The sequence below is a fragment of the Lathyrus oleraceus genome, chromosome 5 (assembly GCF_024323335.1).
Source record: "Lathyrus oleraceus cultivar Zhongwan6 chromosome 5, CAAS_Psat_ZW6_1.0, whole genome shotgun sequence".
In the NCBI taxonomy this organism is placed as follows: Eukaryota; Viridiplantae; Streptophyta; class Magnoliopsida; order Fabales; family Fabaceae; genus Lathyrus; species Lathyrus oleraceus.
The window spans coordinates 302998753-303070841 of NC_066583.1; the positions used below are offsets into that span (position 1 = coordinate 302998753).

The following is a 72089-nucleotide window of genomic DNA, read 5'->3' on the forward strand; positions in this document are numbered from 1 at the left end:
ATTAACTTAGAAAATTCTTGGCAAACAGAGATATTAGCAGAACCAAAAATAATATCATCAACGTAAATCTGGCATATCATGAGATCATTATTAAGGTTCTTACAAAAGAGTGTGGAATCAACTTTCCCTCTGATAAAATTTTGTTCCAGAAGAAAATTGCTTAAACGTTCATACCAAGCTCTGGGAGCTTGTTTAAGTCCATACAAAGATTTTTTAAGTTTAAAAACATGTTCTGGAAAGTTTGAATTTTCAAAACCTGGAGGTTGATTGACATACACTTCTTCTGAAATATAACCATTAAGGAATGCACTCTTGACATCCATTTGATATAATTTGATAGAGTGATTAATAGCAAAAGATACAAGAAGACGAATAGATTCTAACCTCGCGACTGGAGCAAAGGTTTCATTATAGTCAATACCTTCTTGTTGACTGTAACCTTGAGCTACCAGTCGAGCTTTGTTTCTGACAACTTCTCCTTTCTCGTTCAGCTTGTTTCTGAAAACCCATCTGGTTCCAATGACATGAGTGCCTCTGGGTTTAGGAACGAGATCCCAGAAATCATTCTTTGAGAATTGATCTAATTCTTCTTGCATGGCTGAAACCCAGTCGTTATCCTGAAGTGCTTCATCACAAGACATAGGCTCAATCAGAGACACTAGTCCCAAAGGAGTATCTTCAGAGGTCCTGAAGGTAGATCTGGTTCTGACAGGTTCGTCCTTGTTTCCCAGAATCAAATCTTCAGAAACGTTGATACGACTTTTAACTTTCTTTGGGATTTCTGGAGATTTAATTTCTTCAGAGTTCTGAGTGACAGTTGCTTCTTGAGTTTTATCAGATTCTACAAAAGTGATTTCTAAATCTGCAAACTTTTCAACTAGCTTTGACTTTTCAGGGTCAAGCTTATCATCAAATCTGACATGAATTGATTCTTCCACAATTTTGGTTTCTGTGTTGTATACTCTGTAGCCTTTAGAGCGTTCTGAGTATCCTAACATAATACCTTTCTGTGCTTTGGAATCAAACTTGTTCAGATGTTCTTTAGTATTTAAGATAAAGCAAGAACATTCAAAAGGATGAAAATATGAAATGTTTGGTTTTCTTCCTTTACACAGTTCATAGGGAGTCTTTTCCAGAATGGGTCTTATAGAGATTCTATTCTGAATGTAACACGCTGTATTTACAGCCTCTGCCCAAAAGTGCTTTGCCACATTAGTTTCATTGATCATGGTTCTAGCCATCTCTTGGAGTGTCCTATTCTTTCTCTCTACAACTCCATTTTGTTGTGGAGTTCTAGGACAGGAGAAATCATGGGATATTCCATTAGAGTCAAATAATTCCTCAAAATCTTTATTTTCATATTCCCCACCATGATCACTTCTGACTCTAACAATTTTAGAGTCAAATTCTTTTTGCACTTTGGAACAGAAACTGGTGAATACAGAGTGAGACTCACTCTTGTGCTTTAGGAATTTCACCCATGTCCAGCGGCTGTAATCATCAACAATTACTAGTCCATATTTCTTTCCATTGACTGATGCTGTTTTCACAGGACCAAATAAGTCAATGTGAAGAAGTTCCAGAGGCTTAGAGGTAGAAACAACATTTTTCTTTTTAAAGGATGTTTTTGAAAATTTTCCTTTCTGACATGCTTCACACAGAGCATCTGAAGAAAACTTCAGTTTAGGTAGGCCTCTGACTAACTCGAGTTTATTTAGCTGAGAAAGTTTTCTCATGCTAATGTGGCCCAAGCGTCTATGCCATACCCATTGCTCTTCGTGAACTGACATCAGACATATAACATTTTGTTCTTTTAAATCAGAAAGATTAATTTTATAAATGTTGTTTTTCCTCTTGCCTGTGAAAAGGACAGAGCCATCGTTCTGATTAATGACTTTACATGTTTTTTGATTAAAGATTACATCATAACCGTTATCACTTAATTGACTTATAGATAACAAGTTATGCATTAATCCTTCTACATAAAGGACATCAGATATAGAGGGAAGAGTACCATTACCAATAGTTCCAGAGCCTCTGATCCTTCCTTTCTGATCTCCTCCGAAGCCTACAAATCCAGCGTCTTTAAGTTCCAGACTTTGGAACATAGACTTTCTTCCCGTCATGTGTCGCGAGCATCCAGAGTCCAGGTACCATGACTGGTGTCTGAACTTTGCTGCATAGGATATCTGCAACATAGATAATCTTATCTTTTGGTACCCAGAATCTCTTGGGTCCTTTCAGATTAGTTTTTCCAGAGTTTCTTATAACTTTGGGTTTTCTAGCATTCTTAAATTTTTGTTCTTGTGTGTGTGTATAGTGATATGAAAAGGGAGATTTAAGTTGGTTACTGGTAGAAGTTTTATCTTCCTTAGGATCATACCCAATTCCCTTTTTATTGTTCTGACTGACTCCATAAATCATGGATGCCATAATACTCCTATCTATCCCATTTTTCAGAAATTCTTGAAAGGCTTCTTCGTATTTATAAATTATTTTATTTGAAGTTTGTGGTACTTGAGACAACACTTCTTCTAATTCTAAGCTTTTTCTTTTTGCTCTATCTTTTTCTAATGTTAAGAATCTGATTGTATCTTCTTGTGCTAGAATTGTCATCTCAAGTTCACTACATTCTTCAAATTTTGCTTTAAGACAACCTTTTATGTTTTTAAACTTTTGTTTTAATTTCTGATATGAGCTAAGAGTTTTTGACAAGCATGATTCTAGATCAGATCGAGAAAGTTCAGAAAATACCTCTTCAGATTCTTCATCTGAGCTATTCCTGGATGTGGTAGCCATAAGTGCCACGTTGGCCTGTTCATCAGAGTCAGATTCTGATGATCTAGATTCACTATCATCCCAGGTAGCCATCAGTCCTTTCTTTGTCCTGAAGGTATTTTTCTTGAAGCTTTCTTTTCTAGAGTTGTCCTTCTTTAGCTTGGGGCATTCATTTCTGTAATGACCTGTTTCTTTACATTCATAACAGGTAATATCTTTGTTAGCTTTACCTTTTGAAGTTGATTCTGATCGATCCCCTCTGGGTCTTGGTCTTCTGAAGTTGTTGTTCCTCTTTTTCCAGAGTTGCTTAACTCTTCTGCTTAGTAGGGACAATTCTTCTTCATCATCAGAATCTTCTGGTTCAGAGTCGTCAGTATCTTCAGTTTCTGCCTGGAGAGCTTTGGTTCTGTCAGGTTTGCGTCTTTCAGGTCTGGACTTTAATGCTACAGACTTGTTCCTTTTCTGAGGCTCATCCTCCTCTAGTTCTATCTCATGGCTTCTGAGAGAACTGACAAGTTCTTCAAGGCTGATATTGTTCAGATCCTTTGACAACTTCAGAGCAGTAACCATAGGTCTCCATTTCTTTGGAAGACTTCTGACTATTTTCTTAACATGATCTGCAGTTGTGTATCCTTTGTCTAGCACCTTGAGACCTGCAATAAGAGTTTGGAATCTAGAAAACATAGCCTCTATAGCTTCGTCATCTTCCATTTTGAAGGCTTCATATTTCTGGATAAGCGCCAGAGCCTTCGTCTCTTTGACTTGGGAGTTTCCTTCATGAGTCATCTTCAGAGAGTCAAGTATATCTTTGGCTGTCTCTCTGTTGGTGATCTTCTCATATTCGTTGTAAGATATAGCATTGAGAAGTATGGTTCTGGCCTTGTGATGATTTTTGAAGACACGTTTCTGATCTTCTGACATCTTATTTCTGGGAACTTCAGCTCCATTTTCTAAGACTGGAGGTGTGTATCCATCTGTGACAATGTCCCAAAGGTCAGCATCATAACCCAGAAAGAAACTTTCGATCCTATCTTTCCAGTAGTCAAACTTCTCTCCATCAAAAACAGGAGGCTTAGCGTTGTAACTATCCTTTTCATTTGTGTGAGCCATAGTTTTTCTCGTACTGGATCTCTCTACACTGTTAAGTGTTTGATTAGAAAATCAATAACAGAGCCGGAGCTCTGATACCAATTGAAGGTGAGAAAAACAAGAAAGGGGGGGTTTGAATTGTTTTGAAAAATAAGCGCTTTTCAAAATGAAAATCACACAAGGATTTTATACTGGTTCGCTTATAACATAAAGCTACTCCAGTCCACCCGGCCGAGGTGATTTCGCCTTCAACAAGGACTTAATCCACTAATCTTGAAAGATTACAAACAACGTCTAAGAGAAAAATCTCTTAGTCCTCTCAAGTATACAGACTACACAGAGTCACTTGAGGAAATCAACAAACAATAGATGAAAGATTTATGTAATCTAGAGTGCTTCTAAGATAAGCTAATATTACAATAGTAAGAACAAAGTGATTCACGTTATAAGCAAAAGCTTCGTGAAGATTTTGAGAGCAAGAGTGTTTTTCTTGAGCGTTGATATTTCAGTATAATTTTTCCTTGTATATGTTGTTGTTGTACTGAATGTTGATTTGCAGTCCTTTATATAGATAAGTGAGGTAGTAGTTGAAACTGACTGATGAGTAATAAGATGAATTTACGCCATAACATAAATAGCTTCTGCAGGATAACTTTCTCTCCTTGAAATGACTACTTACCACATATAGTATCTTCTTTATTGAAATTGGAGATTAACGTCTCTCTCTGTATTAGGAAATCCATTTGCAAATCTTTACTTGACTTTAACGTTACTCTTTCATAATTAGCAATTCCATGATCAGAGTCTTTGTGTATCTGAGAATTTTGGAGTCTTACTTCTAATGTTGATCTCTTTTGGATTCTGATAGATTCTTCAGATAGCGCTGATAAGTTCTGGAGTTTAGAGATGGTGTTGATCAGAGTTCTAGAGCTTACTTCTTGTTCAGATGCTTCTGATACTTTGCTGTTTTTGCTCAGAGTTAGACTTTCTTGAACTTGTTTCCACTTCAGATGCTTCTGATATTTTGCTGTTTTGCTCAGAGTTAGACTTTCTTGAACTTGTTTCCACTTCAGATGCTTCTGATATTTTGCTGTTTTGCTCAGAGTTAGACTTTCTTGAACATGTTTCTACTTCAGATGCTTCTGGTCTTCTGATAATTTGTATCTGATATAATTATGTATCTGATGATTTCTTCCTTCTTTCCTTAGAACCCTGCACACTTAGAAACTTTTCGTTAGGGTGCCATTTTTAGTTTCATCCTTTGTTATCATCAAAATCAAGGAATCTGTTGTAGAACAATTTTTGTTCTTACAGGCTGGTGATGAGTCATGTGGCTTGGGGAAATTTTAGAGGAATAATCTTCCAACATTCAAGGGCAATTATGATTATGAGGGTACTTAAGTGTGGATTAGATAAATCGATAAGATTTTCAAAGTGATGACATGTACTGAGGAACCAAACATATTGTTTGGGACTTATATGTTATATGAGGAAGCTAAAGACTAGTGGGACAATGCATGACATATACTAGAGGTTATTGATGCTAAGATCACTTAGGTTGTGTTTAAGGTGCAATTCCTTGAAAAGTACTTTCTCGAGGATGTGCGTAGCAAGAAGGAGATTGAATTCCTTGAGCTTAAGCAAAGAAACATGGTAGTCGTTGAATATGCCCCCAAGTTTAAGGAAATTGTGAAGTTTTGTCCATACTACAGTGGTGCGGTTGTGGAAGGGTCAAAGTGCATTAAGTTTGACAACATACTGCGACCTGAGATTAAGCAAGGCATCGACTATCAAGAGATTCACATGTTTCCTACGCTAGTGAATAAGTGTATGATTTACGATGAAGACTGTAGGACTCGTTCTATTCACTATAAGAGAACTAGTGAAAAAAGGGAAATAATCAATATCGTGGGAAGTCGTATAGTTTTCAACTGACAAAGGGAAGTAGAGACCTTCAGATGAGAAATATCCAAGTGGGGGATAAACTCCCGCTTATGTCAAGTGCTTCAAGTATAGTGAGTTGGGTCACCATTCTAATGAATGCAAAAATAGTGTTCTGAGGTGCTTCAAATGTGGAAAGACGAGTCATTGTATTGTACATTGCAAGAGTGTTGGGCCAACTTATTATAACTGCGACGAACAAGGACACATCAATGCCTATTGTCAGAAACTGAAGAAAGCACAGTTTGGAGGAAAAGTCTTTAATGCGCATAGTTGGTTTTACCATATACCACCTTACCTTCGATAGACAGTCCCAATAACATGTAGACGTCTTCTAACGTCACAATACATTCATCGGTTGGAAACAAGAATGTCTGTGTCTCGGGACGCCATCTTTCATATATTGCAATAATAAATTTATTATCCACCGACCAAGACATTATTTTGCTTATATGTCCAAAATTGACGAGTTCGACATACAGTTGAATCATCGAGTCCACGTGTACAAATTCGTGGACCCGAGTTCGAAACCTAGAAACATCATAAAAAAGAAACAACAAAATACGTTACTTTATAAAAGATAAACAACAAATTAAGTATTATTATTAAAAATTATTCTAGAAAAATAATACAAGAATTAAACGCTTATATAAGTTGTTATGTTTGCAACCGTGCCTTTGTGCGATTCACCCATAGTGAGGAGATACATCTTGTCGGAGTAAATATTTGAAACAATGGTTGTTGCAGATGAAATAGTTATTGTTGTAGAGGAAGAAGTGATTTTTGGTGAGGAAAAAATGTGAGACTTGCATGACTATTTATAATGAGTGACATGCAAAGACATGCATGCAAAAGTTTGAATGTATGAATAATAGTGCTTGCATGCTAGCGCCAAATGGTTTGGCTTATACATGCAAATGTCGCATTAAAGAGAAACGACTATTGGGAGATAACTTCTATAAACCCACCTCACAGTTGCATTGCAACTAATGTTGAACAAGACCATCGTAAATTAAGCGCCGCATTGATATGTCAAGACATTTTGCCGCTTGTTAACAAAGACCCATCAATGAAGGTGAGTATAATAATATCTCATATTGTCACAAGATATAATTATACTCAATCTTACAAGAAAGCGTGGATTGCAAGGAAAAAGGTTGTTGAACAAGTATTCGGTAACTAAGAGGATTCATACAAAGAATTGCCATAGTTTTTATGGGTATTAAAAACATACGTACTAGGAACTATTGCAATTATGGAGACATTGCCAGCATTTACGCCAGACGGAACTTATGTTGCTGGAAATAGAATCTTTCACTGCCACTTTTGGGCGTTTGAACCGTGCATCAAAGGTTTTGCATTTTGCAAACTTATTATTCAAATTGATGGAACATGGTTATACGAAAAAAATACAAGGGTACTTTGCTTATGGTTGTTGCACAAGACGACAACAATAATGTCTTTCCCATTGCCTTTACACTGGTTGAAGGTGAAACCGCTGATGGTTGGGGTTTTTTCCTTCGACATCTCAAAACACATGTCGCTCCACAAGCCAATCTCTGTTTGATTTCAGACGGACATGCTTCCATTGAGAGTGCCTACAATAACCATGATAATGGGTGACATGCTCCTTCTTCTACCCATGTCTATTGCATTAGACATATCGCACAAAACTTCATGCGTGCAATCAAAGATAAGAACCTTCGTAAAAAATGATGAATGCAGGGTATGCTCTAACTTAGCCGTCATTTCAACATTACCGTGATGAAATTAAATTATCTGATGCAAATGCAGGAAGATGAGTGGATAACATACCAGTAAAGCAGTGAACATGTGCATTTGACAGAGGCTGTCGATGGGGCCACATGACAACAAATCTTGTGGGATGCATGAATGACGTATTCAAAGGCATTAGAAATCCACCAATAACTGCTTTGGTCAGAACAACCTATTTTAGGTTGGCTTCTACCTTCGCAACCAGAGGTGAAAGATGGAGTGCAGTGTTAATGCCAGGTTAAATATTCAGTGAATGTTGTATGAAAGTGATGAAAGAGGAAAGTATCAAAGCTAGCACACACGCGGTACAATCTTTGACCGTCATATGCAAAATTCCAGTGTACAAGAAACAATAGACCACAATGAGGGGATGCTAAATTTATCCTATGCTGTCAAACTAAATAGAAGTTGGTGTGATTGTGGAAAGTTCTAGGCCTTCATATTCCTTGCTCCCATGTCCTTGCGACATGCGCACATACTCGCCAGGATGCTTACAACCATCTATCTGATGTTTACAAGGTCATTACCATCATGAATGTGTATAACAAAAGCTTCTCAGTGCTACCAATGGAGGAATACTGGTCTCCATATGAAGGTGACATAGTTTGACACAACGATGAGATGCGAAAAGTGAAAAAAAGACGGCCAAACAACACATATATTATAACATAAATGGATACGACTGATAAAATGATAAGATTATGTAATATATGTCGTCAACCAGGACACAATAAGAACAAATGTCCCAATCTAGGAGCATTATCTGCATCATAATTTAGTATCTCCTTTCAAGTTTTATAACCTTGAATTTTTATATATCATCATTATCTTTTTGTTACAACAAGGTTAACAACAAACATCACTACAACATAAGCAAACTTAAAACAGAACATTTCCAACTGATTACAACAATCAAACTGATGTCATCTCGTCCAAACATCATTTCCCTAACATTCTTATCAGTTTTTACTCGCACCCAACCAAATATACTATCGAGCCTCTCAATACTTCTGATTTTCCCCATTCTGGTATTTTTCCATCTAACCAACGAACCAACTCCCTCTTCAGTTGATCGAAACTACAGATGTTCCAGAAGAGCATCAACATCAGATGCTTGTCTCTCGAATAAATCACTTTCCATAGCGACAACGAACATCAAACATGTTTGCAATATGACGAAATGAGATATGGAAAAATGAATCACACAACACATCTATTTATAATTTTTTTTCCACATTACACTGAGGCGCCAAACAAATTGATGTCTCCTCTTCCAAATTACACATGGACGCCAATTGGATTGACAGTACCATGTGCTATAGCCAATCTAATTGACGCTTCACTTAATGTTTAAGGGTAGACGCCAATTAATCTGACGCCTATGCCTTACGTATTTTTCTTTTTTAAAATTGGGATAGTTTGATTTTTTTTTGAAAAACTAAGTTTTTTTAAGATTTTTTTTTTAAAAATGGAATATTTGAATAAAAAATTCTAAAAAATAACTAATGAATTCAAAGAATCTTAATCCATATATTTTATTGGTAATATAAAAAGATTTTTCCTTACGAGTGCAACCCTTTTTTCCTTTAGTAAATCCCCCTTTCCGTGTTTTTACTAATTTATTAAAATTAAACTAAATAACTATTTGAGCATGTTGAATTGTTTGAATTTTTTATTTTATTTTTATATAAAAAGAGTATTTCGCTTTTTGCATTGCTCGTATATGAATGAGATGCATATTTGGTGGACACAGTAGGTAGCAGGTAAGTTGCACGTTTTCACCTTCAGCATCATGCGTGCCACGTGTATATCAGTATGTGGTACACGATATGTAGCGTATGTCGTCATCACACCGTATAAAAAACCCTGCTTATAAAAATATCTACACCTTCCAACAGCCTGCAAAAAACGCGAATTCTCTCTCTCTCATCATTTTTTTTAAATTCTCGCTCCTCTCTCTCTCTTACGTTATTTGTTTCATTTTTCTTTTTCCATTTTTCATTTTTTTTTCCATTTTTCATTTCTCTCTCTAGCCTCATGAAAGCGAAATCGAACTGCCCGAAACAAAAATATTAACGAGTCTAAGAAAACGGATCCCAAACAATAACTGAACCCTAACCCTAGAAAACGGGGCTTATCCTCTTCTTCCTTTTTCCGTTCGTTCATTCACTCCCAAACCGAATTTAACTTCGATTGCGTTTCTCACTTTCTCTCTACTCCTACACGTTTTCGCGATAGGGTTTCAATTTCTATAATGGAATGCTTTCGTTCATCTGCACTTTGTTATTGCCGGCGATGACCGGGGAGCGATGTTACCGCCGGAAGAATATGGTGGAAGAAGCCTCTGCTGCCGCCGCCGTCGTCGAGGAGAGGCCCACACCGGGAAGTTTCCCCGCCGCTTTGGAAATTGATTACTTCTCCCAGGCGAGGAAAGCCTTAAGCGAGCGTTCTCCTTTCGATGTTGCTGAGGAGACGTCGACTTCTGCTGCTGTTACTCTGCCGAGTGGGTTAGCAAGTTTGTTGAGCCGCCTTGGGGATAACCGGAAGCGTCAGAAGAAGTCCCATTCCGGTGGCGGTGATAAAAAGAAGAAATCCTCTAGAGCGGGGGAAAAGTTGCGCGGTTTTGATGTTTGGGTTGAGACGGAGGAGTGTTTTAGGGACTTGAATTTGTCTGATATTGACACGTTATTGGAGGCTTCTACTTCTTATAGTTTAGCTTCTCGCCAGTGTTATACAATTCCGCATTTGGGAAATTCTCCAAGGTTTAAAGTAGTTAGTAGTGAGGATGAGAAGAAGCCTGCTCCATTATTCAATGTAGTTAGTAGTGAGAATGAGAAGAATGTCATTGAAGAGGTGAACAACGAGAATGGTTTCTTGGGAATTGAGTTAAGTGACGTAGTTGAATTGGAAAAAGCTTTGCCTAATGATGACAAGAATTGTGACGCTTCTGATTCCCGTGATAGTTTAGAGTGGTTTTTAGGTAGTAGGAATAGGATTTTTTTAGCTTCCGAGCGTCCATCCAAGAAAAGGAAGCTTTTGGGTGGTGATGCTGGTTTGGAGAAAGTTTTAATGACTAGTTCTTGTGATGGGGACCAACCTTGTTGTCATTATTGTGGTAGAGGAGATTCTGGCACGAATTCCAACAGGTTAATAGTCTGCTCTTCTTGTAAAGCCGCAGTTCATTGGAAGTGCTATGGTATACAAGATGATGTAGATGAGTCTTGGTTGTGCTCTTGGTGTAAGCAAAAGGGTGATGTTGATAATTCGGTGAGTTCATGTGTTCTTTGCTCAAAGAAGGGCGGCGCATTAAAACCAGTTAGTGGTGTTGATGAAGGAGTTGAGTCTTCCCAGTTTGTGCACCTGTATTGTTGTCTGTGGATGCCAGAGGTTTACATTGATGATTTGAAGAAGATGGAGCCTGTTATGAATGTGGAAGGCATCAAGGAAACCAGAAGAAAATTGGTGTGTAGTGTTTGCAAATTGAAATCCGGTGCATGTGTTCGGTGCAGTCATGGTATGTTTTGTTTTGTAATATGCAATTTTCATTCCTTAGGCCAGCATTTTAGTGTCTCAAAGCTATATAGCTTATTGTGCAGCTGCTTGGACTCTGATCAATTTAGCTCAATGTTTGAGTTTCTACTCACAAAATTCCTTATATTTGTCTATTGTCATTTCATTGTAAAGTTCACATTTTTCTTGCTTGTGGTAATATTGAGGGTCTGCTTAAGCTGTTGAAAGATGATTGTGTATTAAGCTTTAGACAATGGATGAAAATAAGTTCAGTTTCCACCCTGATTATTTGCAATCCATATTGCTATACTATTTTCATTTTTATGTTATATTGGCGCAGAACATATACTTTTACATCTTGGCATTATGTCTGCTCAAAAACCTGCTATTCATTAATTACTTGCTTCCACATGTATAATCCAGTGCTGGTCAAGTGTTATGTTATGACTGATAAAAATGCTAAGTATTATTTTGCCTGACTAAAGTTGAAGAACATTAGTTATTCTGCCTGGCCTATTCTAGTGGTAACTGTTAAAATACTAATTTTGTTTGACATTAGAGTTGTATTATACATTACATGCTCGCTTCAAGAATGCAAATTTTTGGAGACTTTTTATGTTCCTTGTCTTGAAGAACATATTTCTTTGTAATTAGTTATGTGCAACAAATTTTGTTATTTTGATTTCTTAATTGTACCAGACTACAAGTCCCAAACAATTGTGGTACTAATAAAATTGAAGGTTAACTTCTTTCAATTTTTCTTATTGCAGTTTCATACAATTCAATTTTGAAGTGAATATCCCAGTCCTTTACTTTTCCAATCTTGTACAGAATATTGACAGTAGTATCTAATCTGGACAATCGACTTGTTGTTTATGCCTATTCATGGATTGAAAAATGAAAAGCATGGGGTGACTTTGTAGCATAAACAGACTTTTTTCTTTTCTTTTGTTTTCATTTTTTGAGTCATGTTTGATTAAGGTTCTGTGGTAATGTGCACTGCAGCTATTGTCTCTTACCATGTTTCTAATGTAAGTTGCAAGTATCTCAATGTTCTTTTTTGATTTGGTGTGTAACTTGTTGTTGCTAGTTGGCATTCATAACCATCTTTTCTTCTTCACGTTGTTTTAGCTCATAACTGTTTCCTTTTATATGGTGTTTTAGGATCCTGCAGAACTTCTTTCCATCCTTTATGTGCAAGGGAAGCTAGACATAGAATGGAGGTTTGGGCAAAGTACGGTAATGATAATGTAAGTTCCTGTAATTTTCAGAATTAAATCCCATCCCATTTCTGTCCAGTAAACAAGGAAACAACAAATCTTGCAAGTTGTTTATTATCAATATTGGAGTAGTTCCTAATATGCCAATAGTAAATAGTCCCCTCTTTTTTTCGTTACTGTTTTGCTGCAGGAGTTGTTTGTCACGTACCTTTTTATGTTATACTTTGTCAGATTGAGTTGCGGGCTTTTTGCTTGAAACACTCAGATCTACAAGAGAACAGAAGCATCTTGCCATTGGGAGGCTCTATTGCAGTTGGCAACGAATTTCCAAAAGCTAATGACCTCCCAGTGACATTGCCAGTAAAAAGCGAACACAATGTAAAAATTGGTTGTAGCAATGGAGGGTTGGAGTCTGATACCAATCCAGACACGTTGAACCATAATGATCAACCTCCTGACGGCGGATTGTCTGTCTGTACAGTTAGTGCTCAAAATATGTTGGGATGTGGCGCTGCGCCACCACATAATATTGGGGTGGAAGGGAGAACCAATGAGAATGTTAATGCCTCTGATTCCCCCAGTTTTGCACTTGTTTTGAAAAAGGTATTCCGCTCATTATTAACAGTCACTGTTTACATTGAAACTAAAGTTTTGTTAACAACTATTTTTTGCCTTGCTTATTCTAAAGCTGACATTCACTTTTTGCCAGTTGATAGAGAGAGGGAAAGTTGATGTGAACAATGTAGCATTGGAGATTGGCATTTCACCAGATACATTAACTGCAAATATCAATGTAATGCTTGAATTTTATCATGTACTCTGTGCGAAAAATGATTGTTTGAACAAAATATTTGTTGTTTTTATGCTTCATACATTATAGTTGCAGGAAGGTTATATGGCCCCTGATGTGCAACACAAAATAGTCAATTGGCTAAAAGCCCATGTGTATACTGGGGCATTTCACAAAGGTTTAAAAGCCAAAATCAAACCAGCCAATGTATCTCTGGATGGAAGTGGAGCTTCAGACGGTTCTGATACTTCACCGTTATCTGATTCAGGCTTGCCGAATCCGGTTGCTGTTAATGTTAAGTCTGTACCACCAAGGAGAAGAACTATCAGTAACATTAGGATTTTGAAGGATAATAAAGTGATATGTTCATCGGAGGGGGTTACTACTAGTGAGAATGGCGTATCAATTGATAAGTTCCTAATTCCTGAGTGTGAAAATCCAGGAATTTCCAACAAAGCGTCAATTTCTGATACCACTGAAACTGAAACTGAAACTGAAACGGTAATATTATGACATGGCCTATTTGGGTTGGAAAATCCATATGGCATTTTTTATTTTTATTTGCTGATTTTAATAATCACTAATATTTCTACTGTAACAAAGTAAAGATTCCTAACGGGTTTGTTTGTGAAAACTGAAAGCTTAAAATGAGAGTAGAAAATATTTTCTCAGACCAAAAAGGTCTTTGTCTTGCTAAAAGTTATTTTCTTTTCACTCCTTGGGTAATTAAATATTATTTTTACACATAATTCTGGCTTATATTTAGATAAGCCTTGTAGTGGTTCTTTTTTCTGTCATTTTTGAACCACATGGTCAATTCTTTCTTCTTTCTTCCATTTTGTTTTTTGGAACCTGTCTTTAAAAATGATATGTACATATTTTGTGAGGATTGGTTGAACACAGACATTACAGTGTATTACCATATCATAATGAGAAGTTTCATTCATTTGTTTCACTTGCTTAATGAGTAGGATAATCAAGAGATCTATCTTTAAAACCATTGGGAGAAGTCCGAATCTAAATAATATCTATCTCTAAAACCTAGTGGAATGTACGTTATTGAAGTAGTAGTAGTACTTGCTTAGTGGGATAACACTCTGTTCCTGTTTACTGGGGGAAATAGTTTTTGCTCTTTTTTCTAATTGAGTTTCTTCATTCTTGATTCTTGATTTTGACAAATCTTGACAATATTTGAACTCATTTTGTTTACTATTTTCTGTTTTTCATTCCCTGCAGAATATAATAAAGTCTGATGATATATTTCATGGGGTTCAAGGTACAACTTCATCTTGGAAGCTATCATTTTATGAAATCGAAATGCTAAGGATTTGATTTTGATTTATGTTAACTGCCAACATGCTTTAGTTAATTGAGTATTTATGACATTTTCTTCCTATGTTATGAGTATTTATAGCTACGATATGCAGGTAATGCTGATGAGCCTTACAAACCCAGCTTATCTTTATGCGTTCCAGAACAAAAGTCTACTAATTTGCAGAATGCTTCCATGCTTTCTGATCTGCACTATCCATCTCATTCTGCTTCAGAACCACCCGATCCTTGTTCCATGTGAGCTTCTCAATGTGGCTATTTAATTATATTCAGCTTGTACTGTTATGTCTCTGTGTGTATCAGTTGACAACCTTTGACGTGACTTAGGTTGGCATTCTTCTTTAAAGTCAAAGTTCGTTTTCTGAATGCAGGAAAATGGAAGCAATCTCTAGTTACATTCACCCATACATTAACAAGAAATTGCTTCAGATTCATGATTGCTTGGTTCCGAAGGATCTTATAGGTGAGATAGATTTGAATATTATCTTTAGGAGGCATTTGGTGTGATTGTTTGAATTTCCTGAGTATGCCTAAACATGTTTATTTAAAAGATACAAACCTTTTTATATAATATATTGGAAAAAGGTATATTAAAAATCCAAATCTCACTGTCTAAAAAGTCAAAATCCTCCTTGGGATGGTATTTATACTCATGTATGAAATTAATAGGTTTCCATGTGATTAGGAAATTAGATTGACCACATACCATTGACTCCTCAGTTTTTTGTTCAATGTTACTTGGACTAGTCTACTAAATTTCTCTCTCTGCAGGTTTAAGTGGCTACAGAAATTCTTTGGTTGAATCCTCTGTAGCTAATAGCTTCTCAAATAGGGAAAGTCAGCAATTAATTTGCACCGATGTTTACCAGCCCGATCAAGTAAAAATAGAGCAGTTGGTTAAGGATAAAAATTTGCAACTTTTGGAATTTTATTCAGAAGATGAGTTGGAGACGGAACTTTTATATTTTCAGCATAGACTGCTGCAGAGATCAGTTGCAAAAAAGAGCCTTACTGGTTTGTGCATCATTTTCTCCTGAATTCTCACCTACTTCATTTTTCTAATTAATCTGAAGTTGAAATATCATTTGTTGTCTCCATGTTCAATTTTAAAGTTATAGCTATATTTGACTGTTCAATATTCTAATTTTCTAATTGCAGAAAACTTGGTCTACAATGTTGCAAAGGATTTGCCTCAGGAGATTGATAAAACACATCAACAAAGATGGGATGCTGTGATTGCTAATCAGTATCTGCTTGATCTTAGGGAGGCAAAGAAACTGGGTAGAAAAGAAAAAAAGCACAAGGAAGCGCAGGCAGTGTTGGCTGCTGCAACTGCAGCAGCTGCAGCATCTTCCAGGGTTTCTTCTTTTCGTAAAGATACCATTGATGAATCTGTGCAACACGAGGTCATATGTACTTCTTTTGTCAATAATTATTTTAACACTTGGCTTTTATTGACAGTAAAGTATACTAATTTTCAGAATTCATTTAAGTTGGATGCTTTAAGCGGGCGGACTGGTGCATGTTCTCAGCCAATGCCACGTGCTAAAGAGACTCTTTCGAGAGTTGCTGTCACTAGAGCTTCATCAGAAAAATATTCGGATTTTTCTCTGCCAAGCTCAGAATTTTCTAAGGAGCAACATAAATCATGTGATATCTGCAGACGGTTTGAGAATATGTTAAATCCTATCCTAGTCTGTTCTGGTTGCAAGGTTTTAGAACTTAGCCCTGGTGCTTTTTTATGCACTTGTTTCTCTGCTCTTTTCCACTTATTATTATTTTCTGGTTGCAGGTTGTGGTGCACTCTGTTTGCTATCGTAGTGTGAAAGAAACAACAGGTCCATGGTTCTGTGAGCTGTGTGAAGACTTGTCCAAAAGTTCTGGGGCATCTGCTATAAATAGCTGGGAGAAGCCTTATTTTATTGCAGAATGTGCTCTCTGTGGCGGTACTACCGGTGCTTTTAGGAAATCTTCTGATGGTCAATGGGTTCATGCCTTCTGTGCTGAGGTTACTTTTATATATATAGTTTATTTGCAATTGTTCTTGTCATCCTTTAATGCCTAACTTTTGTTTTAACTGTGATATTTACAATATTTTATAGTGGCTTTTTGAGTCTACATTCAGAAGAGGACAAATAGATGCAATTGAAGGAATGGTATGTGGATTGCTGGAACAAATGATTCTTGCATTTTGAACTCCAACTACTTATCTCTTGCTTGTTTACTTAAAAAGATCATAAATTATCTTGTCTGACACCTATCTTTTTATATTGTTAAATGACAGGAGACTGTGCGAAAAGGAGTTGATATTTGTTGCGTCTGCCACCGCAGACATGGTGTTTGTATGAAGGTAATGTTAAACTCAGATACTATTTTCCACTTCTATTCTTTTCTCAATCAGCTTGCTTTTGGAATCAAGATTTCTAATTTTTTAGCAATGTTCACATGTGCTATACGCAGTGTTGTTATGGCCATTGCCTGACCACATTCCATCCATCCTGTGCTAGAAGTGCTGGTTTGTTCATGATTGTGAGGACTGCTGGGGGCAAGATGCAACACAAGGCTTACTGTGAAAAGCATAGTTTGGAGCAGAAAACAAAGGTTTTATTTTTTCTTTTGTTGTATAATGTTCATTTTGTTGGCCAACCATAGTGAGATCTTACGTTTCTAGTCCTCACTTTCCCAGGCTGAAATTCCAAAGCATGGAGTTGAAGAATTAAAAAGTATCAAGCAAATTAGGGTGAGACCTTCCTATCTATTTTTAATCTTGATTCCGTACTCATTTATTTTAAGGCTTGGTAATGGATATATTGTCATTGGATAATATGGAGTAAGTTTTGCAAATTTGTTTTGCATAGTATAGAGTGCTGGTCTCTCAAACTATGATGTTATAACAGCTGGCATTTGTTGAATCTTTTAATCAATCACATCTAGTATTGAGATTGTCGAGTGTCATATTGAGGGCATTTAAAGGTTTTTGAATTAGTTGGTCTGTCCGGGAAGAGGTTGCAGGATGAAATTGCTGGGCTTTCTTAACACTTAAAATCTTGTTCCTCATTTTTACTGAGTACAGCTTGCCGATGCATTTTTCTATTATTTTAATAGAAAATATTGATTACACAGTTAAATCTAAATAATTCAATGAACGGAAATTCTTACTTTTTTATTATCCATTTTCCTAGCAACATCAAATTATAAAACAGTTTTTTATTCCTGGGTAACTTATTTCTGAGAATCATTTTTGAATTCTTGAAACTCGCCCTCAAGAGTTAATCTCCTGTTTTTATTATTTTGATGAAGTACATCATTGCTGAAAAACTAGTCTTATGACTGCAACATGGGGGGGAGGGGGTTTTTTGTGAGTGCAACTTTAGTTCTCATTTCAGCTGAAATGAGTAGTAACTTGACACTTATACATTCATTAAAAAAAAAGTATTAAGAGTTGTATGTCGGTATTGATTATGATCAGAGATGGACATGGCAAGAATTAGTTGGTCTGTCTAGGAAGAGGTTGCAGGATGGAATTGCCGGCCTTTGTTAACACTCGAATCTTGTTCATCATTTCTACGAATACAGCATGCCGATGCATTTTTTCTCTTATTTTACTATGAAACTAAATAATTCCATGAACCGGAAGTTCTTACTTTTTTAGTTCAAGATATACGCACAAGACATGGTCGTTTCTATTCAAGTATTTTATTTATGTAACAATGACATGTATATAAATGAGTGGAGGTATTATTATATGTGCAAAAGACCACGACTGCACAGATCCTTTTTGTTATCAAATAACTTGATTATTTCTAAATGCATTTGAAACAGGTTGAACTTGAGAGATTACGGCTCCTTTGTGAAAGAATTGTCAAACGGGAAAAGATAAAGGTAAAAATTGAGCATTTTTCAAAGCTCTGTCAAGGCTTTAGTGGGGTTTTCACCATTTGCATTATGTTCTTGATGACATTTATTGTCATTTCTAGAGTAATGTGTGGAATCTCTATATGTGGTATCCGTCTTTTTTGGTCATTTTGACTATTGACTTATGCTTCTTTTAACAATGCAGCGGGAGTTGGTTCTATGCTCACATGACATACTTGCCTTTAAAAGAGATCATATTGCTAGGTCTGTGCTTGTTCAGAGTCCTTTCATTCTTCCAGATGGTAGTTCAGAATCAGCTACAACATCCCTTAAAGCCACCACAGAGGGATACAGATCATGCAGTGAAGCGCTCCAAAGATCAGATGATGTAACTGTGGATAGTTCAGTTTCTGCTAAGCACCGTGTCAGAGTTGCCGTATCCATGGACACAGACCCAAAATTGGATGATGACTGCTCAACCTCACAAAGTCAATATAACCACAAGATTCCAGAGAAGATGCAATTTTCTGGCAAACAGATTCCTCGTAGAGCTTCTGCTACATCACGCAATATCTCGGAGGAGGATGTATGGAGAACCAAATCTCGAAAGGTCTTTATTTTTTTTTGTTTTCCCTCACTTTTTACTTGGAAATATTTAATTGAAATGTTGAATTCTGGATTTAGCTGGACAAGACCTCATCCATCATGCTTATTTGCAGTTACAGACTACTGAAACCTTTGGAAAAGAGCTTGTTATGACGTCAGATGAAGCATCTATGAAGAATTCAAGGCTACCTAAAGGATATGCATATGTTCCCGCAGATTGCCTTTCAAATGACAAGCAGTCTAATGAAGATGTATATGCTACTGGACCAGGGGAACATGACAGATAGAGCGACAAATCCCAACCTGGTCAGTCTGGTTTTTTATCTCACCCACGAGGCTGACATCCACAATATACGATGCCATGCCATTTTGCACGGGGAATTTTATGAGTATGGCAAAATGTAGGAACAAGACTCTGGTACTGAATTGTTGCAGAACACTGCATTTTGCTCTGGCGAGGAAGTTTTGTTAACATTGTTGTACATTCATTGTGATAGTATGCTGTATAGTGGATGAGCATTTATTGCATTTACTTGTGTTTGGAAGGGTGTGCATTGAAACAAAAGCATTCTCACTTGTAAACCATACTAGGGAAGATATGTAAAGTTGATGTACATATTTTACAGTCGCATTTATGCTGAAAGGCATCATATTGCTGGCACCATATTGTACCGAGCATATTATGTAACCTCATAATTTTTCCCCTTCCCTGTACTGCATTCTACTAATTGATCTTAACGCCGATTGTTATTTGTAATAATTTTGACTGTATTTTTATGTAGTTAATGGTAAGCGTACAACAATAAGCATTTGAGCTCATTGAGTTGCTCAACCATTTGGCATTAACATTTGTGTATACTTAATGCTTTTTTTTTATTCTGGTAAATTATTTATGCTAGAGAAAGAAAATGTGTAGTTTTAGTTGATGTGCTAAGCTGTCAGCTGCTGCGGTTATTTCATTTTCATCGTAACAGAATTTTCATTTCATGAATAGTTAGTTACAAAGTCTCAATGGTTTGTCTTTTATAGACCAAACAGGATAACATGCAGTAGCACGTAAGATCTAACAAATTTTGTGCCTAAGATTCACTCAACAATTTGAGCAGAACCAGAAATGTGTTGCACTTGAATGCGCTTAGCCAAGACCTTTTCTAACAAAGACGTCAATTTCCATATGCTTGGTTATGGAGTGCAAGATTGGATAGTGAACCAGTAGAATTTCACCCGAGCTGCTCATTCTATCATCAGGGCCTGATGCCCAATCTGCATCACAAAAAACCTCAAAAGAGGGAGTCCCATAGAGAAGAGAGCAAATACCCGTAATTAATGGTGTCTTTGAGGTATCTAGGAATCCTCTCTTTACAGTTATCCAATGTGTCTCAAGAGGATGCACCATAGAACTGCACCTGAGCTGCTAATTCTATCATCAGGGCCCGATGCCTAATCTGTATCATAAAAAACCTTTAAAGAGGGAGTTCCATATAGAAGAGAGCAAAAACCCATAATTAATGGTGTCTTTGAGGTATCTAGGAATCCTCTTCACAGCTAACCGATGTGTCTCAAGAGGATGAGTCATAAATTCACACATTGTTGACTGCACAAATGATATCAGACACGATGATAGTGGCATACCGGAGTGCCTCTACCACAGACCTGTGCATGTAAGGATCAAAGAGTGTCGGAAAGCCACTGCAGTGCCCCTACCACAGACCTATGCATGTAGGGACCAAAGAGTGTCGGAAAGCCAATTTTGGTGACTTTGCAGGTGGATTGCATATGAGTGGTCACCGAGCAAGACTCAAACATGTTAGTCTATTAGAGTAGGTCCTTAAGATACTTAGCCTGACTAAGCAAAATAGGCCTACGAGGTGTCTGCTTGACCTCAGTCAAGTTTGCCAAGATGTTTGAGGAGAGTGCTGTATTCAGCTTGGTGGTATTTTATGTCAGGAGAGGCAGTGAGCTACTAGTGAGAATAATATCATATACACAGGCAAGTAGATAAATAGTATACCCAGGAAGAACCACTGCCTAGAGGCCTATTTAAGGCCATATAATGCTTTATTTAGCTTACACACTAGGGATGAATCAGAGCTCACAAATCATCGGGGTTACTCCATATATAGTTCTTCATCAAGCAAACCATTAAAGAATGCGTCCTCAAGTTGCTGAATAAACCAATTGTGGATGATGACAATTATTAGAATGACTCTAGTATGGGTTTGACAACTGGAGAAGTTGTTTCAGTAAAATCAAAGTCATGCCTTTGATGGAAACCTTTGACAACAAGCACGACCTTATACTTGTTAATAATGTCCATTAAGGTTTTATTTAATTCTAAATACCCATTTACAATATGGTACATTTGTGGGGAGACAAGGGATCAAGAACAAGGGATCAAGAAACCATGTGTTGTTCTTGAGTAAAACATCATACTCATCCTGCATGGCTGCCTTCCAACTGAGGTCAACAAAAGTTGCTTAGGAGTTTTGGGCTCAGTATGAGTGAGAAGCAGCTTGGTTGCAATATCGGTTCAGAAAACTGAGATTTTGCTCCAGTTTGCATATGTTGCAAGTTAACAGGCCTGTTAGAAACATGAATGGCCATAGGTGGGATGGAGGAAACCTTCTTTGCTGGAGAAGTAGAAGTAGAAGCTATAGACTGAGTTGTGCAACTAGATGGACTAGATGAGACATATGAGGATAATGATTCAGTTGAGACACTAGGTGAGATGGACCCTGAGATAGACTAACTAGGGATGCATGCTTCAGGTAGAAGGGGCTCAAAAGCTGGCAAATCAGACTCAGAAGGAGACACTGACGTGGTAGGCTCAGAGATTGAGGAAGGAGTGAGACCACCTGGTTCAAGACTAGAGTTATGATGAGAGGTAATGAGGGAACTAAATTGAAAGGTGATAGAGTGACACATCTGACAGGAGGTGGTATGTGGGTGGACTTGGGAAATAAATCAGAATAAGGAATTTTGCTTCTTTGAAAATCATATATTTGGACTTCTGAAAATTTATTTTTAATCTATCCCAATTATGATTTTTTTCTCTGGATGTCCTGTTTTTAGAGTATACTTGCCTATTGAAGGGTTGAGTTCGTGAAACCCATTTTTGAGTAGAAAGGACTCGGTCTATGGATGATCGAGTGAATGAAGGAACGATTTTAAAAATAAATAAATAAATTTAAATACATTTTAGTATTAATAATGAATACTTTTATAATAATTATATTATTTAAATAATATAAATTATAGTTTTTTTAAAATAATCTTTATATAAATTAATTTTTGTTTTTATAATAAAATTAGAATTATATTAATTAAGCATATAAATAATTGTTAGAAATAAAACATTTTATTGAACTACATGAAAAAAATACATTTTATTTGTTATAGTGACCGCCTGTTCCATATCTTGTGCCTACTTTTTTTGCGTTTTCCCTTGCCTATGTCTTCAACTCTTTGTCTTGGGGGAGATGGGGATGAGTCGGAAGACAGATCTTGATGTTGATGTGATGTATTGGGACACATTTCCATACCGTCGAAATCTTGAATGGAAAAATTAGGGATATCTAGTAGTTGCTCATCCGTGAGATCAAAGTCGGGTGGAAAATGTGTTGGTTGTGTGAAGGTGTTGGGTTGAGTGTGTTGAATTGGAGGATAATAGACATCATCAAGGTTGAATGTAGAAGTGGGTTGTGCGAATGTAGTGTTAAATGTTTGGGTTTGAGATTGGGGGTTTGAATTATCAAATTTTGGTTGAGGAATTAAGTGTATTGTATGAGTGGACGTATGTTGGTTTGTTGTTGATATTGTTGGTTGTAAAAGTAGTTTGTTTGAGGGAATGAAGTGTGGTGATTTTGGTGTTGGGATGAGGTGGCATAAAAGATGTGTTGTTGTGTGGTATGGGTGTGATGGTATGTTTGTTGGACGAATGAAGATGGTCAGACCCCTAATTGGGATGTCAACGTGGGGGGAATGTCATGATGTAGGGGCATAGTAGTTTGTTGGATTGAAGAAGAGACACGTTACGCGGATCGTTCAAAAATTATGTCGAAGCAACGTGCATAAAAGGAATTGTCAAAAACCAATCATAAATTCTCTACCCCGCTTAGACTCATCAAGTACCGAGTTCCCTTGTAATACCAAATGCCTTCTCTTTATCCATTCTTTGACCTCTTCTTTGTTTAAATCTTGTCAATGTATATTTCAAGCTTGGAATATAGTCATATTATGGTGTTCCCTTAGACATCTTGGCTGAGACGAGATGTGTTGTTCAAATTTAAATTGGAGTTTGACCCTATCTGTCTGATGCATCTCAGCGGTAAAGAAACATATATATGTTATCGCACTTCAGACCCGACTGTCACTATAGTCAGACACTGGGCATTGTATGTACGACCTCCATATAAACTATTATAAGTAATATAATTGTTATAATATAAATAAGAAGTTTAGATAAGTTAAAGATTATAATGTACAATACTTACATCATTTTTTTCCATGTGTTCAATTGCAACTCGGTACCCACGTAGATGATGACGAAGATTATTTCTGTAATGCATACCTCGTTGACACCGTCTTGCATTTACAAAAAAAGTATTAATGTTATGTATAATTTACTGTGAGAACAATAAAGTGCATTCAATAAATTTGAGTACCTTAATGTATACAAATGCGATGGCACCTCGGTACTAATAGGGGCAAACAACGGTATACATCTGAATGCCCAGACACTGAGTAATACAACACAATCTCTTATGCTCTTCACTCCTTTATGAGCTTCCTTCCACATATGTCTATATAATGTTGCTAGACAAGCAGAATCCCAACTGTATGTGTTACATTTTTCCAGGTCTTCTACTAAAGGTAACCAAGATGAATGCAATAAATTGTGACTCTTATCTGGCATTAAGAATGTAGCAATTAGTAGTAAAATATAAACTTTGCATGAAGAATATTTTCTACTTCCGTGGGGGAAAATTATTTTTTAACTATGTTAATAGAGCTTCTAACCAAACAATTTTCATAGAAGCCCCATTTTTATCTGAAGCTGTCGGTTCTATGCCTAAATTCTCCATGTAAACATCGTTAGTTACATTACTTCACAGAAGCCCCATTTCACAAATATTAATGAGAGATTCTCATTTAGCAATACAAAGATCCATTTATTCAAAATTCACATCATCTGAAAGATCAAATTGAAAAAAAGTTGCAAAGTCGCGTTGAAGAAATTATTTATCGCCATCAATTAATTAACGGGGACGATGATACCGTCTTTTACGTAATGACACCTATTGAGAACGAAGAAGAAGTTAAGTCAATGTTTCAGTGTCACATGACATTTTCTCAATTATCCACCATTGAGATATATGTTTGTCTACTTGAACATCTTGAAACATATCCAACTTAATCCGTACAGTCACACCAATATGGAATGAGTCAAACCACTGACGATGAACCGAATCAAAATAATGAACCTTTCATACCGAATGAAGAGGTTGGCGAAGACAGTGAGGATGATCAAGAAGAGGTCCGATTTGAAGATCTATTTGGTGCTAGCGATGATGATGGCAATGAAGACCTCATCGATACACCTACCGTAGCAGTAAGAGCTGAACCGATCAATTTGTACAATCCACCTTTTCACATGCAAAATATAAGTTTGGATGATGCTGAACCGATCTCTGTTTTTTGAAGTTTCACACCAATCCACAATGCTGACGACATAGAGGAGGGCATGGAGTTTGAAAATAAGGAAGCATGTGTTGTCGCGTTGCAACAATGGCATATAAAACGTAGTCTAGATTATTCAGTGACTAAATCTGCCAATGTATGATACGTCATCAAATGTAAAAATTCTGCATGCAAAATTCAAATGCAGGGTTTCTTTGTGTAAGGGGAACTCAAAGTGGAAGATTGGTAAGCTTGGTGGGCCTCATACATGCACAACCACTTCTATGTCACAAGACCATAGAAAACTCAATTCAGAAATGATTAGTAAGAGCATAATGAAGCTTGTTAATCACGACGCTTCTCTTAAGGTGAAGGTGATCATCGCTCATGTTGCAGAAAAATATAGGTATATAATATCGTACAAAAAGACATGGATTGCAAAATGTAAGGCAATTGAATCGCTGCATGGAAATTGAGAGACATCTTATAACGATCTGCCATAGTGGATACTGGTAATGAAAACATATCTTCCAGGTACTATTATAGAATTGCAAACCTTACCTGTGATTTCATACGATGGATCCCAATTGGGTGACAAAAGGATCTTCCGTCGTCTATTTTGGGCATTTCGACCATGTATACGTGGTTTCGCCTATTGTAAACCTATTGTGCAAGTTGATGGAACATGGTTGTATGACAAGTATAAAGGGACTATGTTGATGGCTCTGGCACAGGATGGGAACGAGAACATTTTCCCAATAGCTTTCACATTAGTTGAAGGTGAGACAAAGGATGCTTAGAGTTTCTTTCTTAGGAATTTGAGAATACACATTACTCCATAAGCAAATATGTGTCTTATATTAGACATACATGAATCAATAAAGAGTGAATATAACAATCCTAAAAATGGATGACAAGATCCTCCATCTTCACATGTCTATTGCATTACAGACATTGCACGAAACTTCATGCGTGAGATTAAAGATAAGGAACTGCACAAAAAAGTTATTAACATGGGTTATGCGTTGATAGAGGCGACATTTAACTACTACCATGGGGAAATCCGAAGAACAAACAATGACACTTTATCATGGATAGACGAAATCCCTCGGGAGAAGTGGGCAAGGGCATATGATGGAGGGCAACCCTGGAGCCACATGACAACTAATCTGGCAGAAGCAATGAACTTGGTACTTAAAGAAACCCGAAACCTTCCAATCACTACATTGGTCAACTCTATGTACTATCGATTAGGACCACTCTTTGGTAAAAGAGGCCATCGATGGACAAGAATGTTGGCCTCTGGCCAAGTTTTCATTGATAATTGCAACAAGGGGATGGTTGAAGAAGTTAGTAAAGCTAACACACATAACGTCATGCAATTTGATCGCGAGAGATTCTATTTCATGGTCCATGAAAAGATTAATCAGAATGATGTTCGACCAACCGGTAATTTCAACATTTATCTTGGAAACAACACTGCGATTATTAGAAATTTCAGGAATTTCACTTACCTTGCTCCCATGTAATTGCAACATGTTCGAGTATACGCCATGACTACTCCATTCAGATACCAGACGTGTTCAAAATTCTTAAATTCTTCAAGGTCTACAAGGAGAGTTTCCTAGGACTTCCCCATGAGGAGAATTTGCAATGATATGAAAGATTTACTCTTTGCCACGACGACTCTATGAGAAGGAGGAAGAAAGGGCGCCCAACCAACACTCAAATTAGAACCAAAATGGACAACGTTGAAAAGGAAAAGAGAAGGTGCGGGATTTTCCGCGAAATAGGACACATGCGTAGGAAATGTCCAAATGTTACAGGACCCTCTAGATGATTATGTTGTTTTTTTATTATCAACTTTTAAGCATGTTTTATATCATCAACCCTTGTGTATTTCGAATGTCTTTTGGAAACAAACATTATGGAATAGATTTGATATTGAAGGCTTCCGGTTACAAAGTACAAGCACAATAACTTAAATTCATAGAGCTTATTAACTAACTAATCAACAATAACCAACACAAGTGGACCTTCAACTCCTATGTTAACTTCACCACTATATGTTGAAAACATACACTGAACATCTAAATCATTTTCTATATGATCCAGGTAATACATGTACGTACCCTCAGGGCTTGTATCAGTCAACATTATGTATGGACAATGATACTTTACTTTTGTCACCTTCATACGACGCCCACCCAATTGTCGAAAACCAGTGTGGATGGTTGCAATCAATGTTATGAAATTCCATTGCGGATCTAGGAAGACACTGATTTTTTTGTCTTGCTCATAAAACACAAGACCCCAAACAGACATTCTCACCAAAACAATTTGCTATGGGATATGAATTACATTTCTACAATTTAAGCTATTTATAGAAAATTAAGACGTGAATACTCGACCATTCATTGGCCGTGACTCTACTATTAGTGGCATCCCTCGATCAATGAATGTCATGAGTGATAAAACTATTATTTAAATGCAATAGTAATTAATTAAAACTCTTAAAATAAAAAAAATAGACTTCAACAACTCGGCCATCCATTGGCCGAGTCCACACACGACAAAAAATGCATTTTTTCCTCGTCCAACCATTGGCCGAGTCCCTTCTTTCCAAAAAAAGGCTTCATGAACTCGTCCCTTCAATGGGCGAGTACACTCTAAAAACAAGGCATCCTGAGATTTTTTTTCTACAATGGGGTAGATTGGGAATAAAATTTTAGAAATGGGACAAGGCAATAAAAAAGTATATATTTTGAGATGTATAGACTTTCACTAGGGGATAAGCATCTATGCCCCTTGTGAGAGGTTGAGTAGCCAAGAAAAAGGCACTATTGAGACCTCAATCAAGCTTGTGGGCATTATAAGGTATAAAAAGGGAAAAATAAGCACACCTAAACACTTTTAAGAATTTGTAGTCAGACAATTGGTTAAAGAGCATAATATAAGGGAATTGAAAATTAATGGATGAGGTAGGTAACTTATTAATGGGGAAAATTTGCCGTGGACAAAACATAGTCCCAATATGTTAGGGGTAATTAGGCTTGAATCAATAGGGTAAGGCCAATATATACTATTTGTCTGTGTTTTCTTTCAACAATACCATTTTGATGGTGGGTATAAGGATATGTGAGTCTATGAAAAATCCCTAAGTCATTTAGAAACTTAGTGAAAGGTCAAAATTCTCCCCTCCAATTAGATGAAGCAACTTTAATGGGAAGATCATGTTGCAATTCAACCATTGTTTTGAATTGTTTAAAAATTATGAGAGCCTCAAATTTGTTCTCAAGGAGATAAAGCCAAGTGAATTTAGATAAACATAAATAAAAGACATGTAATAGTGAAAACCTGATGTAGAGGCACTTGGAGAAGGCTCCAACAAATCAGTGTAAATTAATAATAAAGGCTTAGTGTAAGTAGTGTGTGAAGTGGATGAATGAAGTTTGTGAGCTTTTCCCATACAACAAGCAGAACAGAAAAATATCATTGGATTTATAATGGAAAATGATATTACAATGTTGCCTAACTAGTTTTAGAGAGTATACATTGGTATAACCCAACCTAAGGTGCCAAAATAGGGCAACATAGAGATTACACCAACTGAATTAACACTAGGTACACAATTATTTGTAGAAGGAAAGAGAGACAAACTAGAAAGATGAGCAAACTTTGAAACATCTATTGATGAGAACTCACAGATCCCATCATTTCCCACATGTCCTTCCAATAAAATTGCATCAGAAACATGGAATTCACAAGACATTTGTTAGCATAAAATATGAAGTAAACATTATTATCTTTTGAGAAGTGACTAACACTTATCAATTTTTTTAGTGACGGTAGGCACGAGAAACAAATTATAAAGAGTGATTTGTGTGTGAGGATGAAAAGGTGAGGAAAAGGAACTAAGTCCTGTGGATTGAATTTTCAAACCTTGTACATCTATAACTATATATAAAGGGGATACACGTTTTTGGAGTGACTTATTTTTGTTCCGAAATTATCCTCCCTCTTTTTTATAAATAACTTGAGTGGTTGATATATTTTATTTGTTACCAATTGATAAACTAACTTCTATCTCTCACAAAAAAAAAACATCTATAACTTCCATTAACGGTTGAATGGTGACACAAGTTAAAAATCTTATATTTTTTTTAATAAAAATTTCATCTCTTTCTCAATCAACATACTATTTTTTAAAAACTTTTTTCATTCTATATTATTTTTATTTATTCAATTTTGATCAATGATCTTTTGATTCTTGAAGAATAGATGAAACTTATTTCCAGTTAAGACCACACCTACCACGTACTAAGAAACACTCTCACTACTATTTTTTGAAATGATGTGGTTTTTAATGGTGTTTGTTTTTTCTTTTTAAATTTTAAATTTCTATCTTACTTTTGATTCTCTACTGTAACTTTCTAATATGCAATATTTTTACTTCCAATATAGTTTATTTTAATAACCTCTCACCACATTTTTAAAATTGACAATAGTTTTTTTTTAGATTGAATTTTCAAATCTTGTACATCTATAACTATATATAAATGGGATACAAGTTTTTGGAGTGACTTATTTTTGTTCCAAAATTATCCTCCCTCTTATTTATAAATAACTTGAGTGGTTGATATATTTTATTTGTTACCAATTGATAAACTAACTTCCATCTCTCACAAAAAAAAACATCTATACCTTCCATTAACGGTTGAATGGTGACACAAGTTAAAAATCTTTTTTTTATTAAAATTCCATCTCTTTCTCAATCAACATACTATTTTTTAAAAACTTTTTTCATTCTATAATATTTTTATTTATTCAATTTTGATCAATGATCTTTTGATTCTTGAAGAAGAGCCGAAGCTTATTTCCAGTTAAGACCACACCTACCACGTACTAAGAAACACTATCACTACTATTTTTTGAAATGATGTGGTTTTTAATGGTGTTGTTTTTTCTTTTTAAATTTTAAATTTCTATCTTACTTTTGATTCTCTATCGTAACTTTCTAATATGCAATATTTTTACTTCCAATATAGTTTATTTTAATAACCTCTCACCACATTTTTAAAATTGACAATAGTTTCTTTTAATAACGGTTATGTCAATTTTTTCATAACGTAAACACCTCATTGCTGGAATAGGATCTTCAATGGAGGCTAGCACATCAACATGACCGTCTTTGAGGGTATGCAAGGCGACCTACAACACATGGCTGCACACTTTTTTATGATTAAACTATGTTAAAAACGGGCTCCATACACATATTACATGGTTAATTTACGGTTAAATACGATCCCTTGAAAAATTTCAAGACTCAACTAAAGCTAACCCAAACTTCTTGCACATGGCCTCTAAAAAATTTGAGACGACTCTGCACATCAACAATTATTCGAATTTCGAGTAGATGATCATGAACAGAGAGAGAATCAAGTGTAATTTCACAGAATTCAACCCTAAAATAACGAGCACGAGCACAAGTTTATTTTTGAAAATAGGAGAAAAGACGACCCAATATGGATTGAATCCACAAGAGTAATATCTAATCCTCTTGGATCCAAACAAAATACGCAAGATTGATTGTACTAGTGCGACAAAATTCATCATCTAGAAATTTCCTCATTGGTGATTGAGGGTTTAGGTGATTGAGAAGGTGTTGGTGTGGGTGATTTTTTCATGAGGGGGTAATTGGAATAGTTTAAATAATTATTTAAGATAGAATTCAAATGAATATTTGTTTTAACAGTTTCTGCAGCATCTAAAGAAGGTTGACCTTCTTCCTCATTGGTCTCAAGAGTCTGAGCAACATCTTCTTCTTATACAACAGAAGTACCAACATCAGAAGAAACCTCATCTTCCTTCTCCACATATTCTACTTGCTTCAACATAGCTTCAACAATAAAAGGCTTCTTCATAGCCTTATTGAGTGGAACATATGCATTCAATCTTGCTCCTGCTTGAACATCTTCTGAAGGAATGTTTAAAGCAACCTTATTCACAACCTTGGTCCTCTTAAGTAGAGGTTGTTCATCCTCTTCTTCATCTTCATCATCAACTTCTAGTAGCACCATCTTCTTGAACTTCTTCTTCTTGACAGGTTATTTATAAGTGGTTGTCTTATGAGGAACTTCTGGTAGCACCATCTTCCTCAACTTCTTCTTTTTGATATGCTATTCATAAGTGGTTGTCTTATGGGGTGTCTTGCCAGTGGATACACTCCTAGTATTGGTAGGAATCAAGAAAGTTGTGGAGCCCACTTCTTGAACCTCTTTCTAAACTTCTGTTACTTGTACAACCTTCCTCTTAGGTAGGTTCAGAACCACCATTTCAGACTCAGAAGCAACTTGCTTTCTCTTTCTTGAAGGCTTGTACACACTGCCTTTAGGAGCTTTAGGAATGTTCTTCATGGTTAGAGTTACTCTAGTCTCTTATCTAACCATATTAATATATTTTATAATAACTTCAAGATCGTCCATGTTGGAGATGGTCGGAAAGTCATCAATATATTCAATCTTATCATTCCTGATCCCGAGGCATGTAAAAGGATGGATCATATATTTCTTCTTGATAATGTTCATATTCCGTAACATAACAACTGAGAGAGTATTCCCATATAACATCTCCATATCTTCATTAGCATCAAAACTCATCAGAGTTCCAACCAACCTACTCTGATGAAATAGTTCAGAAACAAGCCTTGCATAAGAGACATTCTTCTTATTGTGTTTTGTGCTTTCCTTGATAGCCTCACACATGTGATGAAAGTTGTATGCGGGAAGGTTGATCATTTCCTGAATTACCAAAAACTAGATAAATTACTTGTTGTAACACCCTAATTCTTGAATTATAGAGTTATTTGAATTATTTTGTTTTGCGTATTTATTTAATTGTGAGTGATTAATTAAATATGGGGTGGGGGTGTGTACCCTTGAGTTAAGGGTGCAAAGATGGTTATAGGTGATGAGTAGAAGTGGGCCAAAATTACTGGAAATTATTTTAGTAATAATAATTTACTAGATTTAATTAATTAAAAGAAAAATAGACCTTTTGGGGGTGAAAGTGAGAATTGAGGAAAAATTAATGGGAGGAAGGATCAATCATTTTGTTAGTAGGAGATAAAAATATAATTAAGAGTTATTTCCCCCTAACTATCTATTATAATGAGAGAAACCTAGGAATAACCTACTTTTGTCAGTACGTAGAAACTAGAGAAAAGAGAAAGAGACCAAAGGGCTAAGAAGAGGAAGAGACTTGGAGTGGAGAAGAGGTTTTTTTTTATCGAAAATCATAATTTTGCTACTAGGAGTATCCGATAAGGGGAGAAAATAGCTTTCAATAGGGCTTATGCATGAGGGGTGGGGTAGAGGAGTCATTAACCTCCAATATGGTTTATGTTATGGATGAATTCTGATTGTATGAAAAAACTTGTCTGTAATAATTGATAAATTCGTGCACTATTCATGACTGATTTTTCTATTTTGATACTTGATGTTTTTCCACCATTGTTGCACTGTCGAAGGTTTGGCAAATAAATGATTTTCATGAAAATAATGAAGTTTATATGTTAAATTGGGTTTTAATCATGGGATAATCGTAGTATGTCTAATTCTGCACGTCTGGCTTTTTAGGGAATCAAAATTGGAGTTCCGGAGGTCCTCCGATGGTGAAAATCACATTCTGGTTTATGCAGGTCTGTATGCCGTCACTTAGAGAGGGAAGTGTCGCCTAGCGAGATGCTCCAGTGATAAAATTCTTCTATTTTTGTTTTTATCATAACTTGAGTTCTGTAACTCGAAACGAGATGCGATTTGAAGTGTTGGATAGTGTAGCGGGGTATTCGTTACCATTAGAAATATTGACTAAATCCAAGGTAAATCATACAAGTCGAGTCGCCACCGCACTTCTATTTATCCAAAGGAATGGTTAGAAAGCGAACAAAAACCTAAAAGTTTTAACAAAAACTAGTAAAAGAGAATCAGAGATCTGGGTAAGGGGGTTGGTTATGTAATGCGAAGGTGTTAGGCACCCAAAACATCCTAGGTACTCCTAGGGAGCCCTTTTCATACTTGTTGCAAGGTTGTTGTTTTGTGAAAGTTTATTTGTGCAAACATGATTGAAGTGATGAGAAGGGAATATACAAGTTATTTACATTTTGTGTTTGGATGGATAAAACCCATTGCCTACGTACCATCTTAAAAAAGATTAGGATCAAAACCTCGTAGTTCAGGGTAAAAATCTCAAAATGAGTTGGTGAATTGATTGGTCCAAAAGCCTTAAGGTCTTTTGTTATCCAAGGGAGAAAACTCAACCTAAAACCACAAATCCACCATGTGAGGATAGCTTCAACATGCTAGTGAGGGGTTAACCCTATAATAAGCATGGAAGACTCATTGTCCATCACTAAGGATATAGGCGAGTATGACATCTATCTCAAGGATAACTCAAACCTAATAGCTAAAGGTTATGGAAAATTTGATTAAGAAAGTGGCCATTGAAACCACAAAAAAGACATTTGAATGGGTTATATTTACCAATTAGAAGTATATACAAAATGGTCAAAGTTGACTTAAAGATTCAATTCAAAATAAGTGTTATGAAAAGAAAGTTTGAAAATCAAAAGCATAAGGCTTAGGTTTCTAATGTTTGAAAATAATGGTTAAATGTTTGCACAAAAATTTTGGCTTGGGTTAGAGTGGAGGGAAGAAGAAGAATGGCTAAGTCCTAAGTAAAGCAAGAAGGTGAGGGATAAAGAAACAAAACCACAATGGAGTTCCTCTCTTGAGATCATATTGATGATCCAAGTAGCTCCCATCCTTTGGAATAAGCAATCACACAAAGCATAAACTCAAGCAATCAACAATCAAATGAACTCTTGGAAAGACTCCTCAATGTATCTTGGATCTCTCTCCCTTAGAAGCTCATGGTAATGGTTCCTCAATTTGGCTCAAGTGGGAACTCCTAGCATAAAAAAACACACATCAAAAGGTTTTATAACACAATCAAAGAATGGACAAGAGGGAGTTTAGAATATGGTCCTTTTAATGTTCATCTTCAAACTTAAGCATTCTAAAGGCTCCATGCCTAGTTGCTCTTTGACTCCAAATTTGCATAGGGAAAGTCCTAAAGTCTAAGTCCATTTGTCCAATTCTTTGCATTTGGTTCACAACAATCAAACAAAACACAAGCACAATAGTATATACACAATTATGTGCTCAAGTGAGCAAAAGGCAAATGGCATTAACATAAACATGTGCTCAAGTGAGCAAAGAGAAAAGCAAATGGATAATATGTGCAAGAATAGTAAATTCCATAAAAGTAAAGAGCAAAAAGTAAATGTTAATGGTTAATGGTTAGTGTTAGTAGTTAGTGTGCCATAAGGCAAAATTTAGCGCTATGTTAAGCAATCGTAATTGGACTTATGTAGAAGTCACAACTATCTGAGGCCGGTCAATAATTATGTAGGCAACAACACAAGTTAGAAGTCTTGATTAGTGAACCAAGTTCCAACAACTTGCCATGCCAAAAAGAAGAAGAGAATTGATCTTGTATTGGTTTAAGTCTTTTGCATGATTTAGGAAACAACCTATCCTTAATGCAAAGCCATTCACTTGATCAATTGATCAAGATGAATTAGATTTGAATCAAAGAAGGTTAAGTCTCCTTAATCAATGCCAACTTATCAACCTTCAACTCATTGATCAAAAAGAAAAAAGGAAGAAGAAGAAGGAGATGAAGAATGGATAAGGAAATGGAAAGATCAAAATGCATAAGGTGAAATCAAATGTACCAATCCATATGTATTGACCAAATGACATTGAAAGTCAAAGTCAAACAATTAGAAATCAGAAATGAGATGAAGATTGGAGGTCAAACAATAAGCAAAATATTTTTGGTATTTTCAATATTAAAATAAACTTGAATTAAAAATAAAAGAAAGGTCAAACTTCAAAATCAACCTTGAAAGATTCAAGTGATTTATCCCAAGTTCAACAAGATCAAACTAAGTTTGACAAAAAATTTCAGCATTTTTAAAAGTCAGAAACTATTTTTAATCAATTAAAAATGAATAAAAATAACCTAATTGAACTAAAATCTCAAATAAATCTCAAATCAATTAAAATATTGATGAGAATATTTTTCATAGATCCATCATCATTCAAATAGGTTAGGAAAATATTTTTGTACTTTTTGAATATCAAAAACTATTTAAAATGAATTAAAAATAACCAGAAAAGAGAAAATTCACAAAAAATATCAAATGATGAAATAAAAAAAAACCAAAATTAGAAACTAGAAATTATTTGGAGAAGAATGCAATTGGTCCCATATTTTTTGGATTAAAAATGAAGAAGATATGAATTTTTGAAAATAATGGAAATTAAAGAAATAAAATCAGAAAATAAGAAATTCAAAAAAATCAGGAGCGTTAGATCTGAGCTCATTAATTGAGCTGGCAGATCATACACTCCAGAAGCGCGCTTCCACCATGGACCAAAGTCCACGCGTAACACAAGGCATTAGAATAAGTCATAACAAGCGAATGCCATGATTAGATCTGAGAAACTCAATCCAACGATCCAGATTCAAACTAGCAATAGAACGACCACCTGAGCCACCTTCTTCTTCGACGAGCTTGTGTTTTCCGGCCAAAATTGCAGACAACCAAAACTTAACCAAAATACACGATCCATACATCATTGGAAAACTGGGATGATGTACATCATCCCTGTATCACTCAATTCCGCTCTAGATCTCTATATTGAGAGAAATCAGAGATGGAAATTCTGTGATGTTCAAAAGAACTTGATGGATTTCAACAATTAAGTACTCAAATCAATTGCCTCTATGAAGAGGACTTCAGCCAACATAAAATCCAAGCAAATAGATCAATAGATGATGAGTTTCGAAGAAAAAACCATTTGAAGAACAACCTTGGATTCTGGAAATTTGAGCTCGATTCCTTGCTTCCTTTGCCAAAACAGAAGATCAATGAACTAAAGGATGAAGGTTTAGAAGCTTTAGATCCAAAGATTCAACCAGGTGTAGTTGAATTTTGGATCTGAAAAATTTGAAGAAAAGTGAAATAGCTTCTTTGGTGAGAGGTTAGGTTTTCAGTTCTGCAGCATTTCAGGTTGATTCAAGGATGAAATTTGAATGGAATAGAGCTTCTATTTATAGAGGGAATGGCAAGGAGAGGGTGATTCAATCCGTGTGCATGAAATTGGACATTCCTTGCATGGGCTTGCATGATCATGCACAAGGCCCAAATTCAATGCCAAATGCAATCTGAAATCATACCAAAGTGAAATGGACGTGTAATCTGAATGGTAATTGCTTGTACATGGAATTTTGAAGTGTTATGCATAATTGAACTAAAAACTTCTCCTCTTCGAAAATGCCATTTACCAAATCCAAACATGATCATGTGAGTAATGGTTGGAAAGGTTTTGATGTAAGGAACAATTGTTATGTTGGATAAAAATCCATTTGAAGTGTGGAAATTGGTGAAATTGGAGTTTAAAGTGCAAGGTGCAAAACATGTAAAGGCAAAGTTTCTAAATTTGGCCAATATTCAAGCCCTTCTGTTTTGATGATGCAAGCCCCAAATGAAAAAACCTCCAACATCAAAGTTGTAGATCTCTTCAAGTCAATAAAAATGGACTTAAATTTTGCATCATTTGTATTTTTTATGAAAGAGTTATGGGCACTTGAAGTTGGACTTTTTTGCCTTTTAATGCATTTGGCCCAAAAGGACCTATAATGTTTTGCATTATCACATGTACTTCCTTTGCGATTTTGAAATTTTGTTCAACATAACATTTGAATTAGGCATCTTAATATTTCCAATGCATTTGATAACACCTCAAAATCATAAAAAATGAATGAGTTATGTCCTTGGGAAGTTGACCCAAAATTAGGGTTTCAGTCAAAATGACCTATAATGTCTTGGAATGGGAGATGACCTTCCAAGATTCAAATCAATTTTTTATGAACATAATAGTTGTTCATATTGTCCTTAAGAACATATTTTATTTTGGAACCATCTACATTTGACCAACACATAAAAAGTTAGGTCTCAATGCATTTCAAAATAGTTAGATGAATTGACTAATCAACTTCTCAAGTCCATGACTCATATCTTGATGAATTGATGATTGAGGACACTCAAATAAGTTTAAATATGCATGAAATGATGAATTAAATAACTTCCCTTGATTGCATTTGATCATGGACTGAGGTTGCTTCAAGAGCAAGGCATTGTGGTGCACAGATGAACTAAGGTTTCCTTGGGGAACAAACCTCAAACCCTTTGACTTGCTTTGATCAAAATGATGAGTTGAAATGCTAGGGAGGCATATTTGATGGATGAGAGCTTTGGGAACCATTACCATGCTTGCTTTCATCTCCTATTGGCCTTATCTTTGTACCAATGATCTCCTTGAAGCTTTGGACCTTGTGATTTGCTCAAGCTATAAACAAAAGATGTTAGTGACATATTTTTGTGCTTTTGGTTAGTAAACAAAATGAGGAAAGCAATAATATACAATTCAAGCATGCTTGGTGATCTCAAACCACTCACAAGAGGTCCCACCCAAAGGCCAAGGGAACCAAGATGCTTATGATCCTTGAGGCTTTGCAAATGTAATGTTATGATGCCATGAGGGATCTTAGGGTCAAAATTGGGGTCTTACAGATGCCCCTATTTAAGGTCATTCTAGCCGGAGAAGTGAAGGTTAAAATCTTCGTCTCGACGGGGTAGAATGGGCTTAAATAATAACAGAGAGACGAATTTTGGTCCCTAAGAGACCTCATGATGCAGATGTATGCATGCAACTGGTAATACTCTGTGGGGATATGTGTCCACATAGAAAGAAAGAGATCAGGAACAATTGAAAATCCCTACGAATAATTCATTCTATGGGGCAGAGACTCTACCGGGGAGTAAAAGGATAGAAATGCGTGAGCAGGTCACGACTTAAAATTTGCCGAGAGGCACAGAGAGAATCCATGAAATAAATCAATGGAAGGACTCGAGCTGACTCGAAGATGCATGTATTGGGGAATATGCCAATACAACCAAAATTATCCGCAACGGATACTTCGGATAAAAATCCGGACTCAGGTGGGGATGTCCACTAGGGACTCAGCTGAGGAAAACAAATGAGGTATTACTGGTTACTGGGTAATAAGCTCAAAAAGAGATCATGTGATTCCACCGGTATAAGGGTGAGGAAAAACATGCTCTGGGAGAATGAATATCTAAGACCGGTATAAGGGTGAGAGATATCAATCAACCAAATCATCTGAGGAAGACCTAAAAGGTATATTTCAACTCAGGAAAATCTGACTCCATAGGGGACAAAAAGTCATAATAGGGAGCAGAAGGAGGGAACACCAGGGATGTCGGTTACTGGGCATATAATAGGTGACCAACCAAAGCATGAATTGGGGAATATTCCCAAAACACTCATCATCCAAAAAGAGGGCAAAAAGCAAACTCGATTATGGGATGGGCATTCGATTCCGAAAAGGGATACGAGTCTTACTCAACTGGGGGAAGAACAAAAGGCTTCGACCAAAGAGTGCGTGAGATATATTATCTATTACCGTCAGGACGTAGATAATATACTCGCATGGAAGATTATCCACAACCGGTTACTGGGTTAATAAAGGATAAATTGACCGACAAAGAAAGGTATCGGGATACCGAAACTAGGTATATAATGATGATCATTCAAGGGGAGCAACAAACATTACCGGCAACCGGTATATGAAAGATGACTTGCTGGGGATAAACTGCCTAATCAGAGCAATTATCCAAGAGAATGAGGGAGTATCAACACCGAATATTGGATAATGATAACCGTCAAGGATGGGATTACATCTACCGGATACTGGGTAGAAAACCACGGAAGAGTAACCCTCATCGATTAGGATGAACAAAAGGTTAACTCTGCAAAGGGGAGAAAATAGGGTTTACAACTACCGGTATAAGGGTAGAAAACCACAGACTCCGCCGGGGATAAGATGAATGAATACTAATTACTGAGCAATTATTCATTTATACCACATGGGAGTGTAGAAAACAAATCACAAGAAGCCAATTTAGGATCAAACTAAAGAGGCAAACTGAATCAAGACTCGTCCTAGTGAGGGTATAACTCAGCAGGGAATCCCATCCCAATATATGTGTTGGGAGGAAGCAAAAACAACCGTCGTCCACGAGGATGCAACTCAGTGGGGAATGTGGCAGGAAAGATAAACACTTTCTGCTTAAGGGGCTGACTCTACATGGGGAGATCAGACACCGACATCTGCTTGGGAAATGTATTACCCACTAGCAGGGGATAACAAACAAGGATATATGGCAAAGAATGCAATCATGAATATCTGAATGTTTGAAAACTATATGCATGCATGCATGTTTTATGTATGATGAATGCTGACAAACAGACATTTCTAACACAAACAACTCCAAAGGATAAGTACACAAACATCTGGTACTACATCTCAAGAGAGAAAGCCAGGTTCGCCAGAGAGTATCCAAATGAGGGTAAGAGATACCAGGAAGCAAAGATCTCTACAGGGGAACAAACATCAGTCATTCCAGCTGGGGAAAGGAGTTATTGCACAGATAAAATCCGTCACATAAGCAACTCTACTGGGGAATCTATCCGAGGTGGTAAAGGGATTCTGGGGATCAACCACCAAGTACCGTGCTCACCAAAGAGATCACATCTGCTGAGGAGGAAAGGTCGCTACTCTGCTGAAGGGAAGAGTGGTGAATATCTCACCAAACACTCCACCCAGTAGAAAAACCACAAAAGGCTTCGGAGGAAGAAGATACAGTCATGCCAGGAATATGAACAAATGTCTTACCCTGTTAGGGATCATACCATCCTTGGGAGAGCACTGAAGATCTCCTAAGTATCCTTTCGTTATTGTGAATGTTCACTTTGTTTAAAAACAAGTTATGAAAAATTTGATTATTTAAAACAATGATATATATTTTTTTCAATTAGAACATGCAAAACATTTGTTGAATAGAAACAAATAAGAGTGCAAATAATTGGATAAAAGGCTCAAATTTATTTGATGGAATGGTAGTCTGCAAATGGCAAGACTCCATAGATCTTTACAAATTTGAAATTGGTGATATATATTGGAAAAGGGCTACATTGAACATAATGACCATTTCTCCACCAATTCTGAATCCGATGTATTTGAAGCTTCGGCTAATGACGAATGAACAAGAATCTCTGACGGATGACAGTTGTAGAACAAAGTCTTATCAGGACGCAGTTACTTGCCAAATCCCTAATTCTTGCCTAGATTTCCCCAGGATGAGGTACTCAATCTAGCGGGATACATATATTCATTTTTTTTATATCTCTAACTTTTGCCTGGATCGCCCTTTCAGGTTTTCAATCCACTGAGACGCTCATTTTTGCCTAAGCCACCCTTTCGGGTTTTCAACTTAGCGAGCTATTCTGTTTTTATTTTTAGGCGAAGTATTTCTTGACTGCATCTGAATTCACAGGACGAGTGAAATCCTCCCCATCCATAGTTGTAAGTATCAAAGCACCACCTGAAAAGGCTCTCTTAACAACATATGGACCTTCATAGTTTGGAGTCCACTTGCCCCTGGAATCGGGCGCGAAAGACAAGACTTTCTTGAGCACAAGGTCACCTTCTCGGAACACACGAGGCTTGACCTTCTTATCAAAGGCTTTCTTCATCCTTTGTTGATATAATTGACCATGGCACATGGCAGTCAATCTCTTTTCTTCTATCAAATTCAGCTGGTCATAACGACTCTGAACCCATTCAGCATCAGTCAACTTGGCTTCCATCAAGACTCTCATTGATGGGATCTCCACCTCTACTGGGAGTACAACCTCCATGCCATAAACAAGAGAGAAAGGGGTTGCCCCTGTTGAAGTGCGGACAGATGTATGATATCCATGCAAAGCAAATGGCAACATCTCATGCTAATCTTTATATGTGACAACCATCTTCTGGATAATCTTCTTGATATTCTTATTAGCAGCCTTAACCGCCCCATTCATCTTGGGTCTGTAAGGAGAAGAATTATGATGCGCGATCTTGAACTCGCTACACAGCTCTTTCATCATTTTGTTGTTCAAGTTAGATCCATTATCAGTAATGATCTTATCTGGCACACCATAACGACATATGAGTTGATTCTCGATAAACTTCACAACCACCTGCCTGGTCACATTTGCATACGATGCCGCTTCAACCCACTTGGTGAAGTAATCAATTGCTACGAGAATTAATCTGTGACCGTTGGACGCTTTCGGTTCTATCATGCCAATCATGTCAATTCCCCACATAGAGAAAGGCCATGGTGATGAGATCACATTCAGAAGTGTCGGAGGAATATGAATTTTATCCGCATAGATCTGACACTTATGGCATTTCTTCACATATTTGCAGTAGTCAGACTCCATTGTCAGCCAATAGTAGCCTTCTCTCAATATCTTTCTAGCCATGGCATGTCCATTGGAATGAGTACCAAATGAACCCTCATGGACCTCAGTCATTAACAGGTCTACTTCGTGTCTATCCACGCATCTGAGAAGAACCATATCAAAATTTCTCTTATAAAGTACATCACCATTGAGGTAAAAACTTCCTGATAATCTCCTTAGAGTCTTCCTGTCTTTCACAGATGCCCCAGGCGGGTAAGACTGGTTCTGAAGGAAACACTTGATGTCATAATACCATGGCTTATCATCTTTCACCTCTTCTACTGTAAATACATGAGCTGGTCTGCCCAAGCGCATCACAGTGATAGTGGGGACTTCATTCCAAAGTTTTACCACAATCATTGAAGCAAGTGTAGCAAGAGCATCTGCCATCCGATTCTCATCTCGAGGAATATGATGGAAGTCAACCTCAGTAAAGAATGTTGAAATCCTCCTCGCATAATCCCTATATGGAATGAGGTCAGGCTGATTCGTTTCCCATTCACCCTTAATTTGATTAACAACGAGGGCCGAATCACCATAAACATCAAGATGCTTGATCCTTAGATCAATGCATTCCTCCAATCCCATAATACAGGCCTCGTACTCAGCCATATTATTCGTGCATTTGAAAGTTAGCCTTGCTGTAAAAGGAATATGTGTGCCCTGAGGAGTAATAATCACTGCCCCAATACCATTTCCATATTGATTTACAACGCCATCAAACACCATACTCCATCTGGAACCAGGCTCTGGCCCTTCGTCGAGTGTAGGCTCATCGGAATCTTTCATTTTCAAATACATAATCTCCTCATCTGGGAAGTCATACTGAACTGACTGATAATCCTCAATCGGCTGATGTGCCAAGTGGTCAGCCAAGATACTACCTTTAATAGCCTTCTGAGCTCGATACTCAATATCATACTCAGATGACAACATCTGCCAACGGGCAATCCTCCCTGTTAAAGCAGGCTTCTCGAAGATATATTTGATTGGATCCATTCTGGATATCAACCACGTCGTATGATTTAACATATACTGGCGTAAGCGCTTAGCAGCCCAAGCCAAAGCACATCATGTCTTCTCAAGCATTGAATATCGAGACTCACAATCGGTGAACTTCTTGCTTAAGTAGTAAATAGCATACTCTTTCTTTCCTGATTCGTCTTGCTGACCAAGGACACAACCCATTGAGTCTTCAAGAACAGTCAGATACATAATCAGTGGTCTTCCTTCCACGGGCGGAGACAGGATTGGAGGCTCGGACAAATACTCTTTAATACTGTCAAAAGCTTTCTGGCAATCCTCGGTCCAATCATGGGATTAATCTTTCCGGAGGAGCTTGAATATCGGTGCACATGTGGCAGTCATGTGGGATATGAATCTGGAAATATAATTCAAGCGGCCAAGAAAACCTCGGACTTGCTTCTCAGTTTTGGGCGCAAGCATCTCTTGTATTGCTTTGACCTTTGCAGGATCAACCTCAATACCTCTTTCACTAACAATAAAGCCCAATAACTTGCCGAAACGGACTCCAAATGTACACTTGTTGGGATTCAGACGGAGCTTATACTTTCTCAGACGCTGAAAAAGCTTCAACAAGTGCTCTACATGTTCAACTTCCGTTCTTGACTTTGCAATCATATCGTCAACATATACCTCGATCTCCTTGTGCATCATATCATGAAACAAGATGGTCATAGCTCGTTGATACGTGGCTCCGGCGTTCTTCAAACCAAAGGGCATCACTCGATAACAGAATGTTCCCCAAGGTGTGATGAATGTTGTCTTCTCCATATCCTCAGGTGCCATCTTGATCTGATTATATCCGGAAAATCCGTCCATAAATGAGAAGACATTAAATTTAGCTGTATTGTCTACCAACATATCAATATGTGGTAGAGGAAAATCATCTTTCATACTAGCTTTATTCAAGTCCCTATAGTCCACACACATTCGGACTTTTCCGTCTTTCTTAGGCACGGGCACAATATTGGCCATCCATTGAGGATATGTAGAAGTCACCAGAAACCCTGCATCAATTTTCTTATGAACTTCCTCTTTGATCTTCACTGCCATATCAGGATGAGTTCTTCTGAGCTTCTGCTTCACAGGCACGCACTCAGGTTTCAAAGGTAGGAAATGCTGCACAATATCTGTATCTAGACCAGGCATGTCTTCATATGACCAGGCAAAGACATCGACGTATTCTCGTAGCAATTCAAGCAACCCCTTCTTAACAGACTCTTCCAGGAGTGCCCCAATCTTCACTTCTCGCACACAATCTTCAGACCCCAAGTTGACTGTTTCCAGATTCTCGAGATGCGGCTGAATGATTTTCTCTTCATGCTCAAGTAGACGGGTAATCTCGTCAGGAATCTCTTCAACATCATCTTCTTCCGTCTCAAATACAGGGAATTCAAAGTTGGGAGATGGTGTTGGGTCATTATGTTCAATGGGTTTGATCAACCTGCATAATGATTTTGGATATGAAAAGCTTTAGAATTCAAACAAGGCAAGTCATTATGCAGATGAAAAGATTGATTTTATTCTATTTTTAGGGTTTTATGTGATCACCAATTTCATGCAAAAAGCGAAAAGGGAAAATAATTGGAAAACAAACATTTAACATGAATTTATTGAATGAAAAATATCATTGTTTTTATGCGCCAACAATGTCATCACTCCTCCTTTTGGCATGGGAAGAGGGTTTTTAAACACAATGAACATTACTTTGACTTATGGATAACTGTTGGAATATCCACAGCGACCCATTTATTGCAGATTCCCCCAGGGATGACGAAGTTGCCAAAATCCTCTGCATCCTCTTCCAAAATGGCAGCAGCCTCCTCGTCTTGACTGGTGTGGATGAACCCTCCATTCTTGAACAACCCTTGCGTGTTGAAAACCCTAGATGAAGAACCTATGCCAGCCCGAAATCTGTTGTCTTCTAGCTCAATCATTTTCCCTAATCCAGCAGTTGCACCACGCTTAATGGCCAACTTTGCATCTTTGTAGGAAGCAAATGAAGGAGTTCTCTTCTCGGTAGGTTCAATAATAGATAAAGCTTGGAAAGGAGTTCCAACTTCATCCTCAGCATCTATATATGAGAAAGAAGACAAATGGCTAACCAGGAGAGCCTTTTCTCCCCCTACCACCACCAGCTTCTTATTCTTCACAAATTTCAGTTTCTGGTGTAGGGTGGATGTCACGGCGCCTGCCTCGTGAATCCATGGTCTGCCTAAGAGACAGCTGTACGATGGGTGAATGTCCATAACCTGGAAGGTAATCTGGAAATCACTTAGTCCGATCTTGATTGGGAGATCAACTTCCCCAATCACAGTTTTGCGAGACCCATCGAAAGCCTTCACAACTACTCCACTCTGCCTCATGGGAGGCCCTTGATATGACAGTTTCGAGAGAGTGGATTTCGGCAATACATTCAATGATGACCCAGTGTCCACCAGCACATTGGACATGGCGTCATCTTTGCAACCCATAGATATGTGTAATGCCAAGTTGTGGTCTCTTCCCTCCTCAGGGAGATCAGAGTCACAAAAACTCAAGTTGTTACAAGCAGTGATGTTTGCAACAATGCTATCGAATTGTTCTATTGTGACATCGTGATCTACATATGCCACATCCAAAACCTTCTGCAGAGCCTCTCGGTGTGGTTCTGAATTCAAAAGTAATGATAACACCGATATTTTGGATGGCGTTTGTAGAAGCTGGTCTACAACATTGTACTCGCTCCTTTTGATGAGCTTCAGCATCTCATCACAGTCTTCTTTCATATTGCTACTCGGGCCAACAGAAGCAGGAGTTTTCAATGTAGAGGAGGGCTTAACAACAAGTGCCGGATTCAGAGTGCTCACATCATTTCCAATCGGGCGTTCATCAGAATCAGTATCAGCTTGAGGCTTTGAAGGCGCTGAAAATACACGACCACTACGGGTCTGTCATACGGTGAACTGACTTTGTGTGTTTTTGCTTTGGAAAGCAAATGTCGCGGATAGCAAGAGTCGCCACCGACTTTTCTTTTATCCAATAAGGAAAGGCGGAAAAGAACAGGAAAAACCTTGATTAGATTTTGGGTTCGGGAGGTACATTATACAAAGGGAAGGTGTTAGCACCCTTTGTATCCATGGTTATCCATGGGCTCTTAATTGCTTAATCACTTATGTTTTTCTTGTCTGAAAAAGTGTGTGAGAGCTGTTTAGAAAATGTTTTGAAAAAAAAAAAGAGTTTAACTTTGTAATGATTCTTGTACGAATGTATACAAAGTATTTACCTCGTTTAATTTTGAAAGCTGTTTAGAAAAATATAACTTGGTAATGATTCTAGTATGAATGTATACCAAGTGGTGATTTTCTAATAGATGTTTTGCAAAGTGTGAGGTGTGAAAAGTATTGTAAGTTGTGAGTCAGCATTTAAGAGTTGTACCTAACCAAGGTTTTTATAGGTATTTCCTATCCTTAGGAGGGTAAGAATGTCCTTACTATTGAGAAATAAGTAGTCTTATCCTTTGGATGTAAAGGGACATCGTAGGATCATCGATTGGTCATTGGAGGCAACATTTATAAGGATACCTTAGCATTCGAAGGGACAATCATCATTAACTCGTAGGCTACAACGAAGGGTCATCGAGGGACAAAATCATATATTCGCAGGCGACATCTGAAGGACTATGATTTATCTTATGATGATTTAACCGAAGGGTCTTTGCTAAGTGTATCCCCACATTCGCGGGACATGACCGTAATACCGTAAGGCAACAAAGAGAGGGCCAAGATCATATATTCAAAGGCAACAATTTATAATCAGTTAGGTAATTAGGATGAATCTCCACAAGGGTATCCCACAAATAAAGTGGAATACCTAGCAAGCTACCTTCTCCGGGAGTATGTGAGCCCTCACAAAATTCAGCAAACAGGTCAGAATACCAAATGGGGTGCGGTCAATAGTTGCACCGAACAAAGGAATCGCAGCAGTAATAATGTCAGGCAAATAATACACTTCTATGATAGAACATGTCAGATAAGCACAGAACATAACAAAAAAAAACAGCGACTGTCATGTTCGCTACTGCCTCACCTAGCGACGGCTTGGCGAACGCTCGCTACATGTTCGCTTAGCGATGTGCTAGCGAACGGCTGCGGGTTTTGAGTCTAATAACAGTACGATTTCAGCAAGCTCCAAACCCTATGGCATCCCTTACAGAAATTACATGGGTAAACATTCAAGACATCCATGCATACTTAAATCCACATGCAAAACCTAAGATATATTTATAAATTCAACCATAATATCACATGTAAATTGGGAGCATGAAGCGGTAGTGGTAGTGCAAACCTGTTTGCAATTGAATTGCAACGTTGAATTGGCAGATCACTCTTAGGGTTGGTGTCGGGTTGAGTTGGGCGGAGGTAACCTTTGTGCAGATGAATTTCCTTCAGGGTTTCCTTTAGGGTTGCTCTGAATTCTCTTGGTTAGCCTCCAGGGTTTGCTGTCTATGTTTGTGTTTCCTTGCTAGGGTTTCTGTCCGTCTGTCCTCTGTCTCCCCTTTTCTGAATGAGGTCTTGGTATTTATAATAGTTTTTTTGTGACCTGATGGGCTCAGAATGAAGCCCAAAATTTCTGGTATTCGCAAGCTTCGCTAGGCGAGTGGTGCAGCGAAGAGTTCGCTAGGCGAAGGATTTTGCTCGCCTAGCGAGCAAGCCATTTTAAGTCATTTGCTGGATTTGGCCACCTGTGTGCTGGGTCTTTGTTCTTTTAAGATCAACATCTTGAAAAATGAGTTGGAGTGCCTTGAAAAATGTCTTGCAAGATTAACGGGCAAATTTTTGGGTATGACAGGGTCAAACCGCTAACATCGACAATATTAACAACAGATGAGGATGGCAAGGACACCTCTTTCCCATTTTCTACCGCGACAACATTGTAGCGATAGGGGACCGCTTTTTCAGAAGAGTACGGTACCGGTCCGACTGGCTTGATGGTTAATGCGGGAGAAACCTTCTGCTTGCTACCATCATACTTGATGATAACAGGCTCGGCGATCCGAAATACTGGAGAAATTACGTTGACCTCATCAGCGTCTTTGTCAACATTTCTATATTGAAGGATCTCAATAACTCCTTCATCCAGCATTTCTTGAACATCTTTGCGCACCTGGCGACAACCTCTTTGATTGACAGAATAGACTCGGCATCTATCGTGGTCATGCTCATAATGACTATAATCATATAGCAAACGATGCATCTCGACCAGAGATTGTCGAATATGACTGACGTATTTGACTTTGTACTTGCCAGGGCAGCCCTGGACCATGTTGACAGACTTCCCATGCTCGGGCAATGGGTTCTTCTTTACGTTAGGACCTACATCCTCGAAACACAGAATGCCACACCTCCCAAGGTCTTGAACCTTGGTCTTCAAAGGGTAACAATTCTCCACGTCATGGCCGGGAGCACCAGAATGGTAAACACAGTGTAATTCGGGCTTATACCACCACTGGGGGTTAGTAGGTATAGCCGGTGGGTCTCGCGGAGTAATCAACTTTCTCTCTATCAAAGAGGGATATAACTCTGCATATGTCATCAGAATAGGATCGAAGGTGACCCTTTTCCTCTCGTAACTCGTGCTGGTTTGATTAATGTTTCGAGGCTGGTAGGCCTGCTGTTGCGGACGATGCTGTTGATGTTGATATTGCGGATGTGGTTGCTGATTGTTATTATGATGCTGATACTGTTGATTATCTCTGAAGATAGGTGCTATATGAGCCACCTGGTGCTGGTTACCGGCGGGACGCACGGTCTTCCTCCTCACAGAGGGTCTTCTTGGTTTCACATGGGAGGTCACAGCATGTGCCTCTCCATCTTTCTTCTTCGCAAACGCCCCATAACGTTTGGCGGAAGAGCCTTCTTCTCTGGTCAGGCGTCCTTCCCTAACCCCTTCTTCTAGACGCATCCCCATATTCACCATCTCAGTGAAGTCAGAAGGAGCGCTAACAATCATCCGCTCATAATAAAAAGAACTCAAGGTCTTCAAAAAGATCTTAGTCATCTCTTTCTCTTCTAGCGGAGGCACAATCTGTGCTGCTACTTCTCGCCACCTCTGGGCGTATTCTTTGAATGTTTCCTTGTCCTTCTGGGACATGGCCCTCAATTGATCCCTATCGGGAGCCATATCCATATTGTACTTGTATTGCTTGACGAAGGCCTCGCCAAGATCATTGAAGGATCGGATGTTTGCACTGTCTAAACCCATGTACCAACGCAGAGCAGCACCGGACAAACTGTCCTGAAAGTAATGGATGAGCAGTTGGTCATTATCGGTCTGAGTCGACATTTTCCTGGCATACATGACCAGGTGGCTGAGAGGGCAAGTATTTCCCTTGTACTTTTCAAAGTCAGGGACCTTGAATTTCACAGGGATCTTCACATTAGGAACCAAGCAGAGTTCGGCAGCAGACTTGTCGAAAAGATCCTTTCCTCTGAGAGTTTTCAATTCCTTGCGAAGCTCAAGAAATTGATCGTTCATAGCGTCCATTTTCTCATAGACATCTACGCCCTCAGACGACTCAGAATGATAGATGGTGTCGTCTACTCTGGGCAGAGTATGCACGATAGGAGGGGGAACAACAAGGACCGGGCTATATGCCGACATAGAAGCAAAGGTGGGAGCAGGACCCTCGGGTATGAAATTGGGCGGCATCCCCCACGGGAATTTGGATGGCATGGCCGTTGGAGCAAAGTGTGCACTGGCTGCAGGCACAGTCGAGGAGACAATCTCAGAGATGACGGTCCTCTGGGGAGGAGTTGAAGGTGTCGGAGAAGACTGGCTCTGGGCAGCCATGAATGATTCCATCAAGGCACTTAATCTGGCCACTTCCTCTTTCAGCTCGCAGTTCTCTTGTTCCAAATGATCCATCAGTCTTGAAATGTTGGCTCTGGTGTAGTACCGGTGAGTCAGCTTGTCTTCAAAATAAATGAAGAACACAGAGTTAGACCACATGACAAGAAGCCGGGAACAAAACCTGCTTATACACATGATGCATGTAATGCTCGTGCATATGATTTTTCTTTTATTTCAAAGGAACTTTAGGGTTCTATTTACAAATTTTGGAAATATTAAACACTTTTATATGGAAACATAATATCTGGGAAATATTTTACACCAAAGAAGTACCGCATTGGTAACCATATACAAGAGAAAAGGAAAATAATCATCCTATGGATCCCTAGAAACAATCATCTAAAGCTCGGGACACAGGAAGATAGGATGCACGAAGTCTCTTCACTTCCCTCTCATAAGCTGCCTCCATATCTGCCTTCTCCTTGGCGAGTCGATCGTACTTCCTTTTCCAAAACTTTGAAGACTGAGGAAGTAAAGAAGTCCAAGCATCATTAGGATCATCAATAACCTGATGTTCGATGAATTCTATCAAAGCATCCTTCTCCTTAATCTGCTGAAGCAACTCTTTTCGTTCACGGATCCAAGCACGTGAGCGGTCTTCGTCTCTCAACTCCTCTACTCCTTGGTCAGGGAGGGTTGAAGGTCCAGCCATAACCAAAGGTGTAGGTCTTGGATACTCGTAAGGCATGAGATACTCAGACGCTCTCCTCCTAACCCAAGCAGTGTAAGGCTCCATAGCAACACAATTCTTAGGACCTAACTCTTTCCTTCCTTTCCTATGAATCTTGCGCCAAGCGCGGACCATTCTGCCCTTCAAGCCTTGGGGATCTTTATCCTCCTGAAAGAACACACCCTTTAACAAAATGTTATTAGGTTTATCCTTTAGGGGGAACCCAAGCTGACGACGTGCCAAAACAGGGTTGTAGTTAATCCCACCGCATGTACCAAGAAGAGGTACATTGGAGAATTCGCCACAAGAGTCGATAATCTGCACACCATCATACACACGATTGTACCAAGAGATATCATTATTAGTGAGAGACATAAGTCTCGTGGACCACCGTAGACATCTTTTGTTCTCCTTGAAGGCGACCATCTGTGGTAAGTGAGAAATAAACCACTTATACAACAGAGGCAAACAACACACAATGGCACCACCACCTTTTGCATTCCTCATATGCAAAGAGAAATAAGTGTCACCCAACAGAGTCGGAACGGGATTAAGAGTAGAGAAAATCCTAATAGCGTTCACATCCACAAACTTGTCGATGTTGGGGAACAACACTAACCCATAGATGAGAAGTACAAATATGGCCTCAAAGGCGTCTTCACTCATGGCCTTCCCATACATAGTGGCTTGAGCAATGAGGAACTCAGAAGGGAGACCTTGAATTCCACCTTTGGTAGTCATATGAGCATCGACCAGAGATTCATCTATGTGCAACATGTCAGCTATCTCTCGAGAAGTAGGAATGCTCTCCAAGCCACTGAACGACAACTGGTCTAGAATTGGTATACCCACAAGGTAGGCATACTCCTCAAGTGTAGGCAAAAGCTGGAAATCCGGAAACGTGAAACAACGGTACAAGGGATCATAAAACTGCACCAATACACTCATCAATCCTTCATCTACCTGAGCAGTCAGAAGAGGAAGAAGCTTCCCAAACCGAGCCTTGAAACCTAAAGGATCTAATACATAGGATGTCAAATTCCTTAACTCTTTCAAATCTAGTTGTCTGAAACTGTACTTCTTTGTATTCCTTCTTTGTCTTTCCATGTCTGAAAATTTGCAAATAGACCTCTTAAGTTCCTTGAAAATTTCCTTCATTATTGATGATATGGATGCAAATGGATGCATGAATGCATGAATGCAACAATCACACTCAAGGATCAAGCAAAGCACACCAAACAAAGGTCATGGGATGGATAATGTCATCCTTAATATCAATCATCCATTTTGGTGGATTATGGTTTACACCTTATCAACACCCAAGTTCCATTGATATTAAGGATACATGAACGGATCAACCACGAATCAAGGGTTTGTTGCGAGTCACAAGCATGTAGTCTCGGTTAAGCACCACCCAAAGGGAGTGTACTAGGGTTTAAACCTGCCAAACATGTTCTACAAGAGGTTCCCATAGTCATCATCCCATCTTTCGGATATTATCAGAGAAACGACTACTCGTATTCCAAAAATATTCTCAAGAGAGACTCTTATGAGTGTAGTATCGCGTAACAATCGTATCAAATCTTACACTTGAACGACTTTCGCACTACATCCTAAGAATAAGCCAAGATGGGCTTGGTAAACTAAGGTCCTTGGCTTCTAAGGTCTATATTGGAAAGAGTAATGTCTAACCACAACTACTTGTGTGACATTATTGATCCCAACATGACCTCCACCAAGTGAATGGACTTGCAAGTCAACTTGCTAAGGAATAACTCCACACAAGTCAACAAGACTATGCCATTCTCCTATCCTAAGTGCACTCGAGTCCAGGTATAGAACTCATCTCACAAAGATCACCAAGCATACAAGGAATTAATATCAAGCAAATCAATCATTACATACAATACAGTAATCCCAAATTGCACAAAAAATATGTCACAAAACAATATAATACAACAAATATGAAAAGTAGGCAAAACCCACTAGGGCAAAGATGTCCCCAGCAGAGTCGCCACTTTTCTGTAGTGGGGTATTCGTTACCATTAGAAATATTGACTAAATCCAAGGTAAATCATACAAGTCGAGTCGCCACCGCACTTCTATTTATCCAAAGGAATGGTTAGAAAGCGAACAAAAACCTAAAAGTTTTAACAAAAACTAGTAAAAGAGAATCAGAGATCTGGGTAAGGGGGTTGGTTATGTAATGCGAAGGTGTTAGGCACCCAAAACATCCTAGGTACTCCTAGGGAGCCCTTTTCATACTTGTTGCAAGGTTGTTGTTTTGTGAAAGTTTATTTGTGCAAACATGATTGAAGTGATGAGAAGGGAATATACAAGTTATTTACATTTTGTGTTTGGATGGATAAAACCCATTGCCTACGTACCATCTTAAAAAAGATTAGGATCAAAACCTTGTAGTTCAGGGTAAAAATCTCAAAATGAGTTGGTGAATTGATTGGTCCAAAAGCCTTAAGGTCTTTTGTTATCCAAGGGAGAAAACTCAACCTAAAACCACAAATCCACCATGTGAGGATAGCTTCAACATGCTAGTGAGGGGTTAACCCTATAATAAGCATGGAAGACTCATTGTCCATCACTAAGGATATAGGCGAGTATGACATCTATCTCAAGGATAACTCAAACCTAATAGCTAAAGGTTATGGAAAATTTGATTAAGAAAGTGGCCATTGAAACCACAAAAAAGACATTTGAATGGGTTATATTTACCAATTAGAAGTATATACAAAATGGTCAAAGTTGACTTAAAGATTCAATTCAAAATAAGTGTTATGAAAAGAAAGTTTGAAAATCAAAAGCATAAGGCTTAGGTTTCTAATGTTTGAAAACAATGGTTAAATGTTTGCACAAAAATTTTGGCTTGGGTTAGAGTGGAGGGAAGAAGAAGAATGGCTAAGTCCTAAGTAAAGCAAGAAGGTGAGGGATAAAGAAACAAAACCACAATGGAGTTCCTCTCTTGAGATCATATTGATGATCCAAGTAGCTCCCATCCTTTGGAATAAGCAATCACACAAAGCATAAACTCAAGCAATCAACAATCAAATGAACTCTTGGAAAGACTCCTCAATGTATCTTGGATCTCTCTCCCTTAGAAGCTCATGGTAATGGTTCCTCAATTTGGCTCAAGTGGGAACTCCTAGCATAAAAAAACACACATCAAAAGGTTTTATAACACAATCAAAGAATGGACAAGAGGGAGTTTAGAATATGGTCCTTTTAATGTTCATCTTCAAACTTAAGCATTCTAAAGGCTCCATGCCTAGTTGCTCTTTGACTCCAAATTTGCATAGGGAAAGTCCTAAAGTCTAAGTCCATTTGTCCAATTCTTTGCATTTGGTTCACAACAATCAAACAAAACACAAGCACAATAGTATATACACAATTATGTGCTCAAGTGAGCAAAAGGCAAATGGCATTAACATAAACATGTGCTCAAGTGAGCAAAGGGAAAAGCAAATGGATAATATATGCAAGAATAGTAAATTGCATAAAAGTAAAGAGCAAAAAGTAAATGTTAATGGTTAATGGTTAGTGTTAGTAGTTAGTGTGCCATAAGGCAAAATTTAGCGCTATGTTAAGCAATCGTAATTGGACTTATGTAGAAGTCACAACTATCTGAGGCCGGTCAATAATAATGTAGGAAACAACACAAGTTAGAAGTCTTGATTAGTGAACCAAGTTCCAACAATTTGCCATGCCAAAAAGAAGAAGAGAATTGATCTTGTATTGGTTTAAGTCTTTTGCATGATTTAGGAAACAACCTATCCTTAATGCAAAGCCATTCACTTGATCAATTGATCAAGATGAATTAGATTTGAATCAAAGAAGGTTAAGTCTCCTTAATCAATGCCAACTTATCAACCTTCAACTTATTGATCAAAAAGAAAAAAGGAAGAAGAAGAATGAGATGAAGAATGGATAAGGAAATGGAAAGATCAAAATGCATAAGGTGAAATCAAATGTACCAATCCATATGTATTGACCAAATGACATTGAAAGTCAAAGTCAAACAATTAGAAATCAGAAATGAGATGAAGATTGGAGGTCAAACAATAAGAAAAATATTTTTGGTATTTTCAATATTAAAATAAACTTGAATTAAAAATAAAAGAAAGGTCAAACTCCAAAATCAACCTTGAAAGGTTCAAGTGATTTATCCCAAGTTCAACAAGATCAAACTAAGTTTGACAAAAAATTTCAGCATTTTTAAAAGTCAGAAACTATTTTTAATCAATTAAAAATGAATAAAAATAACCTAATTGAACTAAAATCTCAAATAAATCTCAAATCAATTAAAAAATTGATGAGAATATTTTTCATAGATCCATCATCATTCAAATAGGTTAGGGAAATATTTTTGTACTTTTTGAATATAAAAAACTATTTAAAATGAATTAAAAATAACCAGAAAAGAGAAAATTCACAAAAAATATCAAATGATGAAATAAAAAAAAATCAAAATTAGAAACTAGAAATTATTTGAAGAAGAATGCAATTGGTCCCATATTTTTTGGATTAAAAATGAAGAAGATATGAATTTTTGAAAATAATGGAAATAAAAGAAATAAAATTAGAAAATAAGAAATTCAAAAAAACCAGGAGCGTTAGATCTGAGCTCATTAATTGAGCTGGCAGATCATACGCTCCAGAAGCGCGCTTCCACCATGGACCAAAGTCCACGCGTAACACAAGGCATTAGAATAAGTCATAACAAGCGAAGGCCAGGATTAGATCTGGGAAACTCAATCCAACGATCCAGATTCGAACTTGCAATGGAACGGCCACCGGAGCCACCTTCTTCTCCGATGAGCTTGTGTTTTCCGGCCAAAATTGCAGACAACCAAAACTTAACCAAAATACACGATCCATACATCATTGGAAAGCTGGGATGATGTACATCATCCCTGTATCACTCAATTCCACTCTAGATCTCTATATTGAGAGAAATCAGAGATGGAAATTCTGTGATGTTCAAAAGAACTTGATGGATTTCAACAATTAAGTACTCAAATCTATTGCGTCTATGAAGAGGACTTCAGCCAACATAAAATCCAAGCAAATAGATCAATAGATGATGAGTTTCGAAGAAAAAACCAGTTGAAGAACAACCTTGGATTCTGGAAATTTGAGCTCGATTACTTGCTTCCTTTGCCAAAACAGAAGATCAATGAACTAAAGGATGAAAGTTTAGAAGCTTTAGATCCAAAGATTCAACCAGGTGTAGTTGAATTTTGGATCTGAAAAATTTGAAGAAAAGTGAAATAGCTTCTTTGGTGAGAGGTTAGGTTTTCAGTTCTGCAGCATTTCAGGTTGATTCAAGGATGAAATTTGAATGGAATAGAGCTTCTATTTATAGAGGGAATGGCAAGGAGAGGGTGATTCAATCCGTGTGCATGAAATTGGACATTCCTTGCATGGGCTTGCATGATCATGCACAAGGCCCAAATTCAATGCCAAATGCAATCTGAAATCATACCAAAGTGAAATGGACGTGTAATCTGAATGGTAATTGCTTGTACATGGAATTTTGAAGTGTTATGCATAATTGAACTAAAAACTTCTCCTCTTCGAAAATGCCTTTTGCCAAATCCAAACATGATCATGTGAGTAATGGTTGGAAAGGTTTTGATGTAAGGAACAATTGTTATGTTGGGCAAAAATCCATTTGAAGTGTGGAAATTGGTGAAATTGGAGTTTAAAGTGCAAGGTGCAAAACATGTAAAGGCAAAGTTTCTAAATTTGGCCAATATTCAAGCCCTTCTGTTTTGATGATGAAAGCCCCAAATGAAAAAACCTCCAACAAGAAAGTTGTAGATATCTTCAAGACAATAAAAATGGACTTAAATTTTGCATCATTTGGATTTTTTATGAAGAGTTATGGGCACTTGAAGTTGGACTTTTTTGCCTTTTAATGCATTTGGCCCAAAAGGACCTATAATGTTTTGCATTATCACATGTACTTCCTTTGAGATTTTTGAAATTTTGTTCAACATAACATTTGAAGTAGACATATTAAGATTTCCAATGCATTTGATAACACCTCAAAATCATAAAAAATGAATGAGTTATGTCCTTGGGAAGTTGACCCAAAATTAGGGTTTCAGTCAAAATGACCTATAATGTCTTGGAATGGGAGATGACCTTCCAAGATTCAAATAAATTTTTTATGAACATGAAAGTTGTTCATATTGTCCTTAAGAACATATTTTATTTTGGAACCATCTCCATTTGACCAACACATAAAAAGTTAGGTCTCAATGCACTTTAGAATAGTCAGATGAATTGACTGATCAACTTCTCAAGTCCATGACTCATATCTTGATGAATTGATGATTGAGGATACTAAAATAAGTTAAAATATGCATGAAATGATGAATTAAATAACTTCCCTTGATTGCATTTGATCATGGGCTGAGGTTGCTTCAAGAGCAAGGCATTGTGGTACACAGATGAACTAAGGTTTCCTTGGGGAACAAACCTCAAACCCTTTGACTTGCTTTGATCAAAATGATGAGTTGAAATGCTAGGGAGGCATATTTGATGGATGAGAGCTTTGGGAAACATTACCATGCTTGCTTTCATCTCCTATTGGCCTTATCTTTGTGTCGCATCACGCGAAAAACCGGCGGGAAACGAAGAACAACAGAGCCGCCACCGTGCGTTATTTATCCCAAAAGAGGGAAAGGAAACGCTCGAAGTAAACTTGGAAAAGACATGGTCTCGCGACCAAAGAGAATGGGATCGGGAGTCGGTTATGCGAAGGGAAGGTATTAGCACCCCTACGCATCCGTCGTACTCGACGGGATCCACGCACAATAGGAAGGAAAAATGGTTGCTAAAACACTGCTTAAACTCACACACACTGGCTGAAAGAGACACAAGAAAACAGACAAGACTGACTCGGCAGGACATCGTATCCTGGGCCTACTTAGTCTATCAGGCATAGACATCAGAGTCGAAGTAGTTCGGACTGGGGAAACGACACATGCTCGCTAGGATGTCGCATCCTATGCATACGTATCTCCTTTGGACGAAGGAGAATCAGAGCATTCGTAGCTCGGCTAACACGCACACAAACAAACACAGGCAAAGGCAAACGTGGAGCCTGAATGCCAATCGCTGGACTTACATCAGCATCCGAACCAAAACACACACAAAGAGGCAAACGTGGAGCCCGATTGCCAATCACTGGACTTACATCAGCATCCGAACCAAAACACACGCAAGGGTGGTTAAGACACAAAGGGTTGAAAAAGAAAAAGGGCGCCCGGAGAGATCAGCTCATCTCCTGCCTACGTACCTCATCTGGTATGAGGATCAGGGCGACGTAGTTCCCCTACGCAGGGAAAAAGGACTAGCCTAACCAGATAACAGAGGGAGACACAACACTAGGGAGACTACGACTCGAGCCTAGATGTTGTCATGCAAAGTTGTCCCTAAGTTAAGGTTTCTAGCTAACAGACACAGGAAAAAGAAGGATCTCGATTGCAACTAGGGCAAGAGAAAGGGGGGGTCTCAATCGCAACGAGGGCGAGAGAAGAGAAAGGTCTCAATCGCAACGAGGGCGAGAGAAGAGAATGTCTCAATCGCAACGAGGGCGAGAGAAGGGAATTAGTGTTAGTTGTTAGTCAAACTCGACAAGACATCGCATCTCGTGCCTACGTATCTCATCTGAACATGAGAATCAGAGTTGCCGTAGTTCGGCTACGGAGGGACAAAGGTCTCGATTGCAACTAGGGCAAGAGAAAGGGAAAGTCTCGATCGCAACGAGGGCGAGAGAAAGGAAAAGGCTCGATCGCAACGAGGGCGAGAGAAAGGAAAAGGCTCGATCGCAACGAGGGCGAGAGAAAGGAAAAGGCTCGATCGCAACGAGGGCGAGAGAAAGGATCGCAACGAGGGCGAAAGCAAACAAGGATTAGTCTAAACTAAACCTAACTTGCACAGGAAGCAAGTCAAACAAACATACAAGCGCAGATAGCACACACTATACACAAGCAAGTGGCTCAAACAAGGGTTAGGTTTTAGTCGAGGGGTCATATCAACCTCAACAAACAAACCTCTGGAACTGGGTAAGTGTGCTCTTAACCTTGACATTGAGAGCCAAGGTGAAGCAAATGAAAGGGGATGAGGGGTGTGCCTCATTGCTCTTATCCCTGGCCAGGGAGAGCTTTTGACAAGAATGTGTGGGTTCAGAAAGTGGGAACCCTTCTACACATTTGATACTGACTCAACTGTGCAATTGCACAAGATCTTGGGTTTTTATCTGTAATGCATCAACATAGTGGTGTGAGCAAAACAGAAGACACACTGAATAGCAGGGGATAGGTTGCTTATCCCTTGGTTCTGCCAATTGCCTCTTCACTTAGGAGGTCTTTGACTCTGTACAAGGACAAATTAAACATACACAGACATTGCCTCTTAAGGAGGACTTCAGACAGTTGCCTGGCCAAGTAACAGGCCAGGTCTTCCAGACTACATGAAGAAAAAGGGATTACCTCAAAGCAAATTGCTAAATAGCAAAGCAAAGCAAGTTCAAAGAACTAAGCAACTAATGGTACCTGAAATAGTCAAACAGATCAGTACACAATTCACAAGTTAAAGCAAAGGAAATAGGAATCAACAGTCAAATCAGATAATCAAATGCGCAAAGCACAAGACTCAAATCATATGAGTCAAGCCACCTACAAAACCAAGAGGTTAAACAATGCTATTCAAGCAAACTCAATCAAAAGAAATTGATCTCAATGGTCATTTGGTGTTCAACCTGAAAACATAAGCTCAACAGTAAGTAACTGGACCACTAGGACAAGCCTAGGGTAAAAAAGGAATGAGAAAGTCAAAACAGCAAATGAAAGTCAACCAAAATCAATTTCAAACATTTAAGAAGCAAGCTCAATTGGTCTCAAGTTTATATCATGCATCATCATCATTTCACAAACAAAAGAAGGCAAAGCATGGCAAATTGGTGCTCAAAGAAGTCAACAGAATGACTTGCATCAAAAGTCAACTCAAACATTTTCAAAAATCACCAAATAAATCATGATCAATCCTAACACCTAGCATGGTAAGCATGTAAAATTTCATCACATTTGGACAAGTGGAAGGCAGTCAATGAAAATCATAAAGTCAAAGCAAATTTGAACATGCTCAATGAAGTCAACAGCAAGACTTAGCTCAAAACCAAACATAATCAATTCCAAAAATCACCAAATAATTCATGCTCAATCACAATCCATAACATGACATGCATATAAGATTTCAGCTCAATTGGATCATGGGAAGATGGTCAATTAAAATCAGAAAGTCAAAAACAATCCAAGCAAGCACAAAGAAGTCAAACAAACATGTATCAACTTCAAAAAATCATAACTAAATGAAAACAGATGAGAAATGAATGGGATTAACACCAATGCAAAGCTCAAGATGTCTAGTATGCACATGTAAAATTTCATGATCATCCAATAAAGTATGAGAATTTCCCAAATGAAATGGCAGGATGTGTCACACAAAGTCAACATTTGACTAGGCAGGGAAGAAAAATCTCAAACAAATAGGAAATGGCACAATTAATTCCAAGAAAAATCACAAGTCAACTAGACACATAAGAGAAGGTTCATGCAAAATTTCACATTAATTGGAAGTCAGGAAGCATGTCCACAAAAATCAGGAAGTTGCATATCATTGGTGTGACACACATTGTCACACCCTACTTCAAAAATTCATATCTTACAAACCACATATGATAAATTCAAGAACTCTACATCAAAACAAACATGAATGAGTGTAGATTAACCACAAAAAATTTCAGGGGCATTGGATACATCCTCATCATTTCACAAAAGGATTGGCAAAAGGTATGAAATATGCATACATGTTAAGAAACCTAAAGCCATTAAAAATCCAGCCAGTCAAAAAAAATATTAAAAATCATGATAAAAAAGTAGGCATTCTCATGAACATGATGAAAAACATTTCATGATTTTTGGAGTTGAAATGCACGAGTTATGAATTTTGTAAGATTGGCATGGTAAATGAAATAAAAATTAAGAAAAATAAAATGATTTATGGAATAAATAGGCTGGAGTGGCAAAACGGTAAATAGGAGAGTCACTAAGTGAAACTCTGCGTTTCACTTAGTGACGTGTTGGCACGGCATTCGCTTCATGGGAAAACAACACAAAACACATGCAGAGGCTCGGTTTTATGGATCAAACACGATGCAATTAGGGTTCTAACACGTTCAACATCAAAAATTTTCCAGATTTTCAGCAAGAAAAAAGTGTAACCAAAATCAACAATCCACATACCACTGTGTTCATCTCTTAATGCTCATCAACAATACATCATTAACTTAGCCTGATTCTAATCGTATCGAACAAAATGAGCAAGAAAAGATTTGGCAACCAAACTTGAAATCACAATAACTCATTCGATTCTTAATGAAAATGAAAACCACAAAGTGCAACACACTCCTTAATCAAAGATCTATCCCAAACACATCATAATTTCAAGAATGGTAAGGAATGATTTCTAACCTCCCAATGACGGCAGACTTGGAATAGTGAGCTTTGAGCTTCGAAAGGTGGAAACAGAAGCTTTACACGGTTCAGGTTGATGGATGGTTGAACAATTTCAGCTCAGTTGCACTCCGTTTTCCTCCAACCGCGATCTGCCATGGAAGAAGCTAAGCATAACAGTTGGTGAAATTTGCTTTACAGTTGTGGTATTAAGCCTTCAAAGGGTTCAAGAATGGTGGCATATGATGTAACAACCAAGGTCAGCACGAGTCCTCTTGCAAATTTCAGCAAAGGTTCAAAAATGAAGAAATGCCATTTTTGAGAGAGAGAGTTTTTGTTCTTGTATTGAGGCTGCTAGGGTTTACCAATTGACAGAAAAAGTGATTTATATGGTCTGTTTTATGTTGGTTAATGATGTGCTAATCAAGCTTTGCTCAAATGACACCAAATGCTAAACTTGCTAATTTCCAACAAGTGGTAAGGAGGGTGTGTAATTCTGCACGAATTGGGCCTTGTGCAAGCTTCAAATGACATTCCAAAACAATTCCAAATGACCAAAAGTGTTGAAAATGATTAATTCAAAAATCCAATTTTGCACCTCACTTGAATTTAAACATGATAGTTCAAAAAGGGCCATTTTGATTGGCAATGTTTTGGCACATGAAATTTATATTTTTGGAAAGAGGAGATGAAATGTGGTTTGTAGGAAAAAACCCCACCAAAATTGGCCAAATGGTTTGAGAGATATGGCCTTTTGAAGTTCAAGATTTTGTGAAAATGATTTGATCATATCTTGACAACCATGCATGGGAATTGAGAGTTCTTGGACTTTTTGGAAATGGGAGAATAAGCTCTTCAACTTTCATGTTGGGCAAAAATTCATTTGAAGCTTGTATCATGATGTAAGTTTGGGATCAAGAAGTTTCCATTTTTGGCAGTTAAAATTACAGGTCCACTTTCTATTTTTGGAAATTTTCTGATTGGCTTCAAATTCTTCAATGATATTGTTTGCCATGATAAATGAGGCCTATTGGGACATGAATAAGCTCTCTCAAACCAAATCCATCCATCAAAACCATAAAATCAACCACAGTCGACCAACTTTGACTTCTCTAGGGTTTCTGACTGATTGTGCATGAACTGATGACTTCTGGACATCCAACCCTTGACTTAAACACTTCAAATGGACCTCCAAGTCATGTGAACAAATGGGGCCAACCCTAGGGCCTTGGCTCCTTGAGAAACACCCTTGCTTGCTTGGTTGACTGATCTCCTGATCAGTTTGACCTAATTTCTTGACTGGCTTGCACTTGAGGCAACTGGGACAATGCGATGCTATGAAATGGACCATGATATGCTATGACCTAAGATGAAAATGTATGTACAATGACAGGTGCAAATTTGAGGTGCTACAGCTGCCCCTATTCAATCAGCTGGGAACCCGAATGGATGATAGCAGCGGCTGTCAGACTTTCAGGGTAAACAGGGATTGAATACTAAGAACCGTAGAAATTTGCACCGACTGGATATAATATATTTTTTTTGTTTTTGTTTTCAAAGGGTATGGCCACATCCAGACATCGCAACGACGATGAATGGGAAAAGAAATCCCAACTAGATGCCAACGGACAACTAAGGGAGACTCACGTTTATCGACACCAACGGAGAGGAGGAAAACTCAGCCAGACGTCATAGGACGAAAGGGAGACTCACGTTTATTGACACCAACGGAGAGGAGGAAAACTCAGCCAGACGTCATAGGACGAAAGGGAGACTCACGTTTATCGACACCAACGGAGAGGAGGAAAACTCAGCCAGACGTCATAGGACGAAAGGGAGACTCACGTTTATCGACACCAACGGAGAGGAGGAAAACTCAGCCAGACGTCATAGGACGAAAGGGAGACTCACGTTTATCGACACCAACGGAGAGGAGGAAAACTCAGCCAGACGTCATAGGACGAAAGGGAGACTCACGTTTATCGACACCAACGGAGAGGAGGAAAACTCAGCCAGACGTCATAGGACGAAAGGGAGACTCACGTTTATCGACACCAACAGAGAGGAGGAAAACTCAGCCAGACGTCATAGGACGAAAGGGAGACTCACGTTTATCGACACCAACGGAGAGGAGGAAAACTCAGCCAGACGTCATAGGACGAAAGGGAGACTCACGTTTATCGACACCAACGGAGAGGAGGAAAACTCAGCCAGACGTCATAGGACGAAAGGGAGACTCACGTTTATCGACACCAACGGAGAGGAGGGAAACTCAGCCAGACGTCATAGGACGAAAGGGAGACTCACGTTTATCGACACCAACGGAGAGGAGGAAAACTCAGCCAGACGTCATAGGACGAAAGGGAGACTCACGTTATGAACATCGAAAGAGGGTGTTTACCGACATCAAAAGGAAACCAGACACTTACGCATGACTGGAAATCACCGAAGGATGGTGTTTACCGACACCAAAGAAGACCAGACACTTACGCATGACTGGAAATCACCGAAGGATGGTGTTTACCGACACCAAAGAAGACCAGACACTTACGCATGACTGGAAATCACCGAAGGATGGTGTTTACCGACACCAAAGAAACAACACACGCGGGTGCTGACGGGATACTGACATCCACAAGATGACAGGGCAAGGCTGAACACTTGCAGGGGGTCTCACTGGGGAACAAGGTCACGACAGCGAGCAAACAGGAAGGAACACCAAGGATACCGGGTTGTAGGTATGAAACGGGTGACCAACCAAACGTGAATTGGTTTGTGTTCCAAAACACTCAACATCCTGAAGAGGGCTAGAAAAGCAGTCTTGTTAGAGGATGAACATTCGATTCCACAAGGAATACGAATCTTACTCTGCTGGAGATAACAATCAAAAGATTGACCAAAGAGTGCATGAGATATATTATCTATAGCCGTCAAAACGTAGATAATACACTCGCATGGAAAATTATCCATAACCGGGTTGTAGGTTGTTAAATGGATAAATCAACCGACAAGAAAGGCATCAGGGTACCAGGACTAGGTATGCAAAAGATGACCAATCAAGAGAGGATAAAGTTGCTAACTCGGAGCAAATATCCAAAAAGAAGGTGAAGACCCAATGGGGACAATACTGCTTGATCAAGGCAAGTATCCAAAGGGGAAAGAATATCAATACCGCAAAGCGGATACTGATAACTGCAAAGAGGGGATTACATCTACCGGTTTGTAGGCAGAAAACCATGGAAAAGTAACCAGTCATCATCGGGATGAGCACAAAGGGTTAATTCCAACAAGGGGATGAAAGTGGGATTTTACAACTACCAGCTTGTGGGTAGAAAACCACAAAGATAGGACTTACAACTACCGGTTAGTAGGTAGAGGCCAGCAAATTCCGCTGAGGATAAGATGAATGAGTGCCGGTTAGTGAGCAACTATTCATTTATGCCCCAGGGAAGCACAAGAAACAGTCGACGGGGAGCCAGTTTAGGATCGATCCAAAAAGGCAGACTGAAACAAGACTCATCCTAATGAGGAAGGAACTCAATAGGGAAAACCCATCCCAGTGTGTGTTGGGAGGGAACGGGGAAACAACCGTCATCCACGAGGATGTATCTCAGTGGGGAAATGGCAGGAAAGGATAGACACTTTCTGCTTAAGGGGTTGGCTCTACATGGAGAGATCAGACACACCCATATCTGCTAGAGGAAAATCTACTGGAGAGATTCTTATCACCAAACAGCAGGAGGCAACAATCAACAGATACATGGCAACAGCTGCAACATGAGTATCCGAATGCTATGATTATGCATGTATGCATTATGCATGATGAATGTATGATGAATGCTGACAAACAGACATGCTCAACACGCAGGTCCGGGAATCAACCGTCCGGAGAGAAAACCAAAGTCACCAGAGAGCCAAGAAAATCCACTGGAGACTGGGACAATAGGGAACAATCATCATCCTGCAGGGGAGGAAGGCCACCAGAGGCTTCCGGAGGGATCGTCGGTCACAACCGGAGAACAGAGTTCAACATACTGGCGGACGCGCCACAACAACTCGTGCTGGAAATCAGAGATGCCAAGGAGCAACCAGATCTCTGATGAGGATAGATAGGCATTGAGAAAGCTCATCATGCCAACAACTCCGCTGGGGATCCATCTGAGGACATGATGGAGTACTGGGATGTCAATTCACCGAATACTGAATCTTCCAAGAAAAGCACCCATGCTGGGGGAGAGAGGAAGACTACTCTGCTGGAGAGAGGAAAGTTAAAGTCTTCAGTAAACACTCTGCTTGGGGAACTGCCCCACAAAAGTATTTCAACAGCAACCTTGCTGGGAATGCCCCACGGTAGGGCTCAAACAACCCTATACTGGAGATGCCCCACAATAGGGCTAAGAGGGACTTGGAGGAAGAACGTTGTACTGCCGGGTAACTTCAACCAACACTGCACTGAGCAACCTTGCTGAGTAGAAACCAAGAAAATGTTCTGCAGGACAAAGATACAGTCATGCTCGAGATACGAACAATTGTCTTACCTGTTGGTAATCATACCACCCTCGGGAGAGCACTGCGGATCTCCTATGTATCCTTCCATCATTGTGAACGTTCACTTTGTTTAAGAACTATTTTTTTTGAAAAATTTGTTTATTTTGAAAACAATGATACTTTATCAATTAAAACATGCAAAACGTTTGTTGAGTTGAAACAAATAAGAGTGCAAATAATTGGATAAAAGCTCAAATTGATGTAATGGAATGGTAGTCTGCAAAGGGCGAGACTCCATAGATCTGTACAAGTTTGAAATCGGTGATATATATTGGAGAGGGCTACATCGAACATAATGACCTTTCCTCTACCATTCCGAATTTTCGATGTATTCGGAGCTTCAGTCGACGACGAATCGAGAATCCCTGACGGATGACAGATGTACAGCACAGTCTTGTCAAGATGCAGTTACTTGCCAAATCCCTAATTTTTGCCTAGATTGCCCCAGTGTGAGGTGTTCAATCTAGCGGGATGCAAATTCTCTTTTTTTTTTTTTTCAATATCTCTAACTTTTGCCTGGATCGCCCTTTCGGGTTTTCAATCCACCGAGACGCTCCTTTTTGCCTAAGTCGCCCTTTGGGGTGTTCGACTTAGCGAGCTTTTGATTTTTTGTTTTAGGCGAAGTATTTCTTGACTGCATCAGAATTCACAGGACGAGTGAACTTCTTTATCCATCGTAGTAAGTGTTAGAACACTACCTGAAAAGGCTCTCTTGACAACATATGTACATTCATAATTTGGGGTTCACTTGCCCCTGGAATCGGATACGAAAGACAAGACTTTCTTGAGCACAAGGTCACCTTCTCGGAACACACGAGGCTTGACCTTCTTGTTGAATGCTTTTTCACTCTCTGCTGATATGACTGACCATGACACATGGCAGTTGATCTCTTCCTTTCGATCGAATTCAGCATCAGCCAACTTGGGACTTTGAGGGTGCTATTTCTCTTTTGTTTTTTCTTTCTTTTTCTTTCTTTTGATTTGCTTTTGGTTTCTTTTGATTTGGTTTTGCACCCTCCTCCTTCTTTTTTCTTTTTTTTTTTTTTTTTTTTTTTTGATGATGCCCCAGTTGGCCATTCTGCTGATTCTCGAGATGCAGCTGAGTGACCTTCTTTTCTTGCTCAAGAAGTCGGGAAATCTTGTCAGGAATCCCTTCAACATCATCTTCTTCCACTTCGAATACAGGGAATTCAAAATTGGGAGATAACGTCCGATCATTATGTTCAATGGGTTTGAGAAACAACCTGCATAATGATTTTGATATGAAAAGCTCTTTGAAAATCAAACAAGACAATCGTTATGCAGATGAAAAGATTGCTTTTATTCTTGTTTTTAAAGGTTTTTTGTGATCACCAATTTCATGCAAAAAGTGAAAAGGGAAAACAAATGGAAAAACAAATGTTTAACATGAATTATTTGAATGAAAATATCATTGCACAAAATGTCGCCAACAATGTCATCACTTCTCCTTTTGGCATGGGAGAAGGTTTTTTTTTTAACAAAGTGATTATTACAAAGACTTATGGACAACTGTAGGAACGCCCACAATGACCCAATTGTGATAGATCCCACCGGGGATGACAACTGTCAGTATCTCTTTGCATCAGCAGCTTCTGTTTTCTGAACAACCCTTCTGAAGAAAAGTCAGCGCCAGCCCGGGACTTGTGAGCTTCAAGCTTGATTAGCATTGGGACTTAAGTCTTCCAAAATCAGAATACCTGACCTCACGAGGTCTTGAACCTTCACCTTCAGCTGGAAACAACTGTCCACATCATGACCAGGAGCACCCGAATGATACACACAATGCTGTTCAGGCCTATACCACCACCGAGGGTTGACAGGTATGGGCGGCGGGTCTCTGGGAGTAATCAAGTTCCGCTCTATCAGAGTGGGATACAGTTCGGCGTAGGACATGGGGATTGGATCAAAAATGATCTTCTTCCTCTCATTACTTGTACCAGCTTGATTATCAATGGGAGGCTGGTAAGCCTGCTGCTGAGGACGATGTTGTTGATGCTGATATTGCTGAGCTGGCCTTCTCTGTTACTGTTGAGTTGCTGGAATAGTCACAGCAGCAGCCTGACGATTCTGTCCTCTGTTTGCACTCCTCCGACGGTGCACATCATTTGTTTCACTTTCTCCCCTTTTGGATGCCCCAGAGGATGGTTTCTTAGAACCGGAAGAACTTGAAGAGCCAGGATGGCGAATCGGAGCGAGGGTTGTTCTGACATTAACGGTCTCTGCAGCAAGAGGCTGTTCACCAATTCTGATCCCCTTCAATTCATCACCCACGGCATAATCATCGACGAGAATAGTGACAGCAACATTCTCATGAACGGGTACATCCACTGGTGGAGCACGGTGGACTGGTGGAATCACGACTTCCAGTCTCTGGGCTAAGGCACGCAGCTCCTCTTTCCCCTGAACAACTCCTTGCATCATTGTCATGAACTGGGCCATGTTTGCCCTCATCTCAGCCAACTCAACTTGTACTTGATCCATGTTGCGTTGATGGTTGAGTCGCGTTGAGTAGCGGTGCGGCCTCTGATCAGCTATCCTGCCTGAACACAGGAACCAAAGTGAGAAGACGGCACAAGAACACCTGTTATGCAAATGATATGAGTATGATGTTAAATGATGTGTACGATGCACATGATATGCTCATTTCTCAGGCATTCAAAGAGCCTGACCCATCCTCAAAAGATGGCAACCGGCAGCAACAAGAGAACAACAGGATACAAGGAAAACGAGAACAACAGGGAAATACTGACAGCCTTATCTATACATAAGGGTAAAAAGGTCATACAACCAAGTCAACAAAATATTCGCATAAACAGAGTACAAAGAAATGAATCCCATCCAACAAGCCTGGAGGTGATTCAGCAACAAAGATCCAAAAGACGGAGTACAAACAAATGAATCCCATCCAACAAGCCTGGAGGTGATTCTCAACAAAATACAATCAAAGATGCAAACTAAGACAGACGGTCTTCCGGAATGAGGGTCTTCAGGTAATGGCACTGGTCTATCAACAGTGTGCATTCTGAACATTCTGGTAGAGGGGTAATCTTCTCTTTCAACTGTCTTCTAAGCTCCAAGACTTCTCCTCCAAGATAGTCCTCTGATTTCTGTCTCAACTCCATCTCTTTCTTCAACTGAATGTCCTTGTCTTTGAGTTGCTTCTCTAAATCTCTGATCTTCTTCTGGTAGTTGACTTCTGCTCTCTGCAGCCTCAAGCACTCCCTATGTTCTGCATCCAACATAGACTCCATCTCATCATACGATCTCTTCTTACTCCTTGCTCTGCCAGCATCCTCTCCTTGCACTTCCCTGAGTTGATGGGCCAAGTGCAGCTTATCAGCTTTAGCCTTGTACAACTTCATCTGAGTGTCTTGCTCTTTCTCTCTCAGACGGCGACTCTCCATCAGGGCTTGCTTATAGTGCTCAGCAGGCACACTATCAGCAAGAACCAAAGGTGGTTGCTCCTGCAACGGCTCCATCCTATCGTAGGGTAGCAGCAAAGTTTCCACTCTCTTCTTTACCCAATCAGTGTAATCGGGCATTGCAATGGCAAACTTCTTCCCTAAGACGGATCCATCCTTCAATCCAACATCTCTCCAGGCTCTCCCTATCTGCTCTAACCTAACGGGGTCATCCTTCTTCTCAAAATACACACTCTCAGCTACTTCAGCTTCAAGTGGTCTTCTACTCATAACAAACCCTAACTGGCGAAGAGAAAGAACTGGGTTGTAATTGATACAGCCTTTGGTCCCCACAAGTGGCACGTTCCGGAATTCACCACAACTCATGATAACATTCTTCACATCCATCCGGTATGACTGCCATCTGATGTCGTAGGAGGTGAGTGACATGACCCTCTGAGTCCACTTAAGAGTGCTCTGGGTATCCACAAAGGGTCCACTGACGGGCAGAAGCGACATGAACCATCTGAACAGGAGAGGTAAACAGCACCTGATGGCTCCACCCTTACCATGCCTACTGTGAATAGCATAGTAAGTGTCAGCTAAAAGGGTGGGGACTGGATTCCCTCCAATGAAGATAATGATAGCAGCATGGTCAATGAAATTAGGCATACTTGGGAATAAGATGATCCCATAGATCATGGCAGCAAGCTGTGCGTGAAAAACTTCCCAATTCCCCTTCTCTGCTTCATCTCTGGCTACTCTCAACAGAAACTTCAATGGCAGACCCACTACTTCCCCACAGGGCTTCCAATTCTCACCAACTTCCTTGACACTCATTCGTAGAGCTCTGGCAATTAATCTGAAGTCAACCTCCTTTGGGATGTCCAAGAAGGGAGTCTGATGCTGAACCGGGACGTTCATCAGAATAGAGTACTCCTCGAGAGTAGGTGCTAGCTGATAATCTTGAAATGTGAAGCATCTGAGCTCTGGATCATAGAACTGTAGTAGTGTCTGCAGAGGCACCGGATCCACTACTGTCTTCAGCACTGTCAAGATATCTCCATACTGTCCAACGAAACTCTTCAGACGATCATCAGTCACAAGACTACTCAACTCAATCAGTGAGGTCAACGGCTCACGATGGAAACTGTAAGAACAGGTCTTCCTTTTCAGCTCAGGGACTGTTGCCATCTCTATCAGTAGACAAGCTCTGGAATGTACCTGAGAAATGATATGCATGCAGAGATTAGTTTTTTTTCTTTTTTTTTTTTGATTTTTTTTTTACTGCGTTTCTTTTGAAAAAAATAAATATGCTATGATGCAAATGATGCAGACTGGACTGGCTGGTTATGCAAATCTCTGATCACTAGGTCGAAGCTTCAGTCAAAATCAGAACCCAAATCCAACTTAAAGACCCAAGGTCAACTGAACACACTGTCTGAACACAAAGTCACCAACAGAACCAAGTCACCAACGGTACCTGTAATGATTAACCCTTCCCCACTCACGGGTGTAGTCTAGGCCAGGGTAAAGGCTGAGAGAAACGCAGCATAAATAACCTTTCGCAGAATACCATCATATACACACCCGAAGTATGTAACGACGATACCCCACCAGGGTCTGAACTGCTCGTGATATCAATGTTCCGCTAAGTGGCGCCATACCACCCGCTTCCCATGAATCACTCTATTCCTAGGTATCCTAGATTTCACTCATGGTCTGGGTATTGGACCTTTTACCTCAACTGATTCCCACCCCACAAAGAAAAACAGACAACCAGCCAGGCAGAATGAATAATGAATATGAATGCAAACATTAATGCACACAATCAATGCAATCAATAAATGAAATGAACAAATAATGAATGCAATAAATAAACACAGCACAAAGCAACCAAAACCCTAATCCTAGAGAGCGCTAGGAGAGACTCGCTCAGGGAAGATGGACCAGCAAGAGGTCAACTTCTCTATTTCCCCAGCAGAGTCGCCAGCTGTCGCATCACGCGAAAAACCGGCGGGAAACGAAGAACAACAGAGCCGCCACCGTGCGTTATTTATCCCAAAAGAGGGAAAGGAAACGCTCGAAGTAAACCTGGAAAAGACATGGTCTCGCGACCAAAGAGAATGGGATCGGGAGTCGGTTATGCGAAGGGAAGGTATTAGCACCCCTACGCATCCGTCGTACTCGACGGGATCCACGCACAATAGGAAGGAAAAATGGTTGCTAAAACACTGCTTAAACTCACACACACTGGCTGAAAGAGACACAAGAAAACAGACAAGACTGACTCGGCAGGACATCGTATCCTGGGCCTACTTAGTCTATCAGGCATAGACATCAGAGTCGAAGTAGTTCGGACTGGGGAAACGACACATGCTCGCTAGGATGTCGCATCCTATGCATACGTATCTCCTTTGGACGAAGGAGAATCAGAGCATTCGTAGCTCGGCTAACACGCACACAAACAAACACAGGCAAAGGCAAACGTGGAGCCTGAATGCCAATCGCTGGACTTACATCAGCATCCGAACCAAAACACACACAAAGAGGCAAACGTGGAGCCCGATTGCCAATCACTGGACTTACATCAGCATCCGAACCAAAACACACGCAAGGGTGGTTAAGACACAAAGGGTTGAAAAAGAAAAAGGGCGCCCGGAGAGATCAGCTCATCTCCTGCCTACGTACCTCATCTGGTATGAGGATCAGGGCGACGTAGTTCCCCTACGCAGGGAAAAAGGACTAGCCTAACCAGATAACAGAGGGAGACACAACACTAGGGAGACTACGACTCGAGCCTAGATGTTGTCATGCAAAGTTGTCCCTAAGTTAAGGTTTCTAGCTAACAGACACAGGAAAAAGAAGGATCTCGATTGCAACTAGGGCAAGAGAAAGGGGGGGTCTCAATCGCAACGAGGGCGAGAGAAGAGAAAGGTCTCAATCGCAACGAGGGCGAGAGAAGAGAATGTCTCAATCGCAACGAGGGCGAGAGAAGGGAATTAGTGTTAGTTGTTAGTCAAACTCGACAAGACATCGCATCTCGTGCCTACGTATCTCATCTGAACATGAGAATCAGAGTTGCCGTAGTTCGGCTACGGAGGGACAAAGGTCTCGATTGCAACTAGGGCAAGAGAAAGGGAAAGTCTCGATCGCAACGAGGGCGAGAGAAAGGAAAAGGCTCGATCGCAACGAGGGCGAGAGAAAGGAAAAGGCTCGATCGCAACGAGGGCGAGAGAAAGGAAAAGGCTCGATCGCAACGAGGGCGAGAGAAAGGATCGCAACGAGGGCGAAAGCAAACAAGGATTAGTCTAAACTAAACCTAACTTGCACAGGAAGCAAGTCAAACAAACATACAAGCGCAGATAGCACACACTATACACAAGCAAGTGGCTCAAACAAGGGTTAGGTTTTAGTCGAGGGGTCATATCAACCTCAACAAACAAACCTCTGGAACTGGGTAAGTGTGCTCTTAACCTTGACATTGAGAGCCAAGGTGAAGCAAATGAAAGGGGATGAGGGGTGTGCCTCATTGCTCTTATCCCTGGCCAGGGAGAGCTTTTGACAAGAATGTGTGGGTTCAGAAAGTGGGAACCCTTCTACACATTTGATACTGACTCAACTGTGCAATTGCACAAGATCTTGGGTTTTTATCTGTAATGCATCAACATAGTGGTGTGAGCAAAACAGAAGACACACTGAATAGCAGGGGATAGGTTGCTTATCCCTTGGTTCTGCCAATTGCCTCTTCACTTAGGAGGTCTTTGACTCTGTACAAGGACAAATTAAACATACACAGACATTGCCTCTTAAGGAGGACTTCAGACAGTTGCCTGGCCAAGTAACAGGCCAGGTCTTCCAGACTACATGAAGAAAAAGGGATTACCTCAAAGCAAATTGCTAAATAGCAAAGCAA

General features: G+C 38.9%; 2 protein-coding genes across 3 annotated transcripts; both read left to right on the top strand.

Moving 5' to 3' along the window:
* Window positions 1-9492: 9492 nt before the first annotated feature.
* On the top strand, window positions 9493-19743 carry LOC127084138 (uncharacterized). 2 transcript variants are annotated; one of them, XM_051024541.1, is made up of 19 exons: window positions 9493-11098; window positions 12259-12344; window positions 12546-12917; window positions 13024-13107; window positions 13201-13605; window positions 14341-14380; window positions 14532-14673; window positions 14808-14899; window positions 15208-15450; window positions 15595-15842; window positions 15918-16148; window positions 16229-16444; window positions 16539-16592; window positions 16721-16786; window positions 16897-17037; window positions 17123-17176; window positions 18259-18318; window positions 18497-18901; window positions 19011-19743. In XM_051024541.1, the coding sequence occupies exons 1-19, from the start codon at window positions 9844-9846 to the stop codon at window positions 19182-19184; spliced, it is 4368 nt and encodes a 1455-aa protein (XP_050880498.1). In that variant the 5' UTR covers window positions 9493-9843; the 3' UTR covers window positions 19185-19743. The 2 variants fall into 2 exon arrangements, with proteins under 2 accessions (XP_050880498.1, XP_050880497.1); XM_051024540.1 differs by having other exon boundaries at window positions 9494-11098; window positions 13195-13605.
* A 4594-nt stretch (window positions 19744-24337) lies between these two features.
* LOC127080336 (uncharacterized) lies at window positions 24338-25376 on the top strand. The gene is made up of 4 exons (XM_051020665.1): window positions 24338-24531; window positions 24601-24687; window positions 24785-25020; window positions 25111-25376. The coding sequence occupies exons 1-4, from the start codon at window positions 24338-24340 to the stop codon at window positions 25374-25376; spliced, it is 783 nt and encodes a 260-aa protein (XP_050876622.1).
* The last annotated feature ends 46713 nt before the right edge of the window (window positions 25377-72089 follow it).

Excerpts from the sequence above, each read along its gene's own strand:
- LOC127084138 (XM_051024540.1), top strand. The coding sequence starts at position 9,844 with ATGCTTTCGTTCATCTGCACTTTGTTATTGCCGGCGATGACCGGGGAG. Across the intron at positions 12,918-13,023 it reads TTGCACTTGTTTTGAAAAAG|TTGATAGAGAGAGGGAAAGT; the intron begins GTATTCCGCTCA and ends ACTTTTTGCCAG. Across the intron at positions 18,902-19,010 it reads GGAGAACCAAATCTCGAAAG|TTACAGACTACTGAAACCTT; the intron begins GTCTTTATTTTT and ends GCTTATTTGCAG.
- LOC127080336 (XM_051020665.1), top strand. The coding sequence starts at position 24,338 with ATGAGTCAAACCACTGACGATGAACCGAATCAAAATAATGAACCTTTC. Across the intron at positions 24,688-24,784 it reads GTTGTCGCGTTGCAACAATG|GGTTTCTTTGTGTAAGGGGA; the intron begins GCATATAAAACG and ends ATTCAAATGCAG. Across the intron at positions 25,021-25,110 it reads AAAGACATGGATTGCAAAAT|GTACTATTATAGAATTGCAA; the intron begins GTAAGGCAATTG and ends CATATCTTCCAG.